The following is a 67,796-nucleotide window of genomic DNA, read 5'->3' on the forward strand; positions in this document are numbered from 1 at the left end:
TTTTGTCCAGCATTTTGTTTCAGTTTGTCTGTTGCTCTTTTCGCGTCTTCAGTCATGTTTACACGACACTGTCAACACTAGTACCGGCTTAGCTCGCTAGTTTTATGACATTAACTGAAATAAGCGAAAAAAGCACGATGTTTCCAATAGTGATGGGAGTAACGAACCTTTTCAAAGCTTTGAATCAATTGAACCAATCGCTTTACAAAATGATTCACTGAAGCGCTCGAAACACCACACGCTAGTGACGCCTGCTGGTCAAACGTGTGTAAATGCAAAAACAAACAAACAAAGAAAGAACACTCCGGCTAAAATAACATAAAAACATGTTTATGCCGTAATGAAGCGTCGTTTACTGAAATCACGTGACTCGGTCCGAACCACTGATTCGAATAAATGATTCACAAAAGTTTCGAAGCTTCACGAAGCAGTGTTTCGAAAGCGCCCATCACTAGTTTGTAAATAAATAAAATATCCATATTTCCATTCCAAAGAACATCCAACACAAATCTGCTCCATATTGAGGTGTGGTAACCGGTTTACTGCTAACTAGTGAAACACTGCATTAATATGACGAGCTGCAGCTCAAAATACATGTTAGATGGAAACATTGTTCATTATGATGGAGTTTGTAACTTAATTCACTAGATTTGAAATAGTTTGAGCTGCAGTTCAATAGAAATCAGTTGAAATCATCCAGAGTCACCTCACACCATTGATGACAATCTGACATTTATCACTATATACTGTAATAAATCTGTGAGAAATGATTGTTGTATATCATTGTATTAGTCTATATACTGTGATAGTCAATGTAAAAAGAACAAATGGGAGAAGCAAAAGAACACAAAACAGCAGAACAACAAAGTTAAAGAGGGTCAACATCATTTAATTGAGCTGTTCACGTTTGAAACACTTCATCTACTTTATATGTTCACTTCTCATGTAATGTGAATAGTATGACCTATTTCAGATGCTGCTACATGTGTTGAATTGCATTATATTGCTATGGACAATTAAGTAGCGTCTGTACTATATTCTACACCCTTTCTGACATATTAAAGTCTGTAGTGAATGTGTAACTGCATCCAGCACCGCTGACTGATCTCCAACTGATGCAGGAACATGAATAATGAAACAAAATAATTTCACACTCGATCAAACTGTAAATATAGTGGATCTGTGTTTGACTACTGTGCATAAAAATGTCAAAATTACTCTGAGACAGTGGACACTGAGCATCAAATACTGGACAGGTGGAAGAAACCCCTTGTGAAATGTGATTATTCATTATGTCATATTGACTCACCGATATTCAGCATTTATCTTCAGTGTTAAATAAGATCAAAAATGATTCAGCAGAATGAATGAGTGTAAGAGAGGACTGATGTGTTTCTTTATTTCACAGACAGATCAAGCGAAGGAGCGGTGTGTTTAAGGGCCGCATGAGCAGGACATCAGCGTGTTTGGACTCATAACAGTCAGAAACATAAGAAACACTCGAGCGAGCACATCACGGACTGTAACGGGCAGGAGGAGGAGTCCGAGAGAGAACCGGCTCCACCGGTGCAGACTTTCACTGTAATTTCCTTCTTTAGACTCTCATTAACTCTCCTCAATATCATTCGTACACAAACGCAAGGACAATCGAGGAGCGACACGTTCGTCCACAGCTTCAGATTACAGGTAAGAGCTTCACACCTGAGACGGGCAGAGCAGCGGACGCCTAAAAGAGCAGGCAGAAACCATCAAGAGATGAAAGGCACTTCTGTATTTATGTATGTGCTCATATACACATGTATGAACGTGTGCTTGTGAACTTGAGCTGCTCTGTTAATTTACAATCTGAAGGACTGCTGATTAACTCGACCAACAACAACTGCACTGAGAGTTTAACCCGCTCTCAAGTCTTAAGGTTTCAAGTGCAAGGAGTAAGAAACATCTAATGCTTCTCCGTCTGAAAAAGCCTCATTAATAGAAGCGATGAGAAGGACCTGAAGGAGAACTGTGATTGAATCCTCTGACATGCAGCCGGACGAAGCTGATGCAGATCTCATTTATTTCACATTTACACAGTCGTCAGACGCTTCTGTCTAAACTGGATTCGAGGTCTATTTGATCAGATTTTGGTTTCCCGAGGAATTGAACCCATGACCTTGGGTTGCAAGCGCCATGTTTGTTTGTCTAGTTTGATTGGTTACTGAATCGCTTGTTCAGGGTTTCTGAAGGCTTTATGAAGGCACATTTAAGACTTTTTCCCCTTGGTTTCATAGACAAGGCTTAAGTCTAGTCCCAGACTAAAATGTAAGTCTGAGCTGCTTCAACTGAAAGAAACTTGCCCCGACTGATCTTAAAATATATCAGTGCCTTTGTTTTGTCTCAAGATTCACACCAGTAATGTTTTTTAAAGGCATGTTTATGAAAATACTTAAATGTCCTAATTGAACTATAGTCTGTCTGCAAATCCAGGCCAGATTGAACACAGGAACAAATTGAACACTTCAGCGTTTAAAGACAACTTTCAGCTAATATTCATTACTTTTAATTGAAAATCATTTTAATAATAATAATAATAATAATAATAAAATGTTTTAGAAACTTTGCTTTCAACCACTAGAATATGAAAATAACTTTTACTGTAACTTCTGATCACACTGCAAACAACATGTTTTTCCTCATTACTCATACAGCTAAAAAAAATAATTAATAGATAGACAGATAGATAGATAAATAGATTATTAAAATATTTCAGATATATACTAAATATATTGTAAATCTCAATGAAATATGTTTTAGAAATGTAAAATATATTTAGTTTCAACCTTCATATACCAAAATAAATTTCAAAATGTATTTCAGGGGCAAGAAAATATATTTTCAATCTTACAGTAGCATAAATTTAGTCTTTATTCATTCATTTATTTGTTATATACCACAAAAAAAAATATATATATTTTTTTCTGATGTGTCATATGTGAATATGATGAAAATTTATAGCGGGCAAAATTATTTTTAAATTATTTAAATACAAAATACATTTTGAAAAATGGCGAAAAATATATTTGTAGAAAATATAGTTGCTTAATAATATATATTTTAGCACAGATATTTTTTGTCCTTTTTTGTATATTTAGAAATAGATATAAAAATATATTTGAAAACATAAAGAGTTTATTTGCAAAAAACTGAAGTTTTCTACATGTTCAAAAATCATGTTTTATCATGTTATGTTTTTATTGTGTTAGTTAACTGTATTTTTTTTTTTAGTTATTTTTACTTCATCAAAATAACCCAACTGCAGTCTGATTGAGATTACCTGGAATGCACAATGAAAAAACATGATTTTTAAAAAATTGTTAAAATCTGTTTTTGCAAATGAAATCTACTTTTTGCCATATGGGCTTTTTTGTCTTATTTTCCAGTCTGAAGATTCATAAATAATGATACATTTACAAAATAATGCAGATGCAAAATGAATAAAATAATAAGTCTTGTTTTATGAAGGACAAATATGTGTCAATGGAGTTCAAAGAATCGACTTAATTCAAAGGGAAACAACTTTCATTCCCCACTGACAGATATTTGCTCGTTTAAATCATAAACTCACTTCATTTTGATCAGTTTCTCAAAAAATAAGACTTTATATGTTTATTTGCATCTCCAGTAAATGTGTCTCGATGTAAGGATGTTTAGATATTTGTACTGGAAAACAAGAGAATCTTTTGTGCAGTTCATGCAACATTTAATGACATGATTCTATAAATGTAAGACTTTCTGCTCTCATTTCAAGATCATTTTAATGCCGTCATTTGTTGACGGGTGAATTAAAGATGGTGAAGGATGATTTTCACGTCTTTTCTCTTCCTGCAGCATGACGGATAACGTGCGGCGCGTGGTGTCCAAAGACGGCCGCAGTAACGTGAAGATCGATCACGTGGAGGGGATGGTCAAGCTCTTCCTGCACGACATCTGGACCACGGTGGTGGACATGAAGTGGCGTTATAAGATCACGCTGTTCGCCTCCACCTTCGTCACGACGTGGTTCGTGTTCGGCGTCGTCTTCTACCTCATCGGCCTGAGGAACGGCGACTTCGACGCCGACCCGTCGTCCAATCACACGCCGTGCGTGATGAACGTGGACACGCTGACCGGAGCCTACCTGTTCTCTCTGGAGACCCAGACCACCATCGGCTACGGCTTCCGGCACATTTCGGAGGAGTGTCCTCTCGCCATCGTTGCGCTGGTGGCGCAGCTGGTCGTCACGGGTCTGGCCGAGATCTTCGTGACCGGCGCGTTTCTGGCCAAGCTGGCGAGACCCAAGAAGCGCGCGGGGACCATCAAGTTCAGCCGGTCGGCGGTGGTGCGCAAGCGGGACGGGATCTGGTGTCTGATGGTGCGCGTGGCCAACATGAGGAACAGCCTCCTGATTCAGTGTCAGCTCTCGGGGAAACTGCTGTCCACCCGCGTCACGCAAGAGGGCGAGAAGACGCTCGTCCATCAGACCGGCGTGGACTTCCAGCTGGACTCCAGCGGCGAGTGTCCCTTCCTGCTGCTGCCGCTCACCTTCTACCACGTGCTGGACGAGCGAAGCCCGCTGAGGAACCTCACGGCCGACAACCTGCCCAAACAAGACTTCGAGCTGCTGGTGACCCTCAACGGCACCGTGGAGTCCACGGCCGCCACCTGCCAGAGCCGCACGTCCTACGTGCCGCAGGAGATCCTGTGGGGTCACGAGTTCAAACCCGTGCTGTCCGACACGTCCGGCGGGAAACTGGCCGCAGACTTCAGCTTCTTCGACAAGGTGCAGGCCTGCAGCGACCCGCCGACGATCCACAACAACACAGAGAAGCTCCAGCTGGAGGAGGAATACAGACGCGAATGAAGACACCGGACGAGTGTCAAGAATGTGCTAAAAAACAGCTTCAAAATGAGCTGGAAAATCACCCTAAATCATTCCGGAACAGCATCCCGACCGCGAGCCAGATCTGATCTGGAGCTGAAACGTGGAGCGCTGGATTCTCCTGTGGAATACGACACAACTAAACAACCAAAACACTTCAGATCAAGACGACATCATTTACTTCATTCATCATCCTGGTCTTATTGGGAATGATCAGTGCCGGTATTTTGAAGTAGTTAATTGAATTTTCCAGTCTTCAGCGTCACGATTCTTCAGAAATCATTCTAATATGCTGATTTGCTGCTCAACAAACATTTCTCTTCTGCTCACCAAGGCTGCATTTATTTGATAAAAAATACAGTAAAAATGTGAAATATTTTTGTTTTAAAATAACAGCTTTCTATCTGAATACATTTTAAACTGTAATTTATTTCTGTGATGCGCAGCTAATTTTTCAGCATCTTTACTCCAGTCTTCAGTGTCACATGATCCTTCAGAAATCATTTAATATGCTGATTTGCTGCTCAACAAACATTTATGATTATTAGCAATGTTTTCACAGGAACTGTGATACATTTTATTTTTCAGGATTCACAGATGAATATAAAGTTCAAAAGAACAGCATTTATTTGAAATTGATTTTTTTTTGTCACATTGTAAATGTCTTTACTGTCACTTTTGATTTAATAGGTCCTTGATTAATAAAAGTATTTCTTTTATTTAAATCTTACTCATAACAGTTTACACAAAAAAATCACATAATAAATGACAATTTACTATATGTAATCACATAGAGAACAGGTATTTTAAACTGTAACGATATTTCATTGTTTTTACTGTATTTTTGATCAAATAAATGCGTCTTGTTGAGCAGAAAAGACTTTCAAAAACTTCTGAATTATAGTATACACTTCAAATCACAGTTACACTATATGATTATTTCATGTTCTGGTGTTGTTGGGAATGATTCATCAGTGACATTATTATAAAGAAATTAATGTTTGTCTTCATAATTAGACTATATTAACTGACTCGTCCATCAGCTGCTCTTATTTGTGACCGTGGACCACAAAACCAATCATAAGGGTCATTTTTTTCAAATTGAGATGTATAAATCATCTGAAAGTCTTGAGTTGTGCAAATGAAGTTCTTAGCAATGCATATTACTAATCAAAAATGAAGTTTTGATATATTTACGTTAGGAAATGTACAAAACATCTTCATGGAACATGATCTTTACTTAATATGCTAATTTTGATTTTTGGCATAAAAGAAAAATCATTTTGACCCATACAATGTATTTTTGGCTATTGCTACAAATATACCCGTCATACTTAAGACTGGTTTTGCTCCAGGGTCACATTTATTGTGCACTTTGACCATCTAATCAATCCACAGCTCATATTTTCTGTTTCTGAATTGTTTTTCTTCTGTGTATTTTAATCTGTTTCACATGTTTTGCAGTTGTTTTAGGAAAAATATTTGATCCATGTTTCTCCAGAAATAAATATGACACATTTATAGTATTTGTGTTTTAAATCCAACAAACTCTGCAAAGATACATTGTTTTAAAATGACTGTACAGTTTAACACTGTTGTGGCAACAGAAAAGCTCAGATGACAACAGTGTGTGTGTGTGTGTGTGTGAGAGTGTCGGTATGTATGTATACTGCTGCTCAAAAGTTTGGGATCAGTAAGATTTTTAATGGTTTTTAAAGACAGCAGTTATTTAAAATAGAAAGGTTTTCTAACAATATACACTACTGTTCACAAGTTTGGGGTCAGTACATTTTTATTCTTTATTTTTTTGAAAGAAATGAATACTTTTATTCACCAAGGATGTGTTCAATTAATAAGAAGTGCTAGCATAGATTTACATTGTTAGAAAAGATTTATATTTTGAACAAACGCTTTTCTTTTTAACTTGTTATTCATCAAAGAATCCTGAAAAAAGAATCACAATTTCCAAAAATAAATATTTGTCAGCACAACTGTTTTCAACACTGATAATTCTAATAATAAATCAGTATATTAGAATGATTTCTGAAGGATCATGTGACACTTAAGACTGGAGTAATGATGCTGAAAATTCAGCTTTGCATCACAGGAAAAAAATATATTTTAGAGTATATTAAAATAAAAACCATTATTTCATATTCTAATAACATTTTGCAATATTACTGTTTTTTTCTGTATTTTTGATCAAATAAATGCAGCCTTGATGAGCAGAAGAGACTTCTTTAAAAAACATTACAAGTCTTACTGATCCCAAACCTTTGAGCAGCTGTGTGTGTGTGTGTGTGTGTGTGTGTGTGTGTGTGTGTGTGTATGTGTGCACCTGGTATTTATCACGTTATGGGGACCAAATGTCCCCACAAGGATAGTAATACCAGTAAATTTTGACCTTGTGGGGACATTTGTGAGGTCCCCATGAGGAAACAGGCTTATAAATCATGCAGAATGAGTTTTTTTGAGAAAGTAAAAGTGTGCACAGTCTCCTGTGAGGGCTAGATTTAGGTGTAGGGTAGGTGTAGGGTGATAGGAAATACAGTTTGTACAGTATAAAAACCATTACGCCTATGGAATGTCCCCATAAAACATGTAAACCCAACATATGTGTGTGTGTGTGTGTGTGTGTGTGTGTGTGTGTGTGTGTGTGTGTGTGTGTGCGTGTGTTGTGGCAACAGTCTCTGTTGTGTTTATGAAGGTTCATCAGACAATGAGGGTGTTTCTTTACTCAAAACAATAAGAACATCATTGTTGAAAATAGTTTATTAAAATGCTTCAGTAGAAAACCATATAATTTATCCAAATATATGTTTTCTTCCCTTTGTCAACAATCTCAGAGCATCAGGGCATTTGTCTGACTAAACTGATCTGGGTTCAGTCGATTTGAGCCCGTGTGCCGCGCCAGTCCAGCGTCATACGAACACACGCGCGCGTTCACCGCAAACCACCGTCACGGAGAATCACGCGCGCGTTTCGTCGTCGCTCCGTTTCTCTACGTCTGTGATTAAATGTCTGTTTGGCTGGCTGAGATCAACTCGTAGTGTTTAAATGCATAAGTTATATATCTATTATATAAAAAGAATTATAACACTGAATTGTATACTTCAATCTAACAAACGCACAGCGTTTGCGACTCGGAACATCGTCGTAATAATTAATAATAATACACATACTGGTATCTTTGGTAAATCTGTTTTTCTGTAAGGCACTGGTTCATATAAATGCACCTCGTCTTTAACGGTTTGAGGTCATTGAAAACATCTCAAAGCTTCCAGTTTTCTACAAAGACGCGTCGTTTTTAAGGCAAATCTCAATCTCTGATGCCATACGAACGACATAATACTGATAAATATGGCAAGAGGCCTGTTCACACCAAGAACGATAACTATATTAGCGTCCGCACCAACGCGTGATAACAACCTGTTTATTATAAGTGTGCGCCGCAGTTTTGTCGTCTGTCGCTTTAAACGCTCGAGGTCTTTTATGATGGTGGATTCTGATTGGCTGTTGACGTTTTAATCTTTCAGCTGGAAATAAAAAAATGATTCTAAAAATATTGTTTATTTGTGTCGCTACTGTTATAGATTTGTGTATGCACTCGTTATTCTTTTAAATGTATAGTTTTTTAAACTATATCATTACTGTAGAGCTGCATGATGAATTGTATTTTAATTATGATCACCTTTTCTGCTTCTTTCAATTTGTTAAGCCTAATTGTGTAAGTTAGGTATACTGTAAACGCTTCATTTTTATTGGACGTTGCCATTATCTTGCACTGGTAACAAGCCTCCACTATTGTTTGAGGTTGGCGGTTGCCAGGTGTCGAGTGTTTAAATCCCCCAATCTAACTTTCCTCTGACATCAATACACTTTCTGCCCAGTGGTTTGCAGGGTTGCCAGGTATGTGAAACAAAACTAGGCCATTTGTGTTTTTTTACACAGGTTCCGTCCAAAAAGTGTTCAAACCTGGGGAAACGGTGTAAAAGTAGCCCAAATCCACAGTAAAACTGCAGACTTGGCAACCCTGTTTATTTAATTATTCCCACACTCTCTTTTCTTTCACATTGTGGTTTGGATTGAATCTGCGAGTAAACCATGCAAGTTAATTTGTGCTTAGGTGAAAGTTCAATAACTCTGATGAAACGAAAAGAATTGAATTATATTTTTTGAGCAAAATAATCTGTTTAACCGTTATCATCCTTCCTGTAAACTGGCATAATTCTTCATCATCTCACATACCTCATCCTGTCTCGCCTGTCTTCCTCTTCCTCTCACCTCACGTTTCTTTCTCTCAGACCTTCTGAACTCTCTCTGATATGTTTGTACAATAAGGCACACGTGAACATATAGACGAATAAGTACTTGATCATGCAGCGTCTCATTAACGGCCCGTTTACACGTTATACAGCTTTCACATTCCCGGATCTGCGAGCGGATCGCAGACGCTCTCCTGTATAATACGCTGAGTGTTTCTCCGGCGGCGGATGGTTCGCTTTCTCCAGTTTGGTGTCTTGAGATGTCCTTCTAGTAGTAGGAGCCCAGATGCGAGGGCATGTGCGCGGCGGGGTGTCTCGGTCCGCTGTAGATTCCCGCCGCCGCCGCCGGAGCGTTCCAGTACGGAGCGGGGCCGCCGAAGAACCCGGACGAGGTGACGTTCATGGCCTGAGGATGCGGCGACACGAAGTTCATCTTCTGCGGGTGCGGGTGGTACGAGCTCATGTAGGACAGGTCGGCCGGGTACTTGTAGATGGAGGAGTCGGGCGGGTGCGGCTGCAGGGCCTGCGCGATGCCGTGGAAGTCGAACTTGTAGGCGTAGCGTTTGCCGTGCACTTTGGTCATGATGTTCTTGTCGTAGTAGTAGCGCAGGGCTCGGCTCAGCTTGTCGTAGTTCATGTTGGGTTTGCTCTTCCTCTCGCCCCAGCGCCGCGCCACCTCGTCCGGGTCCGTCATCTTGAACTCGCCGTTGGTTCCTTCCCACGTGATGCAGGACGAGTTGGAGCTGTCGGACAGGAGCTCCAGGAGGAACTGCCACAGCTGGATCTGACCAGAACCTGAAACACACACGTCAGCTTTATCATCACCAGGACTGTGTTAACCGGGAAGATTAATTATGGAAAAAACAATGCATTAAAACACATTTAACGCAGTTCCAAAGCCGCGTTGTTCGTCTCTGCAGGAACACACAGCGGTGTTTCCTTACCAAATGAATCTGCATACTGAACAAATTCGGTGAGTCAGTGATTCCCTGATCCATTCATACAAACAGTGTCTTACTTTGATCCTGAATATGATCCTTCGTTCATTTCGAAAGAATCGATTGAATAAATGACTCACCAACTTGCTGCCACCTACTGTTAGGCTTAATTTTAGTTTCACATTTAAAAGTATCATTCTATTGTTTTTATATTTCATATTTATGTATTCCAGTTTTTATATTTAAAATCTCATAACATTATTTATTCAATTTGTAGGTGCAGAGCAAACACATGTACAAGTGCTAGAATAAAAAAAGTGTAAAGAACTCTTCATGTTTAATTGGCTTTTAAAAAATAAATAAAATATTTTAAAAATAAAGCCACTTTTTTTGGCTAGTAGAAGTTAACCAGTAACTAAACAATTTAGTAGCCAAATTGGCTGATGAGTGCAAAAGGTTCATTTTAAACCCTGATCATATTTTAGCAATATCACGCCGACAAGAGTGTTGTTTTTCACCAATATCTGCACAACTGCAAATGTGATTTATACAACAAACAAGAAGTTAATATTGTATTCAGTCTGTTTTTGCCCAATTTTGAAAATCTAAGCCATACCAAAACGGTTGTGCTTCTTTAAGCAACACTCGGTGGTGATTCATTACTCAATGATTCCATGGTTTTGAACAAGTCAATGATTCACTGAGTCATTCATAACAAGTCACTTGCTTCATTTCTGAATGAATCAGCTGTTTAAACAAAAGTGAGTCAATGATTCAGTGCATCATTCATAAACACAGTCAGTTTGTTTCTGAGTGAATCAGCTGTTTGAATGAATCAGATGAATGAATGATTCAACGACTTACTCATTAAGATGACTGTTTTAGGTTAATATAATATTTCATTTTTTTTTTTAAATAATTTATTTTTACTCATGTTTTTCTGTCAAGTCAAATCACCTTTATTTCTATAGTGCTTTTAACAATACAGATAACATCAAAAGCAACTTTACAGTATTAAATAGGTGTTTAAAAATTCAAAACGCCAACAGTAAATACTCAATTTTCAGTTAAAGTCAGTTCATCATTAATTCAGTGCTTTTCTCGTGAATAATGGTCTTTTGGGGGTAATTTCTCAGCCCAAATTAATTAACTGGCACATCATGTAATTAACTAGGTTAAAAATAGATTTAATTGCTTGACAGTCCTATTTTATCTCACAGCTGTTTATATAAAGTTAGATATGTAAGTATATCCAACTTCGTCATACAGTAAACTCACATTAAGTAATATATACTATATAGTAAATCTCACCTGCTTGATTGTTTACATTGTTTACATGCATTAAGATATCACAAACGTTAACATCATAATGTTTCGTAAAGATGCTTTAAAACAAAAAAAACATTATTTGACAGCTTTGACTCTCACCTGGATTCGCCAGCCTGCTGCTTGTGGGCCCTAAAATTTGATATGGATCTACAGAGACAATGACAAACAAACATCAGACACCATCACAGTAATGCACTTCAGTGAATTCATGCTTTATTTGACTAAAATCTAGACGTAACATGATCCCTCACTCACTCTAAATCCACCTGACCTCAGATCAGAACTCATAATTTCATATCGTATTCTTACGATCCTGCATAATTCACTATTTACCGACAGAGCCGTTATCTTGCATTGGAAACAAGCCTCCACAAGTGTCTATGGCTGCAGCTGCCAGATGTGAAGTGTTTAAATCCCACCAAAAATCAAGGCTTTCCACTGAACTCCATACATTTTCTGCCCAGTGGTTTACAGGGTCGCTAAGTACGCAATACAAAACCAGCCTAATTGCTCATTCTGTCCAAATAGTGCAGCAAAGGTGCAAAAGTAGCCCAATTCTGCAGTAAAACTGCAGACTTGGCAACCTTGGTGGTTTATTTAATTTAAGCACAATCTGGCAACCATGTGTACATGCTCGATCTTCTTTCACACTGTTGTTTAAGCCGTTTGCTTTGACTAAATCTGGAAGCAAGCCATGCAAGTTGATTTGTGCTTATGTGAAAGTGCATTCATTCTGATTAAATGGAAAAAAAATGTTGTTATTCTGGTATCCAAAGCAAAATCAACAAAATAATGTATTCTTACAATCCTGCATAATTCACTATTTACCCCCAGTATTTATTCTGATAAACATGCATGATTAAGAAAAAAAAGGGGGATGTGTATGTTATCAAAAAGAGTTATTAAGCTCAATGAGCTGATTAAAAAATGAAATGTGATTACTGAACATGACTGTAAACAGTTGGGAAGAAATCTGATGTGTATCAGTAAATTTCTCATTTCCATTTCGTTTGACTTGATGTACTAAAATAACTAAAACAGGATGATTAAAACAAAACAAAACAAACGACCAAAACTAAAATTAAAATGGAAACAGAATATAAAAATAAAACTCGTCGTAAAGTGGATGTTCGTGAGTGCAGTTCCCATGATGCTCTCACCTAACTGAGCTCTCTGCTCTTCAGTTTTGGTCATGATGGCAGCAGAACTCTGAGAAACTAATAACAAACACACATTCAGAACGTGAAATTAAACATGAAGCACGAGCAGAGTAACGCGCGCAGCACATCCGACCGACCTTTAGCCGCAGACACGGGCTGAGTCCATCCAGAGCGCCGGCCGTCGTAACTCACGTCTGCTCTGCTGGGTCCTCTGGTGGCGTCTGGAGGATAGACGGGGGCGTTTGGGAAGATGAAACTGGCTCCTCCTGAGACACACAGGTGAGCAGGAGACACGGATCAGCGCGAAAGACATCTGCGTCCGACCATTCATCTCATTCAGCATCAGCAGCACATGCAGAAGAGCGGGGAACTGCAGCGCCGCATGCACCGCTGTGTGTGTGTAAGCGGTGTGGGCGGGGCCGCGGGCGGGGCAAATGGGCGGGGCCAGGGGCTGCTTACCTGTATTGCGAGCATGCATTAACCGCGGGGAGTTTTGCAAGGCTTTGTCAACATCATCTGAAGTCAAGTGAGGAAGTGGAGCTGAGAAACAAAACATTCATGACACAAAGATAAAACAACTCAACAAACATCCTGTGACATGATGCTGACAGAGAGACTGATGAAGACAGACAGGCAGATTCATGCTGTGTGTGTGTGTGTTTGAGTGTATGTGAGTGTGTGTGTGTGACAGCAGACATGCAAATAAAAACAGTGTTTGAGCTGCAGACATTATTGTGTCTCTCATCTCATGCATATCAAACAACTCAAAAGCCAAACTGATCGTCTTCATGTTTCACCCCAAAATCAACAACAACAAAAAATTATATTTTAAACTTAAACCATGAAGATGTTTTACACTGTGACACATTTAATCAATCTTAAAAAATATAAAAATATTATTAAAATGATACAATATGTCTCAAAAGGAAACTAAAATATAATGATTTTATGTAATAAAAAATAGCTTTTTTATTTGATTTTAGGGGGAAACATGACCTGGACAGGTTTAGCAGTTAATTATTTTTTCAGTGAAAGAATTATTAACGCATGTTATCGCGTGTTAAATGTCCAGTGAGTCGTGTGAACGTGAGGTCAGAGGTCAGAGGTCAGAGCAATGAATGTGAATGTGAGGTCAGAGGTCACTGATCATGATGAAGTGATGAAGCAGACACACACTCATGCGTGACAGGAGAAGCGTGTCTGATCTCACACGCGTGTCACTCACTCTCTCTGAGGTAGTGCAGGTGAGACAGCAGGATGTCGGCCGTGTAGCTGCTGGTCAGACGCTGGACGTCGTCTTTGCTCATCTTGCAGAGCTCCTTCCCGTCGATGCTGTGGAACAGAGACACGTCCACCTCGGGCAGCCCGTACTCCTTCACGGCCCACTCCAGCCACTGACGCACGTGATCCGCCGACCACAGGCTCGGATCTGCAGACGACACTCACGTTACACTCAGCCGTTATCAGGGGTTCAAGCGTGTATCGCTGAAACCCTACTGTAATTGTTAGAATGGTTACGAATCTCTACATAAAACTGATCGTGCAGACCAAACCGCAAGTCTTTTTCACATTTTTTCACCTGACTGGAACCAAACCAGTGCAGAAAGATTCTCTGGAAAGTGAATATAAATAATTATCAAAAAAAAAAAAGTAGACCCCTTTCGACTCACTGTGGAAAAGAGATGCCACAACTTTTGAAGGGGGCGGAGCCACTTTTAGTAAAATGCCTATAACTCCTGAACGGAATGAGAAATCTCCGCCAAACTCAGAGCACTTATGTAAGAGTGCCACAAGTGCCTACAAGGTCATTTGCGTATCTCAAAAGACATGGCTGCCATTGGCCGACGAATTTTGAGCACCTGTTAGACAAGGTTAATGCCCCAAAGGTCTGAGAGAAATCAGAAGTAAATCGGCCACTGGGGGGTGATCCTGCATTTTCCAAGGATGTAAATGACTGTACGCATGATAACCCTATCATATGATAGAACTCCTCATTCCGGACAACTTTGCCTCTAGAACCACTGCTGGAAATCAAACCGTTTGTTAAATGATTGAGAAGATGTGAAAAACCTACTTTTGTGAACTAGTCCTAGGTTTCTTGCTCAGTCTGGAAAAAAACACTGCAGTACAATTCTCTGGACTCTCTAGGCCAATAAATATCACAAAAATGTTTAGATTTACCCTTTGGGAAGCTGTAATGGGGTCATTTAGAAAAGGGGCCTGTCCAAATTTACCCAAAAGCCTAAAGCAAAACTCACGAAACTTCACAAAACCTGCTGAGCGCATGCGACAGGTGATTCTAAACAAGCATGCAAAGTTTTAGGGGGATCGGACCACAGCTGACACTATAACAGTCAAAAACGTTATAAAAACATCTCATTTCTATGGTAAATTACCTGGATTTGCAAAAAAATGCTTTATAATCATTGATTTGGTGGTAACAGGCCTGCTAAATAATGTCTTTTTTCATGTGTGCTTCAATGCCTTAAAGCACTTGAACCCCAGTAATCAATGCTTGCAGCTATATTTTATTTAAGATTTGAATTTTTTTAACATAATATATAAAAAATACGACAATAATTTCATCTTAAAACATTTTATTTCAGGTTAGATTTTACCTGATTACTGGTTGAATTCTGTTTTTATTTTTTTTATACATTTTTGTGTCTATTTTGGGTTGCCTTTTTGTGTCAGTAAATTCCTCTTCCTGTCATTCTAAAGGGAAAGACACTCAAAAAGATCATTCTGTCATCTTTCGCTCACTGTAATGTTGTTCCAAACCTGTGTGAGTTTCTTTCTTCTCCCGAACACAAAAGATGATGTTTTGAAGAATGTTTTTAACCAAACAGTTGACGGCACCCATTGCCTCACATAGTATTTTTCCCCTACTATTGAAGTTAACAGCTACCGCCAATATATTCTTTTGTGTTCAACAGAAGAAAGAAACTCACACACGTTTGGAACAACACAAGGAAGAGTAAAGTCAAGTTTTTGGTTTAACTGTCCCTTTAAATCTAATTCTATTTCATTATTCTAACTCAGACTGAACTTTTCTCCTAAATCCACTAGTTGACACAAATCCTCGACTAATAGTCTAGTAGCAGTTGTGAATTTGATCATTATAATCACACGCATGTCTCGTCTGCGGCGCTGCTGGACATTCTTGCGTTGTGTGTCTATTGTCCCGTCGCATGAGCGGGAAAAACAGGATGTTGTTAGCGAGTATCGGCGCCGCTCACGACTGCAGCGCAGCAGGAAGTTCCAGAGAATCTCTGACTCAAACCACGAAACACAGCGCAGCTGTCTGTCGTCATCAGTGACGTGACATAAACCCAACTCAATCACACAAACGCAAGTCTGTAGACAAGCGTGCGTCACCTGCAGGTACGATCACTCTGCGCTCGCTGGTGGTCATGTTGGGCGGCGCCGCGTGTTTGTCCTCCATATAGCTGCTGTACATCACCGGAGACACCTTACCCTTCACCACAGGACACACATCTGGAGAGGCTCTGAACACACACACAATACAAAAAGGAAATATCAGTGCTTGCAAGAAGAACAATCTGAATTCAGAATGCTAATATTTTGATTTTGAAAGATTTCAAAAGCTTCAAAAAAACGCTCTGCAAAGTCTGTTAGATTTTTTTCTGAAAGTACTTAACACTTTCATTCATCAGGAATGCATTACATTGTTTAAAAGTGACAGTAAGGACATTTACAATGTTACAAAAGATTCCTATTTTAAATAAATGCTCATCGTTCATCTGTGAAACCTGAAAAGTAAAATGCATCAGTTTCCACAAAAATGTTGTGCAGCACAACTGTTTTCAACATTAACCAAATTTCCATCCAGTTTTTTGCAATGCTTTGTTATTGACAAAGAGAATGTGTGTAATAAAGCTTTGTGAAATTTGCTGTCTCCGGCCTGTTTCCATCCAACTGGCTTTTTAATCGATGCAATGGTGTGCGTGATGATGTCATCCCTAAAAAAAAACGAACTGTTGCATAAGTATTGGTGTATCGCAAAAAAAGTTGCCCTTGAGCTGTTTCCATTTATAATTTCACCTATTGCGCAATGTTCTTCATCCATTTGAAACAAAACTTTATTATACAGGCTATTAATTAATTGTATAGGCCTACATAAAATTATTTCTATTAACAAGTGTCTTTTTGGTACTTAGGCCCATAGACTATTTAGATGCTTGAGCATCAAGCAATATTCATAAACAGGTGCAGCTGTATTTTTGTTATTTTTCTGATTAACTTTAATTAGACTGTATTGGAAATAGCAATGTTCATTTGGGTTATTTTATTTCTCTTAACCAACAACCGGCAGTTGTTAAGCCATTATTAACAGTTAACCGACAAGATTATGTTAAATTACAATGAAATTACGTGGCTGTGACCCATTAAAATATCTAATTTTGTTTTCCGTACATGCAAAAAGCAGCAGAAACAACAGAACGTGAGGATTCACATGATCACATCACACACCTGCAGCACTTCTGCCAACAGAGAAAAACATAATAAAACTAAATGTAAAAGAAATAAATGGGCTTATATGCAAAATATATTTTTGTCTTAATAATTAATACATTAACAAAACCAAAGAAAAGAAAAACCGTGCAACAAGTAGCAGCCTAAAGGCAGAATGTCGTTTAATTTTTGCGATGTGCTCTTGAGAAAGCGGCATCCTGTTTGTTTCCTTTATTTTACAAAAGCACAGTGCTTTGTTTTTATTGTATACATCAAATTAAGATATGTATATCTGAAAGGTAACTTGTCTTTTTCTTCCCATATATAAAATAATTTTAGATACGATCTAATAATATGAATATGATTTAATGTGCTTTTGAACTACAGAGAAACGGTGCTTTAACGTGAGCAACAGCGCGAACACGGACGCTGCCTATAGGCTAATTCTGTCACGTGACACCACAATTATTTGTGGTAAAACCCCTTTCTTGACAAAAAGTGTTTCCAAACTATTTAAACTATCAACATAGAATTGATGTGCTAAAGTTAAATGGGAAAAGATTGTGTCGACACTTATATTATCCATAAATGGCATTTTCATCAACTAAATTTTGAAGCGCTAAATATTTTTTTGGCAAAAAACCCTTGGATGGAAACCTGGCTACTGCTAATAATCATAAATATTTGTTGAGCAGCAAATCAGCATATTAGAATAATTTTTTGAAGGATCATGTGATGCTGAAGACTGGAGTAATGATGCTGAAAATTCAGATTTGATCACAGAAATAAATTGCATTTTAACAGATATTCACATAGAAAGCAGTGGTTTTAAAACATAAAAATATTTCACATTTTTACTGTATTTTTGCTCAAATAAATGCACGCATCTTACTGACCCCAAACTGGGTCGCTGTTACACTGTTCTGCACGAATTAACCAAAACGGAGCAGAAAGCGAACGCTCGAGGAGCATCAGCAGATGACGGTAACACTGAGTCTGTCCAGAGCGTTTCTTCACTCATCACTCATGATCCTCACACGAGGACACAGATGTGAGGGATTGTGCTGGAATGTGCCATCAAACTCCACATCAACAGCCCAGAGGCTTCAGACGCGTTCGCTCATGTGTCGACCAACTGTTGGGCTCGTGCAGATGGAAAATTTAAGCGACGGAGCTGCCGAACTCACACGCATCCATAAAACACGGCCAGCGCTGCTGATGCAGGAGCAACAACACCAGATCTGCTGCTGTCGACTCCTGACGGAGCTTCAACCACCGGAGAGGCTGAAAGATCGGCCTGACGCTCTGATTCTGTTTTACATTCACTTAATCAGCTGCGAGTCACTTCAACAGGGTTCTAATCGCTGACTAAAGCGACAACCGTAAAAATATTTTCATTACTTCATTAAAATAAACAGTGACAAAACTAAAATCAAAATTTAGCTGAAGCTTTAAATCTTATTTGCAGAGAAAACTCAAGGTGGTTTCCATCTGGTGAGGAACACATTATAATGATCAATGACTCTTTCATTGGGTTTAACAGTCTGGGCAGAAGATCACTGGATCATCATCTTTCCACCAAATCAATCTGATTGTGGAGAGGCGCCACGCGGCCACATGTCGTGACGGGTTCAGAGGACGATCACTGCGGACGTGATCCAGAGCCGCGCCTCCGTCTGTCTAAACGCTCTCCTGAATGTGCCGGCGCGGAGGTGCGTCTCACCTGGATCCGTTCACCTGCGCTCCCGCGCCGCACTCCAGCTTGACGGTGACGCGTCCGGTGGGCGGAGCCAGCCAGTCCTGCTGATGCACTCTGGGGCTGAGTTTGCTCTGACCGTACTCGCCGGCGGCGGAGGCCGTCATGTCCGTCTTGGAATGAGACGCTCCGTACGAACACTCGAATAAAGACTGATCCTCACTCACCACCGACAGCGCCTCCTACAGGACACACAGAGAGAGACAGAGAGTTTGTCTGAGTTTCTAAACTCTAATTGTAAAGTGTCTGTTGAATCATTGTTTAAAAGTAGAAAAATGTAGGGCGGGGCTTAATTATATCTGACAGTGGCTGATTGGATGTTGAGATGTGAGGGTGTGGCTCTGAATGTGAGCTTGTAGTTTATTCTAGGAAAGGGGCGGGGTTTAAGATAAGTACTAAATGATTGGACAGCACCAGCATACATAACTAGACAGAAGATTGACACTTCACTGCATAAAACAAGTTCAAAAAAGAGTATAACATTAACACTAAGATAACTTTTAGTAAACAGATTTCATTAAATGCCAACTATAAAAAACAAAACAAAACAGAAAATCACAATTCTTTGCATTTGTTCACTATAAAGATAGCGGGAGATCAAGACTTGAAGTTTGATAACTACTGTCCTACATCAGCACCAAACTAACCATCACTAACCCAAACTAACGTAAAAATAATGATCATGACACTGAAAGACGCGCAGCGTCAGACTAAACATTTGAGTTGACCCTCACAAAGACAGACACGCACACACAACATTAAACTAAACTTATGTTTCTTTAAATGAGACATATTTGCCACATTATTAAAGGGGTCATCAGATGCAAAACTCACTTTTACATGTTGTTTGATCATGTAAACACAAGTGTGTGTTATAAGTGTGTGTACACAAACACTCTATAACAGGGGTGGTGAACGTCGGTCCTGGAGAGCCGCAGCCCCCCGGAGTTTTGCTACAACCCTAATCAAACACACCTGAGCAAGCTAATCAAGGTGTGAAGGGTTACTAGAAAGCTACAGGCAGGTGAGCTGTCACACAGACCAAGGCCGCTCCCACGATAGTTGATTGACACGGCCGTCTTAGCTTAGACCCGCCCTGATGAGCCGAGTGACCTGAGAGAACAGCCCGACCGCCATTAGTGATGCATTCTTACCTACAGCAGAAGCGAGTCTAAGGGTTTGGTTTTTTTATGCATTTTTGCAAATCGCCTCTCTTACTAACGTGCTAGTTACCAAGTTTTGTGGCTAAATGCGGCTAAAGTAAACAGAACGTCTCATCACCCCACAGAGGAGAGGGCCGGGGTGAGCAGAGCTCATTAGCATTTAAAGGCAAATGCACTAAAACAGCTCGCTTTGAAAAGGACTGATTTTGACAAGGTAAATGTAAATAATATGTTGTTTTAGACTACCACTGAGAAATTTTAACCAAAGCATGATACAGACTTCTCATTAAGACCCTAAAGAATCATATCAACTGTGGAAAATGGGCATCCCATGACCCCTTTAACCCTGTAAAGCCTGACAAATAATCACCGGAAAAGTGAGGTCCTATCAAATTTGATGCATCAGGCTTTTATGGCTCATATTTGACCCTGGACCACAAAACCAGTCATAAGGGTCTTTTTTTTTTATCTGAAAGCTGAATAAATAAGATTTCCACTGAAGTATGGTTTGTTAGGATAGGGCAATATTTGGCCAAAACACAACTATTTGAAAATCTGAGGGTGCAAAAAAATCTAAATATGGAGAAAATCACCTTTAAAGTTGTCCAAATGAAGTTCTTAGCAATCCATATTACTAATCAAAAATTATGTTTTTATATATTTACTGTAGGAAATGTACAAAATATCTTCATGGAACATGATCTTTACTTAAAATCCTAATGACTTTTGACATCGATAATTTTCACCCATACACTGTATTGTTGGCTACTGCTACAAATATACCCGTAATACTTAAGACTGGTTTTGTGCTCCAGGGTCACATATAGTCTGATACAGTGAGAATATGGAGGAAAAAACACTCCATATTGAGAGATGAACAAATAAACATTCCTTAAAAGATGTGAGATGTTTTGGAGGCTTGTGAAGGAACAGTGACAGTTAAGTTTCTGGAAACGAACACTCATCAAAAAATCCTGATGATCAAATTTGAGACTAAAAAATGATTCATGGAGAGTCAAGTAAAGCCAAACTGCTTCAGTCCAGTAAGTGTTCATCTGGAAATATTTTTATACAGTTGACGTTTACTTGATCAGTCAAGATTTGACAGAAAAAGACACGTGAAGCACCAGCTACAATTACACTAAAAGAGCTTTTACTGGATCGAAAACTATCACTAGACGACAGAAGACATGGAGTAGATTGATCATGTTGATCATTTTGAGGCCTGTGAAATTCATGATCAGACATGATGCAGTAGCTGTACAGGGTTAAACACTGAAGCTGAATTCAAACACAGAAACAGGGAGACTATCATGAGACTCGGAGGACAGAGAAACACGCGGCCGCTCCTCAGCGCAGCTCTGGGATCAGCAGGAGGAAAAGGAAATGATGTCGGAAACCAGATGAATCTGCAGGCCGCTGATAACGGAGCTGTGAAGCCCATTAGCGAGCGAACGGGTCAAAGCAACCTTCACCTGAGAGAGAAACACACTCCGACACCTCCTCACCCTTCATCTCCACCAACAGACTGAGAACATCATCTTCATCAGCACATTCTCATTAATAACACACTTAGAGCTCATGCTCCTGCCTTCCATCACACACATGCCCCGCCCACCACAGGCTCTCAGCCAATCGGAGAGAAGCACCGCAGCGATTGACAGCCTGCAACACCACTGCCAAAGAAAACCAGTGGCAAACATCAAAACAGCAGGAAAGTGAACTAAAAAGATGTTCTGAAGAATAAAAGCAGTCTTCCACACGTTTACATGACACTCAATGAGCGTTTGGATCATTCATGCTGCGCCACGCACACACGCAGCCACAGACAGGAAGTGCTCTGCCACCATTTCCTGCATTCCTGACAGCACGGGATAACAGGGGCTGGGAATGGAAAAGAGGAAAAAGCCCATCCGTCGGCATTCGTGAGGACCTCTAATGGACGCCGCGGAGTGAGGAAGACGCCCATCGTTAACGCCGCGGGAGCGACACGACATTAACCTCAGAACAACGCAAATACAACGCTGCTCAAACGCTCTTTCCATTCCTACACTCCACCCCATCTAAACATGAAGTGTGCGACTGTTCGTGATGTTCAAAGAGTTTGAACCCTCAACCGACGATGAGAGTTTGGGCCGGGGTTATCATAGTTAACTAAAACTAAAACCATTAAAAACACCTCTGTCACTTGAAATAAAATACATGTTAAATTAAACAAACAATAAAACTAGTTTACCTTGATTAATAAAAGTACCTAAATCTAATAATAGAAATTAATTTAAAAAATGTATAAAGACATTTTTAAAAAGCAATACTAATAAAATTACTAAAACTAAGATCAGTGTGAAAGCAGAAAAAAATTACATTTAATTTAAATCTAAATCTAAACAAAAACTGTAACAGTATCTTACCCTAAAATAACACTGGTTAACTAAAACTAAAACCATAAAAAACATCTCTGTCTCTTGAAATAAAACAAATGTTAATTTAAATAACTTCAACAATAAAACTACTTTAACTTGATGTATAAAAGTAACTCAAACTGAAATAAAAAAAATAAAGACATTTAATAATAAAATAAAACAATAAAATTACTACAACTTTAACTAAAATGAACATGAAAGCATATGAAAATCTATATGAATTTTTATGAATTTATATGAAAATATAAAAATGTAATTTAAATCAAACTATAAACAAAAACTGTAACTGTATCTCAGTGATGCTATACAACACTAGTTGGGGGCGGGGCTATCTGCTTGACTGACAGATGGCAGGAGTGTCCAGGAAACCTGTTTGAACTCAGTCATTAATTGTGAAATGACAAACTAAATAAATGTTCTAATAAATCAGAATAATTTTATAAACAGGAACCGAAAGGTCATTGAGATGATTTACAGTGTTCAACAGAAGCGTTTGTCTGTTGTTTTGACTCGCGGATAAAATCAGACACGACCTGCAGAACAGAAATCTGAAGAAAGCATAAAGAAAAACTGAGACAAAAGCAGAGATCAGCGTCTGATGCGTTTCACATTCACATCTGTGCGAATCATCTCCTCATCGTCTCTCCACGGACTCCGTGTTCAAACATCTACAGTCGAACACGCGTGTGTTTACAAGCGCCGCCGATCACGTGAACACGCCAATCTGACCCACTGGATCTTAAAGAGACAGTCCATCATATAACGATCCATCCGTCATCATTGACTCTCCTCGTGACGTTTCAAACCTGTTTGATGGTTTGAAGAACATTTGAGCTCACTGACTTGAGTTCAAAAACTCTAAATATCTTCTTTTTTGCAGTAAATACTGACAGAACGATCATTTTTGGATCAAATATTCTTTACAGATCCTTACAGACATCTTCACCTCTGTGTATTATAGAGTTTAGAGACAAAAGAAACCAAACTTCACTTCTACTGAGAATTTTACGATTACTATAAAGTTTGTAGTGAAGTTTAAAAAACTATTCCTGAGAAAAACTATTCCAGGAAAATAAATGACATTTAGGCAAACGCAGAGATAATCAGTCCACCTTTTTATTCTCAAATCTGACTATGAGACGCATTCATCTAAAATAACACACAATCTTTTGTAACAGTGTAAATGGCTCCTCTGTCACTTTTGATCAGTTGAATCCATCTTTAATGAATAAAAGCATTATTTATTCCTTTTTTTGTTTTGTTTTTTATTTTACTGACTCTTTAGTGTCTCATGGTATTAGAAGTATAGTGTGTGAAAAACAATTCCTGACAAAATCTGAATAAAGCATCACAGATCGGCCATGAACAATACAGGCGTGATCTTCACACGACAGACGAGAAACAGCACGAACCAGAACTGAACTGAAGCAGATGCAAAATAAATGTGTGAAGAGAATAAAATTTTGAACTAAAGAAACACCAAGCTCTGAACTCTGATCACAACTGTAAAAAACAAAAATAAAGTCCATTTCAGCAAACACGCTGTCAGTTAATCAGCCCCAGTTTTCATTCTCAAATTTGACCAACCTCTGTTTTCATGCAACTAATTGAAACAGGGTTTCTGCAAGTTTTATAAAACTAAATGTAAGACTTTTTAACACCAAGTAAGGGAAATTTAAAGAATAAAATGATGGGAACACAACACAACATGTTCTCTAAATCTAAATGTCTTTTGTTAGCAACACTTCAAAGTCTGAAAATGCAACTTCCTTCAGATCTCCATTAATCTGTAATTCATTTGACAAAACAAAATAGCTTTAAGATGAAATATTTCTGCTCACAAACACTAGAAATAACTTTTTTTGTACCTTCATCAGTATTTTTGTCGTTGTCCAGTGCAAATTCATTTTCCAAAATCATGTAGATTTAAGACTGAATATCTCTGCTCGCAAACACTAGAATATGAAAAGAACTTTGACTGAACCTTTTGATCAAACAGCAAAAAAGTTCTTTCTCAGTATCTTTGTTGTTTTCAGCACAAATGTCTAAAGATTCTTAAATCAAGATACATTTACTCCAAATACAAAATGACAGAAGACATGAAAGAGAAACAAAATGACGCGAGCCTATGATTAACACAAGAACAAATATCTGCCGATGGGCTCAGAAAAATCAGCTTCATTTAAAGTTTGAGTTTCTACATGTATTCTGCTGACCCCACTGACAGATATCTGTACTTTTTAATCATAAACGGCCTTTTGAAAACAAGACGTCACATCTTCATTTCGCATCTCCAGTGAATGTGTCTTAATGTGAGGATGTTCAGATATTAGTGCTGGAAAACAACACAAAACATTTTTAGCAGTTCATGCATCATTTAACGCCACGACTTTATGAATTTAAGACTTTCTGTTGTGATTTAAGACCTTAATTTGTGGAAAGGTGAATTTTTTTTAAGGCCCACAAAAACTCTGTAAGAGTTACACCCATCCTTAAAAAACTAAGGGTTGACTAACTCGTACGACTAGTCAAAGTATTTCATGCAACCAGCCACAGATTTGACCAAAGATTCTCCACAAACATTGAAATTCCACACAAACTCTCAGAAGATGAGCAGAATTCATCAGCGCTGGCGGCGAGACGCGTAACGGAGCTGTGGTTTCTCTGGGTGTCGCCCGTCGGCGCTCGTTCTGCTCTCCGCTAGCGAGTGTGAAGGAGCCGCTCTTACCTTGATGGTGCTGGCCATGGTGGAGCAGGACGGGCCCGTCCTCACGCCGCTCCCGTGTGTGCGCGTTTGTGCGTGTTTACGGCGGCGCGTGTGAGTCGCGGTTCTGCCGAGGACGGTTTGGAGCGGATGAGATTGTGCTAAAGCTGGAAGTGAAGTCAGCCCGCAGCAGGAAGAGCTTTCTATTGGTTCTGGACGCGCAGCTCGAAGAAACAGGATATTTGGGAGAGCAGAGATAAGCTGAACTGAAACAATGATGTTTTTCTGGACGTGTGTGAGACCGAGAGACAGACGAACGGGACGGGAGACAGGTGCTGTGAGACAGACAGGATACAGATGTGTGTTACAGACGGATGAAGACTCTGACCTCTGACCTCACACACTCTCCTCAGGTGTGCTCATCTGTCACACACCCATCATGCACTGCAAACACAAGGGTCAAACACACTCGATTACAATTCAACCTGATCGTAGCGACCGACACCACACTCGACAGGACACACAAACTGTTCGAGGCTTAACGGCACAGATCAGGTGTGTGTGTGTGTGTGTGTGTGTGTTGAGTGCTGAGTTGTTCCTCAGATGCTCTTGAGTAACGTCAGTTATTATGAGGAAGTTACAGCGAGACACTTTACAGTGTGACGAAATCACTGAACACAGTAGAAACGCCCTGATACACACACACACACACACACACACACACAAGTTTGGAACAATTAGGATTTTTAACGAAAGAAGTCTCTCTTCCGCTCACCAAGGCTGCATTTATTTAATTAAAAATACAGTAAAATTGTGAAATATTTTTATGTTTTAAAACAGCTGTTTTCTATGTGAATATCTGTTAAACTGTAATTTATTTCTGTGATGCGCAGCTGAATTTTCAGCATCATTACTCCAGTCTTCAGTGTCACATGATCCTTCAGAAATCATTCTAATATGCTGATTTGCTGCTCAACAAACATTTCTGATTATTAGCAATGTTGAAAACAGTTGTGCTGCACAATATTTTTGTGGAAACCGTCATACATTTTATTTTTCAGGATTCACAGATGAATAGAAAGTTTAAAAGAACAGCATTTATTTGAAATAGAAATCTTTTGAAACATTATAAATGTCTTTACTGTCACTTCTGATCAATTTAATTCAGCCTTGATGAATTAAATCATTAATTACTCTGAAAAATCTTATTTTGAATGGCATTTATGGAATTAATTTACAATGATCAATTTCATGCCTTGATGATGTAAATATTATTTTTTTCAGTAAATAAATGAATAAATACTGACCCCAAACATGGGGAGCACAGCAAAAATTTTAAATCAACAACAAAAAAACATCTCAATTTTTTTTTTCTGAAATCAAATAAACGTAGCCTTGGTGAGCAGAAGAGATTTTTTTCAGACAAAATATGTTATTTGAAGCTTTTATATAATTAATTGTAATACATAATTAAAGCTCACCACCACCTGGTGGCATTAGGAAAACAGTGAACGTTGGGCACTATGCTTTTAATATAGTAAAAATAGGAGGAACATGTCAAAGTCATTTATATGTGCCAAACTTCCTGCTGCCAGCTGGTGGCGCTATGACTATAACAGCATATTGGCATGTAGATGTGTTCAGGCCAGGACTCTTACCAAACATGTGAAGTTTAGTGCAGATTGGACATTGCATGTTTAAGTTAGTGTAAAACTAATAATTTTCTGTCACCAGAAGGTGGCGCTATGATTATAATGGAATATGCTAGTTACGAAATCAGATTACTTTTTTAAGTAACTAGAAAAGTAACAAATTAGTTCTTTAGTTCTAGACTAAATGTGAACATGCGTTAACTAATCTCACTCACAAAAAACAGTCTCAGTATTTGTCAAAATGAAACAGTGAAATTCAAACTCAGAATATGATGCAAACCTGCAATAATTAAATGTTAAATAATACAAATATCCTTTATGTATTTAATCCCACATCTCTGCTGCTGATTTTCAGTGATCCAGTTCAGTCATATTAATAAGCAAAATTACTCGAGATAAACTGACATTTGCTCTTCTTCTTTATTTTTTATTGCTGAAGATTTTTAAACTTTCTTCTTCTGTGTTCTACTGTACAGATGTGAATTTACTTTTCCTTCAGCCTGAGGCTTTTGTTGTGAAAAGGCTTTTACATCTGACAAAAATAGAACTTTTTATATTAAAATCAAACAAGCAAGACCTGCCCAGATTTAAAAAGTAACATAACTCAAAAGTAACGTAACGCATTACTTTCCATAAAAGGAAATAAGTAACGTAATTAGTTCCTTTTTTAGGCAGTAATGCAACATTGTAATGCATCACTTTTAAAAGTAACTTTCCCCAACACTGCGCGTGTTCAGGACACGACTCTCATCAAACGTGAAGTTTGGTGCAGATCGGACATTGTATGCCTGAATTACAACAATTTCCTCTTTCATGGAGAAACACTGAACTTTGTCAGGCCGCCATGATCACGCCCTTCAATGAAAACTCACAATTTAACGTCACAAAGGCCTTTCGATTACACCAAACAAATTTGGTGTTGATCTGATTCAATCTCTATGAGGAGTTTGTTTAATTATGCCTGAAAATGCCAACAAAATGGCACAAAACTTGACAAGAAAATTAAAAAGTAACAGACTTCCTGTTGAGTTTCCGGGGGACTTTTTGTAGGTTACATGTGTCTACTAGTGTTGTACGATATACTGGTACTTAAAAAGTATCACGATACACTGCTTTTAAAAACGGTACGATTCCGCATTTTACTAGTAGCGGTACTTTAGGAATGCACTTTAATAAGAGCCGTATTTCTGAGCGTCTGTGTTAGTGAATGGCGCAGACGTGCGGTTTTGTTTACTACACACAAACACGTGACGCTCGCTGTGTTTTCAGCCTCTGCCGCCTCAGTATGTGAACACATGAACATCATCTCTAGAACTGATCTGAGAGTCACTTCATCATCATTTTACTGCTTCTTTTGCGGAAAACCATCGTCATATAATGAAGACCCTAAAGGCAACCCGTCAAAATAAAAGTTCGGTTTAACTTGACAGTCAGAAATATATTAATATATTACTTAATGTAAAGATACTACTACTAAAAATAATAAAAATATTATTAAAACAATGTTTAAGGAATATTTACCAGAATTTATTTACCAGAAAATTGTAAATACACAACACAGTATTTCTGGAAAAAAAAAAGAAAAGAAAAGAAAGTAATAGTCTATAATAAATTAATTCTTTATCAAATCTAATTATCCTTTATTATTACTTATATTAATTTTTATTAATACATCAGACATGCTTTTGATTATTAAAATGTAATGAAACGATTAAAATAGAACCTATAAAATGAATGGAAAAAAGAAATTCACAAACAAGTTTTCCTTTAGTTTGTTACTTGCGTCTGGGTTCTTATTATTAATAACAAAGATAAAATAACAAAAAAATGACTATGTCATGATATAAATTGCGGTTGTGAAATAAATGTACTATATCATGAAATAAGATTTGTCTTTATCCTGTAAGCTAATTTACCACTATAGCAAAGATCTCTACACACCTGTGGATTCAGTAGTTGTTCACAATAATCCTGTGTAGTGTCACTGGCATGTGATTATTATTATTTTATTAGTATTCTTTTTTTTCAAGGGGGGATGAAATGCTTTGTTTTAATAGGTAAAATAACTATGATCTCCATTTGGATCATCTATTATTCAATTACTTTTCCTGCTGTTCTGTTTTTTTCATAGTATCGGTTCAGTAGTAGTGTTGTGATATTTTAGTCAGGCATCGTATCGAAGTCAAAATTTTGGTATCGTGACAACACTAGTGTCTACTGTATTTCGTACATGTATGTGAAAGAGCTCGAGGGGCAACTTGTTGAACTTCTGTAGGTGGCACTATCAAGCCATTCGCCCCACTCACTTCTGAAACCCATATTAGATGTACATTTTCACCACTTCTGGCATGTGTGCAAAGTTTCATGAGTTTTTGCGCATGTGTAGGCCCTCAAAAATGCAACTCATTTTGGAGGAGGAGAAGAAGCAGAAACTGAGCAATTCCAACTGCGTCTCGGCCCTAATTACAACCCACATTTTAACAATTTAAAAAAAAGCTTTTTCTACCCCAAAAATGAGATTCTGTTAAGTTCAGCTCCTTCCTATATGGTTAAATAGGTTCAAACACACACACACTCAAAGCTCTGTCACGCTACAGGAAATCACAAGCAAAGAGAGCAGCATCTGCCCGCAGGACAACGGCATTCCTGCATTCTCATGGAAAAGAGACTCATCTCTCCGCTGAGAGACAATCAAATGACACAGACTGACAGACAGACAGCAGACATACCGACAGAAGGCTGAATATGAGACTTCAGCAGAACTTCAGCATGATGCTTCACACACCACATCATCATCATCATCATCATCACTACAAGCATTTCATGCAACAGGTGATTCACAGTCAAACATGCCTTACAGCCACAGCATGAACGAACATTCATAATATCTTATATTTCTTGTATTACATATTCATATATACACAACCTACATCCATCTTTGCAAAAAAAAAAAAAACACTTTTCAGATTTCAGAGAAAACACAACAACACAAGTTTAGAGCAAACCACACACACACACACACAGACTCACGTGAAGATCATGTCGTGTTCACAGCCTCACAGACGGACGCGCTGAGAAACTCCTGTCCCGCTGCGGCACAGAACTCATCTGAGCGGACAGATCACCACCAACCCTGAGCACCCGTGTGTGTGTGTGTGTGTGTGTGTGTGTGTGTCAGTGTCACTGTTTGGCGCTGGTCCTGCTGAGGCTGCTGGATAACAAATGTCTGGAGATCTGCAGGTTTTCTGCACATGCTGAACGTGAGCAAAGCTCCTCCATCACAACACACACACACACACAGATGGACAGACAGAGCTGCGTCTGAACGTCTTCACTACTGTACAGTGTGTGTGTGTGTGTGTGTGTGATCTACAGGACAGTATGAAAGAAACCAGATGACCTGCTATTTCTGCTAATGGACACTTCACTCTCCCATGAGGCCACAGGAGTCACGAATGACAGGAACTGTGACATAATTACTTTAAAACTTAATTATAAAGAATGTCATTAAAGTTTGCCGTATTAACACTAATATGAACACTGTTTGATTATTGGTGATGATGTTAGACAGCAGCAGATCTCTACAGACCGCAGGGATTTTTATTTTGACGTGGTAGAGTTTTCCCCATCTGTTTATGATGACAGGACTGACTGTATTTATATTAATGTCACATTGTAGAAGAAACCTGACGTTTCATCACACGTGTGAATCCTGAGGCTGATGAAACACGGGACAATGTTGCCAAACGACGTTTCTTAGGCACTTTCTTGGTTTAGATGAGTGGTGGGCTCCGTGTCTCACCCCGACATCATCACCCATCAACATTTGCTCAAACATTTGCTCCGTGAATCATCACCTGAGAGAATGTGAAAACTTTGGACGTAAAACTTGACACTTGACTTGACTGAATGATTTTATAAACATTTATAATTTTTTTTATCATGAAAAACAGATACATGTAGATCAGGGTTTGCCAAAAAACGAACCCTCCTTGCCCGACGGTCTTTCCTAAATTTCTTCCTTGATTCGCATGGTTCACAGCAAGGATGAAATGGATCACAGCTGATCATTTGCACGTGTTTCAAAGTCTGACTGAATTAAACATTTAAGCGTTTTAAGCCATTGATACACATGAGGTGAAAGAGAAATCAATTCATTCCTTGCACAGTGTTATTTTCATGCACACAGAGAAACACGTTTCAGACAGCACACAAACACTCAGCTGAATCCTTTCACGTCTCCTTGTGTCCGAATGGACACAAACACAAAAAAATATTTCAAAACACCCATCTCGACACATATTTTTATAAACATTGGTTCAGTCTTAAGTGAACCAACTTAATGTAGTCACCCCCTTGTCATCCAAGACGTTCATGTGTTTCTTTCTTCAGTCGTAAAGAAATAGTTTTTTTGAGGAAAACATTTCGGCATTTTTCTCCATATAATGGACTGATATGGTGCCCCGAGTTTGAATTTCCAAAATACAGTTTAAATGCGGCTTCAAAAGGCTCTAAAAAAGCAGAGGATGAAGGCTCTTATCTAGTGAAACAGTTGGTTATTTTCTAACAAAAAAAAAAAAAAAAAGGAACATGTAAATACTTTTTAACCTCAAACACTCGTCTTGTCTTACTCTGCCTGAACTCTGTTTCTCCGGTTCAAGACAGTTAGGGTATGTCGAAAAACTCCTATGTCATTTTCTCCTCAAACTTTAAAATCTTCAAAATTGACCTTCTCTGCACATTCACTTTGTAAACACTGGGTCGGCACTTCTGCGGTAATGTAGGATGATTTTAAAGTTGGAGGAGAAAATGAGATGGGGGTTTTTCGACATACACTAACTGTGTTGAACTGGAGTGCACAGAGTTCAACTCAAACGTTTGAGATTTTGAGTTTGAAAAAGTGTATAAATCGTACATTTTTTTTGAAAAAAAAACGATTGTTTCTCTAGATGAGACCCTTCTTCCTCAGCTGGGATCGTTTACAACTGCATTTGTGATCATTTGAAGCTGCATTTAAACTGACTTTTGGAAGTTCAAAATCACCATATCAGTCCATTATATGGAGAAAAATCCTGAAATGTTTTCCTCAAAAAACACAATTTCTTTACGACTGAAGAAAGAAAGACATGAACATCTTGGATGACAAGGGGGTGTGTACATTATCTGTAAATTGTTGTTCTGGAAGTGGACTTCTCCTTTAATCAAACAACAAAACAGCTTTAACAAACATTATTCTGTACAGTACTTACTTTATACAGTGAACACTGTTAGGACTGAGTTGTGTTGTTTTGGGTATTTTGGTTTCTCTTTTCTGTTGTAGGTTTTCTGATTTGGGGCGTGACTCGAGTGCACCTGATGCGCGTCATGGCTCGTATTTAAACGTGATGCAAGAGTTCGTCGGCGCTGCTGCTCCGCTGACGCGTGGGCAGTTTGCCAGAGCCGCGCTCCAATTTGTGACATTATGTTTTGTTTCGCATTCATTCACTAGCGCTGACCACACTTCACTGTGCATCCACTCATTTGCATTTCACCCTGATCGAACCTACTGATACTGATGTCCTGATTATGTTATTTTGGTTAATTTTGTTGTAATAAATATTATGTTTTAAGTTATTCCGCCGTGTCATCTCCCTTAATGTTACATCTTTAAGCCAGGTGTAACAACACTATGCAGTGTTATTTTACACTTAATTGTTATGTTTCTGTATCTTAATGTTAGACCTTACTTTATTTGTAGTCTAGTTATACATTATCTATGCTTGTCTTTAAAAATGTTTGACCTTTATTAATTATGCTAAGGAGTACTTAAAGTGTTCCTTAAATAATAATACTACTACTAATAATAATAATAATAATAGTACTTCTTTCTGCTCACCAAAAAAAAAAAAAAGTCCTGTGAAAAAATTATCTGTGACTGAAATATAAAGATATTAGGGCTGTCAAATCATGATTAATTGCATACAAAATAAACATTTGCCTAATGTGTGTGTACTGTGTGTAATTATTATGTATATATAAATACACCCAAATTAATGTATATTATTGTGTGTATTATTACATATTATATATATATATATATATATATATCACGATTAATGCTGTCCCAAGACATGAACGGGTATTGTTTTGGTTTTAGGACAACTTTGTTGTCAAATGTTGACTACTGTATATACATTATATATAAAATGTAAAGTATATTCTATTCTATTGTCTACAATCACAGAAGTTTTTGATCATGCTGATTTGTCCACAGTGAAGTTCAGCCGAGGTCTCTTTTATTCGGGGTAGCTGAATTCATTTTGGGCTGCCAAAATCTGAAGAAAGCCTGCCTGAAGGGCTACCAGAGATTTTGCGAGCACAGTAGATAGAAAAGACAGACAGACTCTGTGTACATGTGTGTGCATGTCTATGTGAGTGCATATATATATAGATACCTTGTGTTTGACTGGTTCTGGTTCTGCTCCAGTCTGGATCATTTCCTCCGACAGACATCAGACATCTGACCACTGCAGCCTAAAACACACACACACACACACACACACACAGATGGATAAATGCTTTCAGCATCAGCACAGATGGATGTTTTTTAAAATGTGTGTGTTCAGCATGGCACAGTTATAGTAGTTATTAGAGTTTATCTAGTTCAGAGATTCCCAAACAGGTTTGTAAGTTAATAGAAAAGGAAGCATCTATTTACACTAAGTGCACATAGCCTGTCTTGTTGGCAGAGGCTGTTACACTAACTCCGCCCACCAGCGTGTGATTGGGTTAGTCAACACTACACATCACTACAATCACAACATATCAGCTCCAGTGGTGCAGGTGATAAAGCGCGTGCTGTCGTCTTTTCGACGCAATCGACCTGGGTTCGAAATTCGCCTCAAAATCTCATATCATATCAGACATGCATTTATTTTCAAAAAAAAAAAAATATAATTTACTCTATTTGCAGTAAGTATTATAAATAGCAAATCCTGCTATTTTAATACACTGTAAATAGAATCTACACAGTGTTAATTTCACCAACGAAACTATGACAAAAAATGTTTGTTGACGAGCTTTTTTCGCCATGACTAAGATGAGATGAAGACTATCAACGTGCAATTTCGTTGACGAAATAAGACGAGACTAAAATGTATTTAAAAAAAAAAACTTTCCCAAAAACCTCTCTTTATTTTCGTCAAAGGAGACAAAATGTTATTGTGGACTGCTTCACACGCCTCTACCACGCGAGCTTTCGTGTGCGGTTGCCAGATAACAAGAGTTCAAATGCCCCATCTGTTGCAAGTATACATTTTCTGCCCAGTGTTTCAATTATTTTAAGCAATCCAGCAACCATGCGCATGCGCTCGCTCCTCATTGCTCGTTGCCACCGCTGATGATCTGAAAACACAGACAAACAAGCTGGAGTTTAGTGATCTAAATGAAAGCGTCATTCAGCCGTCTGTGTTCTGTCATGAGATCTCCACTTTAATAGAGAAACATAGGCTATTGCAATTTGGAATGAATTACTATTAGGAATTTCACTGTTAAAATATTTTTTGTTTTAGCAGTTTTCATAATGTAGACAAAAAGAGTGTGCAAGTCTTTGGTATTAATTTATATAATAAAAAGCCTATAATAAATCAGAACACTAGATGAGGTCAAATAAACCATGTGTTTAGGTCCACATTCTACTGATTTGTGCTTAGGGGTGAAAGTGCAATACTTAAAATGCAAAAGTAAATTTCTCAAATGACAACACTCATTACGATCATTATTTTAAGCAAAACTAATTTTCATCAGTTTAACTATTATACAACATGAAGAAAATGTGACTAAGATTTCACTGACTAAAATGCTTAAATACATTTCGTTGACTTACACTTGACTAAACAAAAACAGGACATGGTTGACTAAATATGATAACTAAAAAATACATTTGAGTAAGACTAAGACTAAAAAATGGCTGCCAAAATTAAATAATTAATGATTAATTAAACAATCGAATTGCTAAATTGTCAAGTTTTCATTGACCAAAACTAAACTAAAATACTTTAGATTTTCTTTGACTAAAACTAGACTAAAATGTTGAGACTTTTAGTCGACTAAAACGTGACTAAAACTAAACAGGATAAGGTTGACGAAATATGATAAAAACTGACAAGGACATTTAACACGGGTCTTAGGGCCTTATGAAATCTGTTTTATTTTTTCCCTGTTTTCATTTTTCTCAACTCCTTTTTAATGGTTAAATTAAATTGCATTAATCAAAGAGCATGTCTAATTAATTAAAAACATTAAACATACAATTTCACATCAATTTAATAAAGGTTTAACAAAAATGACATGTTTAGGGCCCTATGAAATGTTTTTTTTTTTTCTCACCATATGTTTTATTGTTATCAAATTCTGTGTTTTATCATGTCTAATTATTTGAATGCATACTTAATTTATTCAAATTTATTCTTAAAATAGCCTTACGAAAGGTCAGAAATTCTGTGTTGTGTATTTAAAATGTTCTGGTTATTAAATGAAGGCATAAAACATTCATTTCATTTATCTTTTATTTATTGAAAATTAAGCAAACTTTTTTGGGGCAAACAAAGGGAATTTACTATTAAAATTAAAACATGGAAGAAATGTTGTGTGATTATACCCTAAAAATAATGTTTGTTTCATTGTAGTAGTAGTAGTAATAGTAGTAATATATTTCTGGCACAATGTCTTCAAGTTAAAACCGGACTTTTATTTTGACGAGTTGCCGTGTTTACCTTTACATTTCTGTGTGTATATGATATAACGCTAGTTTTCCTAAAATGCAACGATCAAATGCTCATGAAGATACTGTTCATGTATTTTTGTCCTCACTTAGTGAAACTACAGACGCTGAAACCACCGCCAGCGTCACGTGCACTTCGGTGTGTAGTAAACAAAAGCGCTCGTCTGCTGCGTTCATTAAAACAGAGACAGGATTCACATTTAAATGGTATTTTTGCGGCGGAATATTTACAGACACTAGTACATACTGAAGTTTGATTTAAGTGTAATCACCTACTTTTGATTAATTCATTCAAACTTTGATAAATTCTGTGACATTCTGTGTTATTCAGTAAATTACGTTCTTATGACTGAAAACTGAAAATAGCCAACAAAATTAACACTAGTGCAAACAGCCACTGACTAATGAAAATCAAATTATTAATTAAATCATAAAAAAAAAACCAATCAATCAAAACACATACTAAAAATACACTATTTGTTTTTAATAAATAATTTATTTACTGGTTTACCTGCATGTCATGTGATCAGTGAACATTATTATTAATTTAACATCTCAAGAGGACTTTCTGTTCATGCTCCAAAACATGACCTGATGACACTAGAGATGATCACGACACAGATCACTTATAAACTCACATGGACTGTGACAACTACAACAGCGTCCAACAGCCTCCTGAAACACATCTGCAGCAGCAGCCGCTGTAATTACAGCACAAACATCAGCATTAAACACATGATGGATCTGAATCTGATCTCCGTCTGTCATTAGTGAACGTCCCCAGACTTCAGTTCAGCAGAAAATTACAGCGGTGAAACCATGAAAGACGAGCTTATAATGACACGTCCAGCCGTGATCATGACGTCACTGTGACCTCATGACGGGAACCAGTCCAGCTGCACACGCCTGCATCACGCGTGCGTGTGTCTGTCTGTCTGTCTGTCTCTCTCACACACACACACACAAATGCACAGTGTGAGACACAGTGTGTGTGAGTGAAAGTGTGTGTGTGTGTGGTCTTATCAGACGTCTTTAATAGCCCTTGAAGAATTACACCACTTAGCATATTTCCAGCAAATTAGCCACATATGTGTGTGTTCTCACGTGTGTGTTGTATTGTGTGTGTGTGGAGTTTGGCCGTCAGTCTGTTTATTCTCACACAAACGCGGCTGGCGTCTGCGGTCAGCTGTTCCTCTCTTCTGATTGGACGAGAGCTGGAATAACATACTAACTCACTACGCTCACTACTCTGCACTTTCTATGTGAACACAACAGCAGCAGTGAATGTGAGACATATATATACGACAGCACACTGTACTGCATCCCACAATGCAATGCGCTCACCTGGACGCCACATTTACACACAAACTGCATTCAAAAAACAAAACCAGAGGTGAACACTGATTTAACGTCTGACCACATTTACCTTTGCGTCACTGGGAATCACACAATCAAAGATTTCAAATCTCGTAGTGTTTACCAACAGTTCACGCATCGCTACACTTGGAACATTTTGTTAAAGTTTTAGTAATTTTGCTGTGTTTCTGTCACTTTCAGTTTTTATTTTTATTTCAGTTTTAGTTATTTTAGTACATCAAGTTAAACTCAATTCAAATGAGAAATGCTGCCTGGCAAGTTAATTTAGAAAGTTTTTATATTTAATTTCAATTAAAGTTTATTTTATTTCAAGTTATGAAAATGCTTTTATTTATGGTTTTAATTTAAATATGTTTTAGTTTTAGTTATAATAAGTTTACATTATCTACTGTATAACTACATACTGCACAGAACTCTAAAATCTCTCTGAATTTCCAGGACTTTCAGGGAATTTTCAAGCACTATTTTTTTGATTTTCAAGGAGAAATCTTACTTATGTCTTCTATTTCAAATTCTAAAAAGAGAGAAACAGATAAAAAAATATACTAATAAAAAAATGGCAAAAATAAAGAGAAGCACATGTGAAGTATTGTTACACAGTATAATACACTTTTACTACAGTAAAACCACAGTGAATTTTCTTAAGGAATTTGTATTTGCGTATACTTTGTACTGCCTTTATGGTTTGATATTTTCTACTGTTACAAAAAAAAAAAAAGATTTGCGAAATCGCTTCAAAATCCTGATCTAAAACAATTGATTTGCGAACCCCCTCTGCAGTCCCGATCTGAATCAAATGATTCACGATTCACACTCTGAAGAACCATCATTTCGGATCAGGACTCAGAGCGCTGATAGCGAATCATTTGACTTCGATCGGAACTTCACGAATCGCGAATCAATTAATTTAGGTTGGAACCTCAAATCATGTATCACGAATCATTTGATCTGAATATTCGATTCAAGAAATGACTCACAAACCTGTTTTGATCTAAATCAAATGATTTGCGATACACAATTTGCCTTAAATCGAATGATTCACGATACATGATTCAATCTGAGTGCTTTAAACAAGTGAATCATTTTGTGACGCAATGGTTTAACTGATTCCGTTACAAAAAATCATCGAAATTCGAAAATGAATAGTGAAGTTGCTTGTAGATCGCTTGAAATGAATGATCGAGTCACAAGTTTGAATCAATCAGAGCGGTTCCAGCGTAAATGACTCTGTTCGCGTCTTCAGTCGTGTTTACAAGACACTGTCAGTACTACTACTGGCTTAGCTCAATTGCTTTCTAAAATTAAGTGAAAAAGGTATGATGTTTTTTTGATTGTGTGAATTTTGCATGAAAAGATATTTGCTTATTGACAAAATTAAACACTGATTTCTTAGATACATTTCAATAATGGAAGCACTTTTGAGTACCTCTACGGGAATACTGCTATTTTCAAGGGTTTTCCAGGCCTTAAATTTCAAGAAGTCAAATTCAAGCACTTAAGCACCTTGTACGAACCCTGCTGTAAAAATCTATGAGATTCATAAACACATAAACAGTTTGGGCTGAGAGTGAGAGAAAGACATTAATAACCACATACTATTATGCGAACAATATTCACATTCTAATGAGATGAACTAGCAGCGCCGGTTTCTATACTAGAGGAAAATACGAGCTCATGTGCGAGTGAAATCCACCTGACGGATCCAACAGTTTCCCATAATCCTGTTCACCCAGAACCAAGCGCTGCGTCATCGCTCCGGCTGCGGTGGGTCTCGCGTCTCGCCTCACGCTTCGCCGTAAGTAAACCTCACTGAGGTTTTGTCACCGAAGATCACAACAAATCTGTGATGGAGCTGCAGCGCAAGCGAATCCAGGAAAAACACTCATGCGTCCAAACGTGCCGAGTTCTGACTCACAGCGCTGCTGTTTACTGTCTGACCCAGTTAAACTGATCCAACACAAGCACCGCTGATTAACCAGCTACACACGCCGTTAACCTGTTGCACACAGACAGAGAACGAGAGCGATTTCTGCTGAGCTCACTGATATGATGCTGACGTGGTTGCTAGGGTGTTGTTATGCGGTTGCTAGGGTGTTCTCAGAGTGTGTTTTTTTGTATGGAAAGATCTTGGTTTGCAGATAAAAACATTAACTCAAATCTACACCAAAACAAAAGCTCTAAATCATCACACAAATGCATTACTATTTATAATATTAAAAAACTGTATTAAAAAACTATGTTGTGCAGCACTTTCAATGACAACAATGCAACATTCTTTTGTAAAAGGAACTGCTGAATTTTTTTTTTTTTTTTTCACACACACGCTCACACACACTGACAAACACACTTTCTAACAAAAACACATTCACACACACTCAGAAACATACTCACACACTTACACAAAAAAAGATCACACACATACTTACACGAACACTCACATACACATTCGCGAACACTCTCTCCCTTACTCACATTCACTCGCACACTCACTCAAACAAGCACTTGCACACTCTTGCACACACGCACTCATGCACACTCGTACTCTCTCACACACAAACATGCACAACCACATACAGTCAAACACGCACTCACACAAATACTTACAAACACATGCACACGCACAAGCATTCGCACACTCTTGCACACACTCACACGCACACACTTACATGCAGTCACACACATACACACTGACACGCGCATTTTGCACCCTCACACAAACACACACACTCGCCCGTGCGCCCTCAAACAAACACTCACAAACACACGCACTTACACACTCACACACATTTACATGCACAATCGTGCACTCTCTCACTCACATGCACTTACTCGCACACAGTTGCACACACGCACACACATACTCTCACAAAAACAGACTCACGCACACCCACATACACTCAAACATGCACTCACCATCACACACTCACAAACAAATGCATATGCAAACTCACTTTCGCACTCACACACACTTACACACACAATTGCACACTCACTCCCTTACTCACATGCACACTCAAATATGCACTCGCACCCTCACACAAACACTCACAAACACATGCGCTTGCACACACTTGCATGCACAATCGCACGAGCGCTCTTGCACACATGCACTCATGCACAATTGTACTCTCTCAGAGACTCGCACACACATCCACATACAATCAAACATGCACTCGCACCCTCACACAAACACATGCACTTGCACACACGCACACATGCACTCGCACACCCACTCACTTGCACAAGCATTTGCACACTCTTACACACACACACACACACACGTAAAAACTTACACATACACACCGCATTGTGCACCCTCACACAAACACATACAATCACTCACACGCACTCATGCACACTTGTACTCTCTCACACAAACACACTCACACACATGCACTTGCACTCACTTGCGCACATGCACAATCGCACATTCACTCCCTTACTCGCATGCACTCGCGCACACACACACACACATTCAGTCATGCACACTCGTACTCTCGCACCCACACACACTCACAAACACATGCACTTGCACACTCAAACACACTAAAGCACAACTGCCCACTCACTCTCTTACTCTCTCCCACAAAAAGACTCACACACACTCAAACACGCACTCGCACCCTCACACAAACACTCACAAACATACACACTCATACACTCACACACAGTTGGACACACTGCCTCTCTCACACACACACACACTGAGGGAACTCTAAAATTAGTTTTTACGGTCTGTAACAGCAGATTTACGGGCGATTTAATTTGCAGTCTCCAGCACGCTGACTGCAGGCCGTCACACAAAAACAACACGGCTGGATGAGGCGCGTCACGCGGGACTCACGGCTCACGTGAACACGCGCATTAATGCGCACACACGGTTTGAGTTAGCAGCGAGCGTGTGCCGTCTGCGGGCCAGAGCGCGGTTTACCGCTTCATTCCTCTCCTCGGCCGCCGCTCGTCCTGGACGCCTGCAGCTCATTCCTGCGTTCATACGGTAGCTGCGTGCGTTCTGATGTGTCAGGGTGTGTTCGACTAAACACGGCAACTTCACAACAACAAACACACACTACACTACCTTCAAAAACAAAACATCCAAAAATTCATCCAAAATCACCACCATCACTCCAACCTTTTGTGTTTTCACACAAAACAAGATATTTTGAAGAAGAATGGACTGGACTTTAACAGCATCAAAATCCTTCCTTATATCAGCAGCATGTCAATATTTAACAAAAATTATGAAGTTTGATAAATATAAAAACTAATAATGATGCTCAAACAGACTATCTGAAGGACAGTGTTATTATATTATCCAGTAAGATGATTAATCAGATGATGTTTGTCTTTATTGGCTCGGGCTGATAAACACACGCTTACAGCCTTAATAAGTTCTCGTGTGTTTTCTGAGCTCTTGCGAGTGATGCTGAAGACTTCTTAGGTTCTCACTGGAAGTTTGTTGAGATTTATACTTCACTGAGTTTTCACCCACATAAATGAAAATGAAGATAAGTCTCAAATCTGAAGTGTTCTGCATGCACACTATACTTACATAGATACGCCCTAAATAGGTTTAGGATTGAGACTCAAACGCTTCCCATTATAAACCCTACAGACGCTAACAGTGGAACTTTAAGCAATCTTGATCATAACATTTGGACTTGAGAAAGTCTAAGGAGCAGGAATTAACAAAACGAGCTGAGGATCTGAGTTGATTTCCAAAAAAGATTTTTCAAAGTTTTCAGAAATAAAGATTGCTGGAGAACGATTTACAAGAAAATACTATTTTAGTTTTCCTATTTCAGAATTTTACATTTAATTCATTGTGATACTTGATTTTTTTTTTGTTTTTTTTTTATTAATTGCGGTTTTTATTCACATTTTTTTTCTTTTGTAACTATTTGTGAAATTTACTAGCAATTTCTCAGTGAAAATAGTTTCAAAGTAAGTCCTATTTTTTCCGTGTAAAACCAAAATGTTTGCTGCCCAATGACACAAAGACAGCTGCTGCGGTTAAACCAAACAAAACAACAACAGAAAACGGGTGGTTCTGCAATACTCTGAGATACTCATTTTAAAAAAGGAGGAAAAACAATCATGACCAACCAGCTTAGCAATGTTTGGATAATTTGAAAAAAAATGATAAAATGCAATTAATATCAGTGAAATCACTGCATCAGATGAATAACAAAACCTGAACTGATGTGAATAATGGCACTGTTTTGTTTTTTTAGAGCTGCTTTACAGATATTTACAGCTTTACATATTTGATTACATTTGAATAATTGATTTTGTTATTATGTTTTGTTCTGTGAAGCCGTATTGTATAAACCAGTACAGAAATAAATGTGACTTGAGACGGACTGATTTTATTTTATTATATAGTCCATAGTTTCGTATGTCCTCTAACAGACGTACGCGCTGCAATCCGAGCAGAATTAGTGACAAAAACAACAGTAAAAAAAAATTCAGATGCTTTATGACTTTGAGATCTGTCAGATATGACACTCGATCCCATTTAAACTCACACAGTCGCGGCTCTTTGAGAGATAATCGCAAACAAAAGCCCGTTCGATGATTCATTTGCAAGCGGCGTGAAGCCAAACACTGAAGCCGGCAGCAGCAGATCAATCTGTGCAGGAGAATTATTCATATCGCAAGGAGAAAATATGGAGAGGAAATAGATGAAATTTTTTATTTCAGCATCCTCCCTGTTTTAGATTAGCCTGATTTACAGAAGCCAAACGCAGGCAGAGAGACAGACAGAAAGACACGGCGAGAGAGACACGAGAGTCCAGCAGATGCTGCTCAAACGCTCAGAAATGACACAGAATCAGCCACATCACCACACTTCTGATTCACTGCGGCTCGTTTACCCTCTGAACCACACGCAAATATAAATCTGCAGCTCTGGAGGAACGACAATCACTGAAACCGCTCTAATATTACTGTCGATCAAAATTACTTTTCAAACAATGCTGCTGGCCAAAATTCTGTTGCATATTTACACTTTTAGCTCATTAAACTGCTCCTACTCTAGTGTTAATCAAGGAACATCTTTAATGTAATATTTCTACAAGATGCTACACTGTAAAGAACAAATGTTAAAAACTGTAAATGAAAAATTATTTTTGGAGAATTATCTATTTGAGCTTGTTCATGTTAAATTCAGTCTGTTACTTGAAATCTATTTCTTTGTAGCTGTTTGTGAAATACACTATTGTTTTAATGCTTCGGCGTAGATGCATTAAATGATAAATATAATGATGCATTTTGAGACAAATGCACGTCGGCAGACACGTGCATTCATATTTGATCAGTTCTGATGAGCTACAGAAACACTCGCTGAGCGTCACAGCAAACCAACAGAAAACTGAACGCACATTAATTTAACAAATCGCTCTATATCACACAAAAGTTTGGAAAGAAATGAATACTTTTATTCATCAAGCACACATGAAATTGCTCAAAAGTGACAGTAAAGACATTTATAATGTTACGAAAGATTTCTATTTTAAATAAATGCTGTTCTTTTGAACTTTCTATTCATCTGTGAATCCTGAAAAATAAAACGTATGAGTTTCCACAAAAATATTAGGCAGCACAACTGTTTACACAAAAGTTTGTTGAGCAGCAAATCAGCATATTAGAATGATTTCTGAAGGATCATGTGACACTGAAGACTGGAGTAATGATGCTGAAAATTCAGCTGCGCATCACAGAAATAAATTACATTTTAACAGATATTCACATAAAAAACAGCTGTTTTAAATTCTAATAACATTTCACAATTTTGTACTGTATTTTTGATCAAACAAACGCATCACTGGTGAGCAAAACAGACTGTTTTTCAGAAACTCACACATGCATAAACACTATAAGCTGGTTCAGTTTACAGAGGTAAAAGACGTCTGTCCATCTGAAAAAGACCAGCACTACAGCCGTGACCGAGTCACACACTACAAAGCCCGAACTCAAAGTCACGATTATGTGTAAAACACACAGTTCTCCCTGCGGACAGATGGATTTCAGCTTCTGCTTTTTCTATCACTGGACTCACAGAGAGCGTTTCATTCATCCACCAAACTTCACTACTGAAAACAAGCATTTCAGCTCATAATTCTGATACCAGGCCACATATACTAACACAAAGGTGACTATCTGAAGTGTGTGAGTTCAGAGCATCACTTGACCCTTGACCTCTCGGGTCAGGGGTCAGTGTTCAGGCTGGTCTTGAACTGTCAGAATTGCGTTTTCGACTCAATCTTGTGTGTCAAACAGCATTTCTTCACTGTTAAAGCTCATGAACACAGACAGTCGCCGTACTCAGATGTAACGCTGCACTACTGTAACTTATTTGCCTTTATTTACATCGTAACATCAGTACAGCGACATCATTTCTCTGAGTAATGTCGCACAGAGTAACATCCACATGCGCAAACACTCGAGCACTTGTCTGTAGGAGAACTGTGAGTGAAAACTAACGGAGCGGAGAAGTTTCTCATGCTTTAGTGTGTTGACACGAACAGAAGAACAATCATAAACCAGCAGCAGAAAAGCCGTGACAAACTCACCATGTGAATGTGGACGTGAATCTCTCAGCATGTCGTCGGTGGATTTCGCTGTCGGTGGCGGTAGTTTGTGCTGAAGTGAAGCGCATCAGCGGAGAAACAGACGGAGGCTGCGTGTCAAACTCTAGCGCGCTCCCTACACGGACAACATGGCGTCACGCGCGCGCACTCAGTACATACTGCGTACAGAACCGCTGTCAGTCAAGACACCTCGATAGGTTTACACCATCGAGTGTACAATAGATTTAGATTTGTGATTTGTTTACGTACATAGATTTTTATATATAAGTATAAATGAATATCTTTAATTATTAATACTGATAGTACTATACAATTATAAATAAAATATTTCATCCATTTTTATACGAATAAAAGGGGGAGAATTTTAAATGGAACTTATCTGATAACAACAGTTCTTATATGAATGCCCTAATAAATAGAATAGGCTTAAATCATGTATAGTTTTCAGTACTCGTCAATCTTTTCTTGCCGCTTTTCACATCCACTAATGTTTCTCTTTAACACGGGACACGGCACATGTGAGTGTCTAGTTCACTACTCGGATTTTGTAATGTTCATCGAATCTCATTTTGTAAGTGACTTTTCTTTCTGTTTTAAAAATGCTTTCTTTGGATTGTTTGAGCACTTGAAAGAGAACAATCTGTCTCTAAACCTCTCTTCTCTTTATTTAAAGAAGATCTAGACAAGTGAAACTATCAAAAGTTCTGTTAATCCTAAATCAGTGAAAACTGCATCTCTATATTCATCCTATGTGAAAAAACATGCTTACTACACTTTTACTAAAATAAAAACATGGTCAATTTTTTAAAAAAGGATTTGTATTTGTGTATTTATTTTTTCTTTCTTTCTTTCTTTCTTTTTTTCTGTTTTGTCTTGCTTTTATAACTGTACTGCCTCAATGGTTTGACATTTTGTACTGATTAATTAAAAAAGGAATCAGAAAAATACGTGAACCCGCTCCAAAGTCCCAATGAATAAAATGATTCGCGATCCGCGCTCCGAACTTCCGATTTTAATCAAATGATTCGCGAACCTGCACTCTCGATCTGAATCAAATGATTCGTGATCCGCGGTCCGAACTTCCGATTTGAATCAAATGATTCGCGAACCCGCACTCCCGATCTGAATCAAATGATTCGCGATCCGCAGTCCGAACTTCCGATTTGAATTAAATGATTCGCGAACCCGCACTCCCGATTTGAATCAAACGATTCGCGAACCCGCACTCCCGATTTGAATCAAATGATTCGCGATCCGCAGTCCGAACTTCCGATTTGAATCAAATGATTTGCGAACCCGCACTCCCGATCTGAATCAAATGATTCGCGATCCGCAGTCCGAACTTCCGAATTGAATCAAATCATTCGCGAACCCGCACTCCCGATTTGAATCAAATGATTCGCGAACCCGCACTCCCGATCTGAATCAAATGATTCGGGATCCGCAGTCCGAACTTCCGATTTGAATCAAATGATTCGCGAACCCGCACTCTAGATCTGAATCAAATGATTCGCGATCCGTGATCCGAAGTTCCGATTTGAATCAAATGATTCGCGATCCGAGCTCCGAATTTCCGATTTGAATCAAATGATTCGCGAACCTGCACTCTAGATCTGAATCAAATGATTCGCGATCCGTGATCCGAAGTTCCGATTTGAATCAAATGATTCGCGAACCCGCACTCCCGATCTGAATCAAATGATTCGCGATCCGTGCTGGCAGTCCCGATCTGAACAAAGATTCGCGAACCGCTCGAAGTTCCCATATAATTTGCCAAATGATTCGCAATCTCTCTCCGAATTTCCGATCTAAATAAAAAGATTCACGAACCTGCTCCGTTCTAAATCAAATGATTCGCTCGCCAGCTCCGAATTCCCGATCTGAATCAAATGATTCACCAACCCGATCGAAGTTCGAGCGTAAATGACTCACTCAATTGAATCCTTGTGTCTGTTCCTCCTCTTTTCGCGTCTTCACTACTACTGGCTTAGCTCGCTAATTTTATGAGATTAACTGAAATAAACGAAAAAGGTATAATGTTTACGAATACAATATTCATATTTCCATTCCAAAGATAACATCCAACACAAATTTTCGAGGTGAGGTAACCCGTTTACTGCTAACTAGTGAAATTAAATTAAAACTCCATTTAGTTTGAGCTGCAGTTCAGTTCATGACAGTTCAAAAGGAATCAGTTGAAATCATCCAGTCACCTCATAGCATTGAAGACAGTCTTACATTTATCAGTGTGTATTGTAATAAATATTTGAGAAATGACTGTTGTACTGGACTGTATTAGTGTATATAGAGTAAATGTGTCAATGTGAAAGCAAATCAATATTTCTATTTCCTTTATTTTCAGCTTTATTTTAATTTTTAGCAAATATAAAAAAAAATTAAGTTACCAGCGTATTGAATTATCATATATGCGATTGTGCAGCAAAATAATCCAGTAGCATCAGGTATTGTCTGATCAGTGCTAATATCGGCATGATCGGTTTGAACGCAGCCGTGCGAAATCTATGATATCGTGACCAGTCTAACATAAATGTACTTGAGAGGCAAAATGCTGTAAGACAATAAGTCTTGTTTAGTGATGAAATGCTGAAGTGAAGTGAGTTTATGAGTGTACAGCAGCAGTGTGTGTGTGTGTGTGTGTGTGTGTGTTTGGGGTCAGTTTATGGCTCTTGTGTCGAGGGTGTAGCTCCCAGCGCTGTTTTCAATGAAAGCGCAGTTATTTTAGCTCCAGACATGTTTACATTTCTGTGGTTGAGTCTCTAACTTTCCTCTTTCCCTCTTTTTTCTGCTTCTCTCATTTCAGAGTCCCTAAAGTACCAGACATTCCTGCCGTCTGCCAGAAACACAGAGACGCGGCGAGAGAGGAGAAATAATATAGAAGAGCGAGAGACATAGAGACACAGAGAGAGAGAGAGAGCCTCGTCTGTATGTCTGTCTGGATTGATGGCTCTCATTAACTCTGACCTCCCTCTCTCTCTCTCTCTCTCTCTGTGAATGAGAGTCTCTGTTGTTCTTTCACACAAATCTCTTTATTTTGGGTTTGATGAAGACGTGAATTCTCTCAGAATCTCTCAGATTAAGATATTATGATGTTCATATGAATGTGACGGATCAGATTCAGTCATATATGTATCTATCTATCTATGTATCTATATCTGTCAGTAAGGTGTATTCATGTTGATTGTGTATTTGTGTGTGTGTGTTTCTGTAAATCAGCATACAGATTCAGATTCAGACACAAATGCTCAATCATCTCCAGGCTAAAGGTGTCTGTGGAGATCTCAGAGATTTCTGTATCTGGAACAGTAAATATAGTACAAACAAACACACACACACACACACAGTTCTGCATGTGTCTTTCAGACCTGTAGCTACTGGTGTGTGCGTGTGTGTGGAGGCACAGAAAAGAGCAACGTAGAGTCTAGACGGTGCAGATTGGACTAAAGTCTGGAAGCCATTGAACTGCTTGTGTGTGTGTGTGTGTGCCTACACTATAAAAATAAAAAAAAACACAAATTGTTGAGTTAAAAACTTAAAATAATTTGTTACCCTGTTGCCTTCAGATTTTAACTTCAGTCAACACAAATACGTTTAGTCAACTTGAAATGTTAAGTGACAGCTTAGATATTTGAGTTGACTAAAAAAAATTTGGTTTGTTAAACTTAAAAGCTGGGATTGTTACCCAGCTGCATTAAAATTTTAAGTTGAATGAACTCAAAGATGTAATCTGTCATTTAGTACAACTTAACATTTAAAGTTGACTAAACGTTTTTGAGTTGACTGAACTTAAAACTTTAAGACAGCCTGGTAATAAATTATTTTAAGTTGAATCAACAAATAGTTTTGTACAGCGTACTTGACCATATTTTGGGGACATATTTGTAACCAAAAGTGAGCTAAACCTGACAAAACCTCTCTTTGGGAATGTCCTCATGTGTAAAACTGGTATAAAAATCAGATAAAGTATTTTTGAAATTGTAAAAATGCTGAATATTTTCTAGTAGGGTTAGTGTGTAACATGTACAACTATCTGTATATAAAAACAGTAGAAGTCTATGCAACGTCCCCATTTAGAGAGCTAAGTAAACGTGTGTGTGTGTGTGTGTGTGTGTGTGAGGCCTCTAGTAAAGTTTCACATTTCACTGCCTAATTACACATGAGAACAGTCACCTTATATCTTGAGTGTTTCAGCGTGTGAATACACATCTGTTCACACACACACAGACTATACATCACTCATCCTTCTGCTTTCATTATGTCTGTTTCTCTTCAACACTCCAAACATTAGAAAATGTAACTGTCATTTTGTTGTTGTTTTTTTTTTAACTAAGGCATCTTATGTTCACGAATAATAATTTGAGTGTTTGAAGGTGTTTCTGATACAGCAGAGAGCTGAAGTGTGTCTGATCTGATCTCCTCCAGCAGGAGGCGCCACACACACACAGATGATCTGATCAGAGTTCTGCAGTTCTCCTGACTCAGTGATGCTCAGAAACACTGCTGACAGATCCAAACCCTGACAGCACCAAAACAATAAAAACCACCCGAGAACACTCCAGCACACACAACCCCAGCAGAATCTCTGTCTCTGTCTCTCCTTGACCTCCTCAGGCGTTATGAATATGAACATGAGCACCGCACAAACATTCAGTGTCCATGGTTACCAGCGATTCCGCTCATCATAACAGCACTCACATTCAGACTTTATGTTTGACGAGAGCGAGAAAAGGTTACTTGAGTGTGTGTGTGTGTGTGTGAGTGAGTGAGTGTTTTCACACGCGCCACTGTCACGGACACGAGACGAAGGCCACGGGTTGCTAAGCAACAGTCAGTGTGATAGAAAGCAGGACAGAGTGTGAGAAGTTGATCTTCAGATCAAACGAGATGCAGACAAACGCACATTCATGTGAGGATCGAAAACACTGCAGAATCATGATGAAGGACTGGCGAAATCACTCTCTGAGCAGTTTATTTCAGGTAAAGCAGCCTCTGACACTGTGGAACCAAACAGCTTTATGCAGCTGATGACAGACATTCAGCAAACAGCACAACACAACACTCTGAGAACTTTAGAAGGAAGCTCACTTACGCTCATTTACTCAACTGAATCATTTTTGCACAATTTCCCTGAGTCAACTCATCAGCAAGCCACGTTCATTATACTGTATGAACTGTAAATAATCTGCTGTGAACACAGAACGAATTGCTGAAAGATCTGAACTATATGGCAAAACTAAACTATTTTCAGAATATATATTTTAATGTACCTGAAAATGTACAAAAAATGGGGTAAAAATTTGTTAAAATATATTTTCTACCAATATGGCCATTTTTTGTATATTTTCGAAAATATATTTTAAAAATAAAATCAGGCTTAACTGAAACACACACACACACACAAAATATAATGTTACTTTAAAAAAATAATAAATGTTCACTGAAATATATTACAAAATAAAAAATGTAAACTTATTTTACTTTTTGCTAGTTTCCAAGCCAGTATGTCTACCTTGATGTACCAAAATAACTAAAACTGAATTAAAAAATAATAACTATAGATTTAAAAATGTAATTTAAATGAACATAAAAGCAGAAAATATAAAAACTTATTCTATAACACATTTGAACATAAATGTAGGCAACTGTACTTTCTTGCAATGAAATACATTTCAAAACATATTTTGGTGTATGAGGGATGAAAGTTGCAACTAATTATATTTTCAGTTTCAAAAATATATTGAGCTTCACTGTTTATAACATATATTTAGCATATATTGAAAATATACTTTGGCCAGCAAAAAAAAAAAAAAAATATATATATACACACACACACACACACACACACACAAAGCCATTCAAAAATTTGGGATCTGTAATATTTGTAATGTTTTTTAAAGAAGTCTTTTCTGCTTTTCAAGGCTGCGTTTGTTTGATTAAAACTACACAAAAATTGTATTATTCTGAAATATTAGTGCCATTTATAATAGTAGTTTTCTATTTCAGTGTCACATGATCCTTCAGAAATCATTCTAATATGCTGATTTATTATCAGCGTTGGAAACAGTTGTGCTGCTTAATATTATTTTGGAAACTGTGATACTTTTTCCAAGATGAATTTGTGATGAATAAAAAGAACAGCATTTATTTAAAATAGAAAGGTTTTCTAGCAATATACCTTACCGTTCAAAGTTTGGGCTTAGAACATTTTTTATTTCTATCTTTCTTTGAAAGAAAATAATACTTTTATTCAGCAAGGATGTGTTCAATTAATAAAAAGTGATAGTGAAAGACTTATAATGTTAGAAAAGATTTCTATTTTGAATAAATGCTGTTCTTTTTAAATTTTTATTCACCAAAGAATCCTTAAAAAAAGTATCACAGGTTCCGAAAAAATATTAAGCAGCTGAAAATAAATCAGCATATTAGAATGATTTCCGAAGGATCGTGTGACACTGAAGACTGGAGTAATGATGCTGAAAATTCAGCTGCGCATCACAGAAATACATTATATTTTAAAGTATATTAAAATAGAAAACTGTTATTTTAAATTGCAATAATATTTCATAATATTACCCTTTTTTTTTCAGTATTTTTGATCAAATAAATGAAATTTTGATGAGCATAAGAGACTTTTTTTAACTTTTGAATTTTTGAATATGACAGATTTTAAACATATATACATTAAGAAAAACTGTAACCATGTTTTCTGACATTCTGCTCAGTATTTGGCCCAGTTTAGCTGAAGCTCATGATACATTATTCTGTTCAAACAAAAGTGTTCTGATGAGTCATAAAGACAGCGAACACCTCCCTGTCCTTCAGAGACACAGCTCAGAGACTGCTGATACATTTAACTCACACATGTCACGTATTAACTGTGTGTTTGTGCTGGACTGGAGGAGCATCAGCCTGACAGAGAAGGTGCTGATCTGCGGTGGAGACAATAGCGAGGAGATGTGCTGCGATCACACTGAATAATTAGTGCGTGTGGGAGGAAACTGCCAATCATCGCTGTATAGACGAAGGTGTGATACCTGCTGTTACACCATTACAAACACTCAATGAACAACAGCCACCTGCGCTTACACACAACCTGTCTGTCCTGTTTCTATATATGCAGATCAGCAGAGGAGGGCGTCTATGATATGCATCATGTCTCTAATTACGAGAGGCATTTGGTAGCTTGAGTTTGTCATTGGCTCGAGTCTCATCACTGGTTCTCTCTAAAGATTATGTTTTTAAACCGCACTTTTAACTGTCACAATAAAGGTCACATAAATGAAAACGATCATAGTTGTTGCTGTAATACCAAAATAATTAGAGTGCATGACTCAGTAACGTTTATGAATTTTAATAACAAATCATCCACACAGCTTAGTAAACTTACCAAGCGTGTTATGAAATAGTACTCTAATAATGAATAAGTAATTATTCTAATATTTATCTAATTACATAAACACATAATCTGTCACAGTTTACAGTAAATTGTTTTGCTTATTCACCTTATTTTGCAAAGCGGAAATGAAAGTATTTTCTGAGAACGTGCGAGACTTGCAGTTCATTAGTCACTATTGGTAAATAACTAGAAGAATTAGACAGTGCAGTGAACAGTGACACTATCTGCACACCGGTGCGTTTATAATACATTAAAATATCACGGCAACGCTCTCACTTTAAAAATAATCCTGCGCTCATCAGAATTACAGCTCTACATAATGTGATTTAAAAAATTATTATTATCAAATACTCAATTATCTTATTAGGTTGGCTTGGGAATCTGCTAATTCTTATGAGACCAACATTTCTGAACGCTAACGTTACTCCTCCATCCACCAATCACAGCTCAGACCTTCAGACTGATCTGACTCACTAGCCAAGCCTAGCAACTACAATCATGCTAGTAACTTGCTAATCATACTAGAAACATGCTAATCATGCTAGTAACATGCTAGCAACATGCTAATAACATGCTAATAATGCTAACAATATGCTAATCATGCTAGTAACATGTTAATAATGTTAAAAACATGCTAGCAACTTGCTAATTATACTAGAAACATGCTAAACATACTAGTAACATGCTAGTAAAATGGTAATCATGTTAAAAACATGCTGGCAACATGCTAATAACATGCTAATCATGCTAACAAAATGTTAATCATGCTAGAAATATGTTAGCAACATGCTAGTAACTTGTAAAAAATGCTAAAACATGTTAACAACGTGTTACTAATATGCTAATCATGCTACCAACATGCTGAACACACTAGTGACATGTTAATCATACTAGCAACATGCTAATAATGTTAGAAACAGACTAGCAACATGCTAGTAATTTGTTACTCATGCTAGCAACATGCTAACTACATGCTAATCATGCCAGAAACATGCAAATCATGCTAGTAACATGTTAATAATGTCAGAAACATGCTAGTAACTTGCTAGTCATGCTAGAAACATACTAGCAATATGCTAGTAGCATGCTAATCATGCTAACAATATGCTAATCATGCTAAAAATGTTAACAACATGATAGTAACTTGTTAGTAATACTAAAACATGTTAACAACATATTAGTAACATGTTAATCATGCTAGCAACATGTTAATCATGTTAAAAACAGACTAGCAACATGCTAGTAACTTGTTAATCATGCTAGCAACATGCTAACTACATGCTAAACATGCCAGAAACATGCTAGCAACATGCTAATTATGCTAGTAACATTTGAATCATGCTAGAAACAAGCTAGCAATATGCTAGTAACTTGCCGGTCATGCTAGAAACTGGCTAGCAACTTGCTAGTCATTCCAGAAACATGCTAGCAACATACTAATAATGCTAGCAACATGTGCATCATGCCAGAAACAAGCTAGCAACCTGCTAGTAACATGCTAATCATGCTAGGAACATGCACAGATAGCACACGTACATCTGCAAGACGTCTGTTAAAGGTCACTTGATCTGGAAAGCATCTGCTGTGTACCAACATCTTACAGATGTCAGTTTTACATACGTTCTAAACTATAAACGACTTAAAGACATCTAATAGACGTCTGTTTGACATCTGATAGGAGACGTCCTGTAGACGTACTGCAGATGAGCAAACTCTAAAGAATGCGTCTTGCAGGTGTAAATGCAGATGTCAGATAGACGTCTCTGTGACGTGTGTGTGCTGTCAGGGTGATAATCATCTCATCTATGCATATAAAGTTTAAAACCTCCAGCTTTTACAGCTGCTTTAAACTTTCAGGCTAGGCTTTGTCTTAACAAACTTTTTAAATTTAGTTTTACTGTGCTATATTATAATTAGAGTAATATATTTCTTTAATGATTCATTTAATAATAACTGTAATCTAGTATGTATTTATTTTCAAAAAACATTATAAATGGCAACTGCAATTTAATCTTATCAGAAAAGTCGCAGTTATGTTTGCTTCCCCAGTTCGTTCTGGCTGTTTTTAATGAGATCGTGTACATACAGTTTCATGGCAGTAAATTTCAGGTGTGGCGAAAGTTCGTGTTGGACCCTGGCTGCGTGAGCGCGCATTAGCCCCTCCCATCGCCATCGCGCGCGCACGCTCCACTCGCTCATAAGGGCTCGCTCATAAACTCACGGGCACAGACGAGACTCAACCTAAACGCGTTAACTAACCCATCCACACATACAGATCACACCTGTGACCCGCTGGGAATATCAGCGGATCGATCGATCGATATATCAGGACCGTACGCGAATCGATCAGAGGAATAAAACAAACTGCAGCGCGTTCACATCGGATCTAACGTAGTTTAACCATTTCTGCGAGAATTCAACAGGTTAGTAGCGCTACACCAGCGTCAGCTGTAAGAGTCTGAATATTGTGTTTATTATTTTATATTGATTCTGTTCTGTGTGTTTGATCCTGTCGCTGTCGAGCTGCTCTGCAGCTGTAAAATGAACAAAACTAATCTGATTTAGATCATGAACAGTGTGTTATATAATGTATATCAAACTGAATCACATTCTCTCCCGCTCGATCATCAGTGACTCATGAATCATGAATCACATTCACGTTTGACTCAAAGAAAACTTTATATGCGCTGATCGATTCGCTTCCGATCAGACATACATCGATATGAATTAACACTTGATGCTGTTTGGATGTACTTGTATATTTCTGGAACAACAACAACAACAACAATAATCATAATAATGGAGTTATTGACTGATAAATATTTTCTTGTTGTCTCAGGTCATAATGTGTAACATGGAGCCTCTTTTACCAGGATTCAGGAACACACTAAAGGTGAGAGCAGTGTTTGTGTGTGTGCGTTTGATGATACACACCCAGATGTGGCTGCTGTATACACACATCTGTGCGTGTGTGAATAAACTGACAGTGCAGTTGATCAGATCAGGGCTGGGTTTGTGCTGCGCTCTGATTGGCCGAGAGCAGGGCTGCTGTAGAGGCATTGGAGGTCAGCTGGGGTTTGCCCACGCTGGCACGGAACAGGAAAGCCATATATGGTCGCGCGCTCCCATTGGCGGAGCAGATTAAGCGCTTGAGTGATGATGTCATGCGTGAGGCGTGTCCTCTGGGTTTTCCTGCCTGTGCCGGTCTGAACTCAATAACCAGTTTCATCACTGACTGTCTGAAGTTTATAGGTGCAATTAAGGAGTGAAATATGCCTTTTGTTTTTCTCAGCGTCAGGTGGCGTTTGAGATGTTCGAAGACCCCATGTCTCTGTTCTCGGGGTTTTATCCGGTCGAGGAGGAGCAGGCCGCTCAGGAGGTCCCGTCTGGCCTGGACTGTTTCTCCCAGGGTAAATAAACCATCAGAATCCCAACACACACTACTGACCGTCACACCGCTGTACGTAAGCTCACACTCATCTCACGTGTGCCGTAGATGCCGGCGTGTGCTCGGTTCCCCTGCTGACGCCCTGCAGTAAAGCCGTGGTCAGTCAGGCGCTGAAGGACAGCTTTAACGGCTTCTCCAAGGTCCAGCGCGTCTGCGGGATCTCCAACAGTGAGTCTCCGCTGCTCTCGTGAGCGCTGCTGTTTGGTTTGTGGGTGGACGTGTTTGTGACGCCCTCTTTGTCCCCGCAGACCCGCACAAGTGGACCAAGCAGCACGTCTTGCAGTGGCTGTACTGGGCGTCCGGAGAGTTCAGTCTGACCAACATCAGCTTCTATAAGTTCGACATGAACGGGCAGGAGCTGTGCGACCTGGGAAAGGACGGATTCCTGGATCTGGCTCCCGATTTCGTGGGTGATATCCTGTGGGAGCATCTGGAGCAGATGATGAGAGGTAACACACAATTCTGGTCTCCGGGGTTCGTAGGAGGTGCCTAAAGTGCTTGAATGCGACTTTTTGAAATTGAAGGCCTGGGAGTTCCTTGAAAAAAGCAATACTCCTGAAGAAGTATTGAAAAGTGTTTGAATTATTGAAAGACAATGTATCCATGAAAGAAGTGTTTAATTTTGTCAGTAAGCACATATCTTTTACATAATTCAAAAAACATGGTAACGTTCTCACTTATTTCAGTGAATGCCAGAAAACAATCGAGCTAAGTAAGCAGTAGTACTAACAGTGTCGTGTGAACATGGCTGAAGATGCGAAAACGGCAACGGATGAACCGAATCAACTGAATCATTTACGCTGGAACCGCTCTGATTGATTCAGACTCACGACTTTGATCATTCATTCAAGCGATTCACTAGCAAAAACCAGTTCGAATTAAAAGAGCTATTCACTGTAAATTTCAACATCGCTTGTAATGATTAAGCTTTGCGTCGCAAAATGATTCACTGTTTCGAAGCGCTCCAATCGGATCGCGTATCGCGAATCATTTGTTTCAGATCGGAACAGGCTCGTGAATCATTTCGCGAACTGAATTATTCAAGGCCAAATGATTCGCGATACGCAAAGTTCCGATCGAAATCATTCGCGATCCACGCTTCGAGTGCTGATCTGAAATGACGGTTCGCGAATCATTTGATTCATATCAGGATTTTGGAGCGATGTTGTGTATCTTTTTTTTCAGATTTTTTCTTAAACATTAAAAAAACATCAAACCATTAAGGTAGTACTGTAAAAAAGAAAAAAGAAATAAAATATACAGAAATACAAATCCCCAAAGAAAATGAACCGTGGTTTTACTATGGTAAAAGTGTAGTATAATTTAGTATTAATACTTGCCATTTTTATTAGTGTATTTTTATCTATTCCTCTTTTTTCTGAAATCTGAAACAGAAGACAAGTGAGATCTCTGACTGAGGTCCTTGAAAACCAAAAAAGTAGTCCCTGAAAGTCTTGGAATGTCATTTTACAGTATCTGTACGAACCCTGGGTCTCAGACTTTCACAGGTTAGTGTAACGCACAATCTCAGACGTTTGATTCGATGTGCTTTCGTCCCACAGCCTGTCAGGAGGATGAAGAAGCCAAAGTCTTGAGTCGGTCGTCTGAGTGCAGCTGGACGAGCAGCGGCTCCGGCGGTAAGTCTCCACTTACGTCACGTTATTCACCTGTAGATGACAGCGTTCAGATCGTTTGCTGCAGTAATCAGACTGATTAATGGCTTGTGTGTGTTTGTGTGTGAAGGTCTCAGTCTGGAGGAGTGTTCTCTGAGGGTTCCCGACACTCGCAGCAGTCTCCTGCGGGAGCTCTTCGAGACGTCTGACGAGTCGGGCCTGCTGTCGTCCGGTCAGGAGCTCTCCATGTACCCCAAACCGCAGCTCAGCACGGTCAGCGTCAGCTACGTGAGTCGGGAGCTGAAAGCGGCTCCGCGTCTGGGCGCAGCAGGTCGGTATAATATTCAGACACGTGTGCCTCATCACGTTCAGCTGCTGTCGTGGGGCCGCGCGTAGTGACGAACGCTCTGTTTCTCCACAGTGTCGTCCCGCGAGCAGACGTCGGTGGAGAGCGTGGAGAACGCGGACGGCTCCGAGTGCGTCCTCCGCTCCTGGGGCAGCCATTCGTCCCTCGCCGACGCCCAGCGCGTCCCGTCTTACGACAGCTTTGAGGAGGAGCTGGGCGTGGCTCCGCTGGGCCTGAGCAAACAGGGACTGTCCTTCAAAGACTACGTCCAGGAGAGGAACGAGCCGATGGAGCAGGGCAAACCCGTCATACCCGCCGCCGTGCTCGCTGGATTCACCGGTGCGTCTCTACAGCTAACACCGTTTTGCTTTCGTAAAGCAATCGATAATTTTCACTAAATGTGACTAAAAGCTGCGCAAAACAGTAGCTGACACTCAGCAATTTAACACAACAACAGTTGTGGAGGGAGAAAATTGATACAATTTGGATGCATATCAATTTGAGACCAATTCTCTCTGGTATAAAAACTATTCCAGTATTTTTTTTAGCTGTTTTGCATGAATCAATTAAGAAGCTAAAATATGCATTGATTTAAAATATGCATAATACATTTAGATTTGCTATTCTAATCCCTATTTAAAGTATGCATTAATATGAGTATTCGTATTCATAAAAAATCTGATTTATTATTCTAACCTCTATTTAAAATGTGCATTGATATGAAAAATAAACATTAATATTTATTGATAATGAATATTCAAATTTGTTCTTCTAAATCCTAAAATATGCATTGATATGAATAAATATTCATACTTATTAATTATAAACATTCAGATTTATTATTCCAACTTCCAATTAAAAATATGCATTGATATACATAAATATATACGTAAGCATTAATAATAAATATCCAAATGTACTATTCTAACCCCTATTAAAAATATGCATTAATGCAAATAATGCATTCATATTTATTAATTTGTAATTTAACATTTATATTTATTATTCTAAAATATGCATTGATAAAAATAATACATATTTATTTATTATTCTAATCCTTATTTAGAATATGCATTGATATGAATATTACAGAATTTAAATGGCCAAATGGTGCATTTTTTCTTATTCGTAAAAACATATTTGTGCATGGTGAATTGGTATAAAATTCAAAACTTTCATTTACTATATCAAAAAAAAAGCTTTGCAGCTCTAAATGCCCTGTGTTGCTGCAAACACTGATGCAAATTTTAATAACTAAAAATGTCTAAAACCATCATGCATGCATTTGTTTATTATTCTAACCCATTTCAAATATGAACATTTATTGTTCATATCAAACATTAATATTTATTATTCTAATCCTGCATTGATATGAAGAAATTAAATGATCAAACGACTGTATTTTTAGTAGTGGAAAAGTATTTTTCAAATGCATTTGCGTGTTGAATTGAAAAACGAATGGCTGTGTGAGTCTTAACCTGTATGTCACTGCTGCTCAACAGGAAGTGGCCCCATTCAGCTGTGGCAGTTCCTCCTGGAGCTCCTGACCGACACGACCTGTCAGAGCATCATCAGCTGGACGGGCGACGGCTGGGAGTTCAAACTCACCGACCCCGACGAGGTGAGGAACAGACCTTCAACTAGTTCCTGGTGGTTTTGATGTTTCACAGTGATGAAATGTGATCTAACGCTGCTGTTCTTGTGACCGTCAGGTGGCCCGCCGCTGGGGAAAGAGGAAAAACAAGCCCAAGATGAACTACGAGAAGCTGAGTCGAGGCCTGCGCTACTACTACGACAAGAACATCATCCACAAGACGTCGGGGAAACGCTACGTGTACCGCTTCGTCTGCGACCTGCAGAACCTGCTGGGATACACGGTGGAGGAGCTGCACAGCATGCTGGGAGTGCAGCCGGACACCGAGGACTGAAGCGCTCGCGGGGAACCCTCGCGTCACGATCCAGACCTCAGCGGAGGTCTCTGTTTACGGCGAACGGCCGGTTTGGTCACGCGTCCGACGCGTCGAAAGCGTTTCTCGCTGCTGCGCTTCACTCGGCCGAGCGTTAAACACACTTTGAGACACTTTGACACTGGATTTGATCTTTTGACAGCGTGTTCGCTGAACCCGATGATTCCTGTAATAATGTACATTAACCGAGAGACGGAAGAGCAGAGAGAGTTTATTTTCCGGGATTGCCTTATCGCTGCGGAGCTCGCGACGCCCTCGGGGCGTTTCTGATTAATTGAGAAATGGATTTTCAGGTTCGAATCACATCTGGTGGCCTTTCTAACGGAGAGACTGAGCTTTATTAACAATCACTCTGAACTTTGATTTCGCTTTGATTTGATGCGGATCTGTCCGACCGCTTCTGCGTTTCCTCATATTCCTGTATATTTTGTGAGCGTTTCGGTAGAAACCACTGTACATGAGATGATGTGTGTATTTATTTGAGTATAGCTGGTCTGTGGAGCTGTTCTGTATCGTTGCTTGTTTTCGCTCAGGCCAAAGGGACGTGGAGTTTTCACGTCTGAATGTTTACGTTTACCAAAGCTACAGTAAAGCTGTGGGCGTTGGACAGACGCTGAGGATCTGTCGGCGCTTTTGCTTTCGTTTCGTACGCCGATTGTCTCGTTCTGATCTCACGGAACGACTTTCAGGATCAGAATGACTGTTTGACTGTAAATTTATGCTGTACATTCACTCCAGACTTCTGCGTTACTGTAGAGACGCTGGATTGTTGTTGTCACTATTATTATTCTAATTTATACAGAAACCATGTGATGACTCACGGCTGTGTCTGTAAGTGTGTTTACGTTTGTATTTGATTGTTTTCTATATACAGTTGCTCTTCGGAGCAGGTCTATTTTACAGATAAATATATATGAAAAGAACAATGAGATTTATTGATCCGCTCAAGTGTTTTTAATGCAGTATCTCTTTATTACAAAGCCTTTATTAGTCAAAGCAGCTCTGCTTGTGCTGAACGTCCTCTGATTTGACACCGGTGGGAACATGTTCGGCGGGATCTGTGTGTGTTTGAGAGGCGTTTGACTCATGAGAATCTGTCCAGACGTGCATCTTTATGCCATGAACGCGCTGTGAACAGTTTAATATCTTTGTGAAAGTCAACAAATAAATTCTCTTTAAATGACGTGACGTGTGGAGGCGTTTCTCTCTGAATGAGGGTGTGTGTGTGTGTGTGTGTGTTTGAGATGTTCAGATATAAGATCCAAAGAAACTGAATAGGTTTCCTATGAAACAAAACTTTTTTGTCAACGGATGCTCATAGTTTCTGTACAATGCAGGATTCTGACATTTTAGGAGCTCAATCTGTTGTATTTTATTAATTCCCAAGTCTAGAAAACACTCTTTTCAAATCAAACTTGCTCGTTTTTTTTCAAAGCTCAAATGTTCTTCAATGAAAAAAACAGCTGTTGAGGTGACTTTCAGTTGTTCTATCTTAAAGCTTGTTTTAGATCATTTTAAGTCATTTTGAGGCCCCTAGTGGACCCGGGACCCCTGGTTGAGAAGTGGCGTTAGTGACTCACAGAAGCTTCTGGTTGAGTGTGTTTAACCCGCAGCTCTCAGACATTAAACACGCAGCTGAGTCAACACTCCTGATAAAGACTCGAGCGATACTCTCCATACACAGCTGCCCACTGCATACGGCCTTCACACACACACACACACACACACACACACACACACACACACACTTCACTGACGAGTGTGTGTGTGTGTGTTACGTATACGCTCCTCCTGTGAAGAGCTAATAGCTGATCACAAATATAATGAGAGATGATTTATCAGTGTACAAACACAGAATGAGCAAATCTGAGAGGGAAAGAATGAGGAAGCAAACTGATTATTATCTGTTCAGTAACGAGTTCCGCAGTGTTTAACTATATCTAATGACGATGATGCAGCTGAAGACAACGCCTCGTTCCCAAGCGCTTCACTCAACAGCCATAATTATCCTGTAAACATTCTACAAATGTACTATTCATATACGGATTTAATTTTTTTAAATCTCAAATGAATTGGACGGTTCGTTCTTCATTCTGACTATTGAGACCCCAGAAGAAGTCTAGATGATTATTCTGTAAATGTATAACTGAATAACTCACTTAACTATTTAACCCTTGGTTATTCTACACCTGAAATTCTGGGTTACGTTTCACACTGATCACAATTTACCCAAGGTATTATGGGTCATTCCGTGAAATTGGTGTGTTTTCCACTTTTTCTTGAAAAATTTAATTGAAATTGAATAGAAAAATACAATAAGTTTAATAAATATTTGTTAAATATCCATGAAATTGTGACCCCTTAAAATAACAGGAAAGTCTTAGGCTATGTAATGTATTATTTTTCTACCTCATGTTTTGGTCAACCCCGTTACCAACACAAAGGTTACTATAGTTTAACTAGATAAAAAAGTTAGTCGAGACAAACTTTAAGTTGGCTTGAGAAAGCCAGAAAAGTTTTAAAAAGTTTGAAAAGTTTATAAAGTTAAAAAAGTTTGAAAAGTTTTAAAAGTCTAAATCGTTTTAAAAAGTTTTAAGTTTGATGGTTTTCAGTCTGAAATAGTTTGAAGTCTAAAGTAGTTTTAAAATATTAAAGTTTGAATGTTTTGAAGGCAATATCAGAGATAGATTTTTTAGCATGATACATTTTACTAGCAAACGTGTTTACCATTTTATTAACATGATTCTAGGATGTTTCTGGCATGATTAGCAAGTTGTTAGCATGTTGCTAGCATGTTTCTAACGTGATTAGCAAGTTGCTAGCAAATTTCTAGCATGATTAACAAGCTGCTAGCATGTCTTTACCATGATTAGCAAGTTGTTAGGATAGTTGTTAGCATTGTTTCTACCATGATTACCAGGTTGTTAGCATGTTTCTAGAATGATTAGCAGGTTGCTAACATGTTTCTAGCATGATTAGCAGGTTGCTAACATGTTTCTAGCATGATTAGCAGGTTGCTAACAGGTTGCTAGCATGATAAGCAAGTTGTTAACATATTTTTAACATGATTAGCAGGTTGCTAACATGTTTCTAGCATGATTAGCAAGTTGTTAACATTTTGCTAGAATGTTTCTAGCATGATTAGCAAGTTGCTAACATGTTTCTAGCATGATTAGCAGGTTGCTAACATGTTTCTAGCATGATTAGCAGGTTGCTAACAGGTTGCTAGCATGATAAGCAAGTTGTTAACATATTTTTAACATGATTAGCAGGTTGCTAACATGTTTCTAGCATGATTAGCAGGTTGCTAACATGGTTCTAGCATGATTAGCATGCTAGCATGATAAGCAAGTTGTTAACATATTTTTAACATGATTAGCAGGTTGCTAACATGTTTCTAGCATGATTAGCAGGTTGCTAACAGGTTGCTAGCATGATAAGCAAGTTGTTAACATATTTTTAACATGATTAGCAGGTTGCTAACATGTTTCTAGCATGATTAGCAAGTTGTTAACATTTTGCTAGCATGTTTCTAGTATGATTAGCAGGTTGCTTGCAGGTTGCTAGCATGTTTTTAGCACGATTAGCAAGTTACTAGCATGATTCTGGTTGGCATAGATAGATAGATAGTATTGATTAGATGATAGATAGATAGATGAGTTTGAATGAGTTTAAATGGATTAGAAATACAGTACATAGAAGGGAAGCTTGACTGAGTCTTAAAGGATTCTGGGAGTTCTGACAAGTTCATTTGAACATTCTGTCAATGTAAGTCTATGGGATTTTTCCCCGTTTTAATCGTCATTTTTAGGAAAATCTTAAGTCCAATCAGTTAGAAAAGATGCAGCACACTCGGTCGGATCAGTCTGAAGATCTGGGCTGAGTTTGGAGTTTGTAGAGTTAAAGCTCTAGGACGAGTTAGAGTTTATCATTTTAGTCTCAGAAGAAGAATAATAACTAAGTTTAAGTCGGATTTCAGTAAGTTGGCTTTCTCAAGTCAGCTTAATTAAAACTCATATGCCTGAATGATATAGGCACTGGCTCAATAATATACAGAGTGTTGACCTTTAAAATGTTTGAATTTAACACAGACAATCTTTAAAAACAGGGCCAAACTAATCAATGTCATCCCTGTTACCCACTCTAAAAAGTAACAGGTTTGACTATTTCAAATTTGCTCATTGCTAACTAATAGTCACGTTCACAAAAGCACATATTGTACGCTTTGAAAGGATTTTACCTGTAGATACTGATCATATTAAATGTAAGAAATAACTTTACATTTACATTTTAAAAATGGTAACAGGATTGACATTGCACGATGTCCCCCTTCTCAGCCAAGCCTCGTAAATCATCAAAAACAGAACATTATAGAGGAGTGAGAGAAACATGCTTGTGTTTTAGTGTTGGAATCCTGAATGAGAGATGATGGAAACTCCTAGAAACGACGTCACTTGAATGTACATTATTTTACAAGGGTTTTTGATGAGGGTAACAGGGCTGACATGAAATCAGGGGACACCAATAAAATGATTTATATTTTATAGAACAAAATGCATACTTATGCCAAAAACATTGCTTAACAATGAGACTATATTTAGAACGATATGCAAATGTGATGTTTATATCACTTTGCCTTCATTTTGCAAATTAAAAGTCCTGCTGAAAAAGAAAAATCTTAGTGAGGGACAGGCCAAAAACCTCACACTTACCAGCATAAATAATTTAATTGACTTATCTGATGTAATATTAATGAAAGCATACATAGTATTATGTTTCTAAATTGCACATTTGTTATATTAACATTTGTGTTATATGAATTCTATGTTTGATGATTTCTTAGGGATGAGGAAGGCACCGATTTTATGAAATGACCCTTATGCTGCTTTCAGTTTACCTTAGAAATCAGCAGTCGGAGCTGGGAATGACATCAGACCGTGTTCCAGTAGAGAAGTCTAAAACCCAAGATGGACACCACTGTCAATTAAAAGTCAATTAAAAACAGATCAAAAGTGGTATTTTAACAGATAACGCCATAGTGTCATGTCCACAAATATGGGTTGGTTAATCCTGTGTGCACCACTGAGCAAATAAACTATATATTTACCTGCTGTTTCTCTTCTGTTGATGCACTGAGCAGCCATATTGGATTCCGAAGTTGGAGTTGTTGCGATTTCAAGTCGGAAATCCAACTTGTGAGGGTTTTCCAATTAAAAGTTCCTACTGGGAACTCGGAATTTCCAACTTTTGAGTACAAATGGAAATCAGCGCTAAACCTGGGTAAAAAACACTGGGGTAACGGCCTTGTTTCCATATTCGTAACGTTAGTGTCATTGATTGGCTGAAGGCAGCACGTGACATGTTTACATAAAGGATCTATCATTGAACATGCTACATATCCCAACTGCTGTTAAGTAATAGCTCCAATTTTTATCCCCCCCCCCCCCCAAATGCTGAAATGACCGTTTATAAACGTATGAGTTTGGTGAATCACCTGAAGTGCACTTTTTTTTTATATCAACTGAAGCATCGTGTTAAAAGCGGGTTTAAAATGACAATAACCCGGGGTTAATTGCAGTGTAAAAAGTCCTTATGAACGTGAGGCAGACGTCATTAGTGTCTTTCTGCATGTGCGGACTTGTCTGTGTCTCTCCGTCTCCATAAATTCCCGTCCGCAAGCCGTTACCTGTGAACCGCTCTTGGTGCCGTTACTAAACACAAAACCAGCCTTAAAGGAGCAGTTCACCCAACAACTATCATTCTGTCATCATTTATTCTCCTTCATGTCATGCATGACTTTATTTGTTCTGTGGAACATAAATATTTGGAAAAATGTATCTGAAAATCAGCGGGGTGTAGTGTTCGTCAACTGATCCTCATTTGTGCACAGTTCTGTATAAAATCATACAGGTTTGAAGTGAATGAATAGATGATGACAGAATATGCATTTTTGGGTGAACTATCCCTAATGAATAACTGTACAGTCAACACACATAAAACACATTCTTAGCTGCGTCTTTACTGTACTTTACATCAGAGTGACTCATGAGTGATTCTGACTCAACCAGTTCCAGTTCAAACTCACTGTGTTTGTGTGTCATTTATATATGTATGTCGCAGACACACACACGTTACGTTTGTTTAACTTTATTATTAAGGACATTACATAGACTTCTATTGACTTTCCATCAGGTTAATGATACTTTCTAAACCCCCACCTCTAAACGTACCCATCACAGAAACATGTGCAGAACACTAGATTCACTAGATTTATAAGCTTTTTAAACTAGTGCGGATCAGTCAAATGACTCACCAGTGGGTGGTAATATTATTTCACGATATAAGTGAGGATATTTGGCTCTTACAAGTATAGTTAAACAAGTACACACACACACACGCAGTCAGTTTATTGGGCTTTTCCCTGTAATGTAATAAAGGCCTGTCGTTACAGCTGCTTGACGTCACGCTGTCATGGCAACCAGCCTGCGTTTCATTAAAACACTGCAGCGAGTCCCTGCGAGACTTTATGTCTTTATCTTTATTTCAATGAGCAAGAAAACACAGCAGAGAAATCTGACATCAGAAACCAAACAACAATTTGTTTGTGTAAAATTGTATATAAAATATATCAATACTATAGTAAATAATTTATACATATACATAGGCAGTCAGAAGGTACTGAACAGCAAGATTTTTTATGTTTTTTAACACAGAAAGTCTCTTCTGCTCACTGAGCTTGCATTTATTTAATCCAAAGTACACATATTTTTACTATTTAAAATAACTGCAATAACTGAAAAATTTAAAAATGTAATTTATTTCTGTGATGCGCAGCTGAATTTTCAGCATCATTACTCCAGTCTTCAGTGTCACATGATCCTTCAGAAATCATTCTAATATGCTGATTTGCTGCTCAACGAACATTTCTGATTATTATTATTATCATCAATATTTAAAATAGTTGTGTACATTTTATCAGGATTCTTTGATGAACCGAAAGATCAAAAGATCAGCATTTATCTGAAATAAAAATCTTTTTTTATTAGATAAATGCTGTTCTTCTGAACTCTCTATTCAGGGAAACCTGAAAAAACAACAACAACAACAATATAACAATAAAAAAATCAGTATATTAGAATGATTTCTGAAGGATCATGTGACCTGAATAATGATGCTGAAAATTCAGCTTTCATCACAGAAATCAATTACATTTTAACAGATATTCAACTAGAAAACAGTTATTTTAAATAGTAAAAATATTTCAGAATTTTACAGTTTTTGCTGAACTTTGGATCAAATAAATGCAGGCTTGGTGAGCAGAAGAGACTTTAAAAAACTTGAAAAACTTTTGACTGGTAGTGCATTATTTTATCTTACTTTTAATAAACTTCTATAAAAGTGGGCGCGGCCATTTGTAAGTCTGGTTTCTGGTGTCATTAGCTGTACAAAACAACTTATTTTGCCCCTTGATATTGCAAACGGGTGTGCCTTATCATTTGAACGTGTTATCTTAATAGTGAACACACACTGCTTTGTAGTGCAAGCGGTTTTGTTTACTGAAGAGGAAGTCTGGTACATTCGTGGTTAAGGCTCGATGGTATGCAATTTTTGTCACTGTTTTCACATTATTGTAAGGGGTAGGCTCAGGTGTAGACGTTGATAAAAACAAATGACTCGAACCCATAACCTTGGCGTTGCAAGCGCATGCTGCGCGCCTTGGGCTCCAGGATTGATCCGTAAGTACACATGAGCTTCAGTAATATTTTGTCTCTTTCTCACAGGTATCTGCATGAATCCGCCTACGCGAAACACCCACGCGCGCGCTTATCAGCGCTTGATCGCAGCGCCGGACCTGCTGAACCAGCCTCTGAGACACAAACAAAGAGGCCGTGATTGACAGCACCAGCCTGTTTGTGTTTCTTGGGAAACGTCTTACTGGAGCGTCACTTACGGTCAGCGCTGGGCTGGGAGAGGAGGAGGAGTCACGGGCTCCTCGGCACCTCCTCCTGCAAACCGGCGCGTTCTGCTCTAGACTGAACAACGCTGGCTCTGGGCTCTGGGCTCTGGGCTCTGATCTCAGCACAGTTTGCTCGACAGGAATCTTGTCGTTGCGCTCGCACAATCACAGGACGCCCTTGAAGTCGCAGTAGCCCCGATGTGAACTTCCTCTGTTCAGACAGGACATGCACAACAGCGAAACTCTGAAAACCACAGCGCTGCGTTGCTTCGAGAACATTTGCGCAATCCGAGGCACATGCAAATTTCCCGCGGCGGGGGGTTTATTGCGGCGGGCGTGTCGAAACGAGCGCAGCCGATCGTGGATGTTCAGTGCGGTTAGATTGTGACGCATGTGAACGCGTTTACTGACTCAATTAGAATTCACACAGATATGAATGAGGCCGACAGCGCGCTCATTGACGGCTGTTTGGGTTACTTATTTATCTAAGAGATAACCTGCTAATGGTACACTAGTCAGCGGTGGGTAAACACAGACGGACACACCTGCGTTTAT

General features: G+C 38.4%; 3 protein-coding genes across 6 annotated transcripts; 2 read left to right on the forward strand and 1 right to left on the reverse strand.

Moving 5' to 3' along the window:
• Nucleotides 1–1,443: 1,443 nt before the first annotated feature.
• kcnj15 (potassium inwardly rectifying channel subfamily J member 15) lies at nucleotides 1,444–5,334 on the forward strand. Its single transcript, XM_051121056.1, has 2 exons — nucleotides 1,444–1,686; nucleotides 3,871–5,334. The coding sequence occupies exon 2, from the start codon at nucleotides 3,872–3,874 to the stop codon at nucleotides 4,880–4,882; it is 1,011 nt and encodes a 336-aa protein (XP_050977013.1). The 5' UTR covers nucleotides 1,444–1,686; nucleotide 3,871; the 3' UTR covers nucleotides 4,883–5,334.
• A 2,850-nt stretch (nucleotides 5,335–8,184) lies between these two features.
• On the reverse strand, nucleotides 8,185–44,598 carry erg (ETS transcription factor ERG). Of its 4 annotated transcripts, XM_051121051.1 has the most exons (10): nucleotides 44,479–44,598; nucleotides 33,201–33,279; nucleotides 18,792–19,006; nucleotides 15,971–16,101; nucleotides 13,818–14,021; nucleotides 13,052–13,132; nucleotides 12,730–12,858; nucleotides 12,593–12,649; nucleotides 11,532–11,579; nucleotides 8,185–9,960 (listed from the first exon to the last, which is right to left on the reverse strand). In XM_051121051.1, exons 2-10 carry the CDS (start codon nucleotides 33,240–33,242, stop codon nucleotides 9,434–9,436), a joined length of 1,434 nt encoding a protein of 477 aa, XP_050977008.1. In that variant the 5' UTR covers nucleotides 33,243–33,279; nucleotides 44,479–44,598; the 3' UTR covers nucleotides 8,185–9,433. The 4 variants fall into 4 exon arrangements, with proteins under 4 accessions (XP_050977008.1, XP_050977010.1, XP_050977009.1 ...); XM_051121053.1 differs by lacking the exon at nucleotides 13,052–13,132; XM_051121052.1 differs by lacking the exons at nucleotides 33,201–33,279; nucleotides 44,479–44,598 and adding an exon at nucleotides 25,139–25,287.
• A 9,502-nt stretch (nucleotides 44,599–54,100) lies between these two features.
• ets2 (v-ets avian erythroblastosis virus E26 oncogene homolog 2) lies at nucleotides 54,101–60,467 on the forward strand. Its single transcript, XM_051121055.1, has 10 exons — nucleotides 54,101–54,333; nucleotides 54,750–54,803; nucleotides 55,203–55,320; nucleotides 55,407–55,526; nucleotides 55,607–55,807; nucleotides 56,921–56,995; nucleotides 57,102–57,302; nucleotides 57,393–57,656; nucleotides 58,820–58,938; nucleotides 59,030–60,467. Exons 2-10 carry the CDS (start codon nucleotides 54,756–54,758, stop codon nucleotides 59,243–59,245), a joined length of 1,362 nt encoding a protein of 453 aa, XP_050977012.1. The 5' UTR covers nucleotides 54,101–54,333; nucleotides 54,750–54,755; the 3' UTR covers nucleotides 59,246–60,467.
• Nucleotides 60,468–67,796: the final 7,329 nt, after the last annotated feature.

This window comes from Labeo rohita, chromosome 10 (assembly GCF_022985175.1).
Source record: "Labeo rohita strain BAU-BD-2019 chromosome 10, IGBB_LRoh.1.0, whole genome shotgun sequence".
Lineage (NCBI taxonomy): Eukaryota > Metazoa > Chordata > Actinopteri > Cypriniformes > Cyprinidae > Labeo > Labeo rohita.

Coding starts and splice junctions, on each gene's coding strand:
- erg (XM_051121051.1), bottom strand. CDS start 33,242: ATGATCCAGACTGGAGCAGAACCAGAACCAGTCAAACACAAG. Junction 19,007..33,200: donor CAGAACCAGTCAAACACAAG/GTATCTATATAT, acceptor TGTGTCCTGTAG/GAGGCGCTGTCGGTGGTGAG. Junction 13,133..13,817: donor CCTGCACTACCTCAGAGAGA/GTGAGTGACACG, acceptor TTTGTTTCTCAG/CTCCACTTCCTCACTTGACT.
- kcnj15 (XM_051121056.1), top strand. CDS start 3,872: ATGACGGATAACGTGCGGCGCGTGGTGTCCAAAGACGGCCGCAGTAAC.
- ets2 (XM_051121055.1), top strand. CDS start 54,756: ATGTGTAACATGGAGCCTCTTTTACCAGGATTCAGGAACACACTAAAG. Junction 54,804..55,202: donor GATTCAGGAACACACTAAAG/GTGAGAGCAGTG, acceptor TGTTTTTCTCAG/CGTCAGGTGGCGTTTGAGAT. Junction 55,527..55,606: donor CGTCTGCGGGATCTCCAACA/GTGAGTCTCCGC, acceptor TTGTCCCCGCAG/ACCCGCACAAGTGGACCAAG.